General features: G+C 38.6%; 1 long non-coding RNA gene across 3 annotated transcripts; it reads right to left on the bottom strand.

Annotated features, from left to right (window-relative positions):
• Positions 1–18,430: 18,430 nt before the first annotated feature.
• LOC119259825 (uncharacterized) lies at positions 18,431–40,750 on the bottom strand. 3 transcript variants are annotated; one of them, XR_008554317.1, is made up of 4 exons: positions 33,407–33,750; positions 32,885–32,966; positions 29,497–29,620; positions 18,431–18,583 (listed from the first exon to the last, which is right to left on the bottom strand). It is a non-coding gene; the product is annotated as an uncharacterized LOC119259825 (long non-coding RNA). The 3 variants fall into 3 exon arrangements; XR_005128577.1 differs by lacking the exons at positions 32,885–32,966; positions 33,407–33,750 and adding an exon at positions 40,495–40,750; XR_008554318.1 differs by lacking the exon at positions 32,885–32,966.
• Between the last annotated feature and the right edge of the window lie 26,755 nt (positions 40,751–67,505).

The raw sequence follows: 67,505 nt of genomic DNA, 5'->3' as shown, positions 1-67,505 counted from the left end.
AGTTCCAAAGCCCTCAGTTCCCAGGACGGGGGCTGTTAGCCCAGATCAGTGGCGTGGGAATGGCGCCTTTTGAATCCCGCTCCCCTGCCTGGGCGCCTTGTTCCTGCTCACTCAGGGAGGGCCTCCGCCGTCTCCCCGCAAGCCTAGGTCGCAGGCGCAGGGCCCTGGGCAGCTGCAATCCGAGCGCCGCTTTCGCGCAAGCTTACCGGGCGGCTGGGGCTGTGTGCTGGTGCTGGGCTCCTCCTGGTGGGCGGGGCTCTCTTTACTGGCGCCTGGAGCTCACCTCCGCGGCGGATCCTGCAGGGTTCGCCTCAGCTCCCGTTCACGGGGTGTGGTGGCTGAAATAGTTCCTTTCCACTCACAGTCCCACTTGCTGCATCCGTTTTTCTTGTTGGGCGTTTTGGTTTGTTGTTTCCCTCGTCTCTGCCGGTCGGAGAGTGCCGCCTCTGTGGGCGGGGGAGGGGAGCAGGGTTCTGCGCTTCCCTCCCTTCTCGTCCTCTTTTATGGCAACTTTCTTCTTCGGGCAGTTTGCTGGAGTCGTCCGTTTATCTTCCCTGTCTCAGTTCTCACTGGGACCTGCCGCTTTTCCTCCCTATTAACTTTTTTTAATGGGAGATCTTACTCGCAGCGTCTCCTCGCCGCCATGTTGCTCCGCCCCTCCAAGAAGCATTTCTAAAAATATTTATTTTTTTCTAACTTTTACATCGCTCCCATTTTAGCAACTCAGGAAAGTTGGATTGTTTACCCCTTTAATGTGTATACATTTGACTCCCAAGCAAAGTTATAACAAAATTTAAAATCTGTGCTCTTCCTAAGTATTTCCAGAGGGTAAGAATTTAAATAGGTGACTATGGTAAACCTGCACTTTGAACAAAACATCATGATACCATTAAACATTTTACATGGTGTTATAATGTTTCCCATATAAAATTACAAAAATTATTTGCTAACTTTTTACCTACACTCAATCTAAGGAAATTCAAACAATGCCATCAACATATGCCACAACAGCAACCAACATTTTTTTTTCAGTTTTTTTTTTAAGTTTTATTTATGCATACAAGAGCTGAGGTATAGGCCAGAGATGTGGGGGTGGTGGTGAGAGGATTCACCAGAGACAGAGTAGGGAACAGAACACGCAGATTGACTGAAGTACACTGCTGAAGGGAGCAGTGGGCAAGTCAGAAGTCTGCTGTGCCATGCGGGTTGCTCCCTTGCCAGCCGGGGATCGAACTTGTGCTGCAGAGGCTATGGATGCCTCACAGTGGGGTGTTTAACCCCTTGCACCACCAGGGAGGCTCTTTTTTTTTTTTTTTCAATTTTTTTTTTAAATAATAAATTTTATTAAATTTTATTGTTATATTCCCCATACAATTGCAGCCCCCCATTCTGACCCAATCCCTCCCCTCCCGCCCCCGCCCCCCTAAAAGTGTCTCTAGTTCGTAGTTTTTTGTTGATTTTGATTTTCACTTTCTTATAGTTATTCATTTTCCTGGTCCCTTATTTAAGTTTTCTAGATTCCTGTTATGAGTGAGACCATCCGGTATTTTTCTTTTTCTTTTTGGCTTATTTCGCTGAGCATGATCCCTTCCAGCGCCATCCATGTTGCTGCAAATTGCATGTGTTTATCTTTTTTGAATGCTGAGTAATATTCCATGGTATATATGTACCACATCTTCTTGATCCAGTCATCTATTTTTGGGCATTTGGGTTGTTTCCAAAGCTTAGCTATTGTAAAGAGTGCTGCTGTAAACATAGGGGTGCAGGTGTTCTTTGGAATTGATATTTCTGTGTCTTTTGGGTAAATACCTAGGAGTGGAATTGCTGGATCATATGGAAGTTCTATGTTTAGTAGGTCCAGAAATCTCCACACAGCTTTCCATAGTGGTTGGACCAGTTTGCACTCCCATATATATAGAAGGAAATATAGGCGAAACACTACGTGATTTGCACATCAAAGACATCTTTACAGACACATCACCCAAAGCAGTGATAGTGAAGGCAAAGATAAACAGCTGGGACTACATCAAATTAAAGAGCTTCTGCACAGCAAAAGAGACAATAACAAAAACAAAGAGAAACCCCACCAACTGGGAGAACATTTTTGCACCCAACACTAATGATAAAGGACTGATCACAAAAATCTGCAAAGAGCTGATGAGACTCAACAACAACAAAGAAAATAATCCAGTCAAAAAATGGGCAGAAGAGCTAAAAAGAAACTTCTCTGAAGAGGAAATGCAAATGGCCAACAGGCATATGAAAAAATGTTCAACATCACTTGTCATCAGGGAAATGCAAATCAAAACTACCATGAGATACCATCTTACACCAGTGAGAATGGCACATATTAAAAAAACTAGCAACAACAAATGTTGGCAAGGGTGTGGAGAAAAAGGAACTCTTTTTTTCAATTTTTAACAGCACTAGGGAGCTTGAATTTGCATGCTAAAGTAATTTTAACAGGGCCTCCCCAGTGGCGCAGCAGTTGAGCACTGGGGGGTGAAGCTGCCCTCAGCCTCTGCAGAGCCTGTTCATACCTGGCCGCTGGCGAGGGTCCCACATGGTGCGCAGACCTTTCCTGCTGACTGCTGCTCCCCTCAGCAGTGTACTTCCTCCGTCTGCCTGTTCTGCTCCCTGCTCTGGCTCTAGTGAATTCTCTCATCCTCCCACACTTCTATCTGTACCCAGTGCTTGTATAAATAAATAAAAATCTTAAAAAATAAATAAATAAAGTAAATGAAACAATTTGATTATAGTTGCTGAAACAGCCCATTACTGTGCATCATTTCGGAGAACCACAAAATTTAGCACATGTAATAAAAATGGATTGCTTCCTTCTAAGTGAGAGCATTGAAGAGAAACAATAACAATACTGGGTATTATGATAAATTGAGTTTTCATAAATGAAACTGGTTATTTTTTTACTAATTATCTTGCAATTACTTGAGTACCATTTTAATACCATATAATTCTTAAGTCTTAGCATCTTCTCTGTGAATATATAAGTGTTTCCTTTAGAATGATTCAACTCTGCATTTATTCCTTGCACCTAATTTTCTCAGCCAATTAGATTTTTTTTCAGCTTCTGATACCCAAATAAGTATTGCTGGATATGGTAAGTTGCTTTACTCTACAGACAAGATTCCCAGCATGTGACAATTTACATCTTAACTTAGGACTTTCTGATGTATTCACTTTCTAGCTAACATACACAGAAAATAGGAGTTAAAGGAAGTCTTCTTAATCTTCCTCCATGAGAGTACGTGTGCTTAAACATGCCAGCAAACTAAAATTAGAAATGTTCTCTGACTCCATAAAAAGTACACAAAGTCTACAAGAGGCCTGGGAATTAAACAGAGTGGGACTAGAAAGCTAACAAGTCATGATAAGAAAATACTTGATGACCTGGTATCAGCTTTCTGTGCAGATGCTTGTCTTCACATTTTATGTGGACAAACCCCTTTTGCTCTCTTGCTTTCTACCTGAGATTTTGGTTAAGAAATCATAATCCAGACATGGAGATCTCTCAACATAACTTTGGGCTTTTTGTTTAATGTAATCAGGGAGGATTTTTCTCTTTTTTTCACAGAGAAGGAAGCAAAATGTAAAAAAGAAAAAAAAAACCAACTTGCAGAAACATATTTCAAGGAACTTTGGTCATAAGTGCTTCCTAACACAGAACATCACCAAGAATATGAACTCAATATTGGGCTAAGAATAAGATGATGAAATAAGATTGTTATGGAAAGGAAAACTAAAGACTTTTGGCCACAAATTGAAAAACTTAAAGCACCATCATTCAAGAAATAACAAATTAAATCAGCAAGGAGCAGAGTAAGTAACACAGTAGTCAAATTACTGGGATGGAATAAAAGCTTGAGTTAATTTGAGGACATGCATATATAAAAAGATAAACTGATGAGACAATTGATATGAAAGATATAGGATACTGATGTTCCTAAAGTAGCTTAATACATGGATTAATTAATATACTCAAAAGTATAATATGAGAAAATCTATCTGAATTGAAGGAAAAAATTAAATTATCTATAGTTAGAAAAAAATGTGCTCTAAGGTCCTCCCCTGGTGGCACAGGCAATTGAGCACTGTGCTGTCAAGCTGTCCGCAGCCTCTGCAGCACCACTTAGATCCCGGCTGGCTGGCGAGAGTCCCACATGGCACGGCAGACCTCTCCTGTCTCGCCCACTGCTCCCCTCAGCAGTGTATTTCCTCAGTCTGCCTGTTCTGTTTCCAGCTCTGTTTCTGGTGAATCCTCTCACCCTCCCACGCAATCTGGCCTGTACGCCAGTTCTTGTATGAATAAATAAATAAATATTAAAAAAAAAAGAATGTGCTCTAAGAAAATTCTCTACACCAAGACAGATTCTAGTTAAGCTGCTGAATTTCACAGATAAAATTATTTCAGGTATATGAACAGAAAAAGCAAATAACCTATATGGGGTTAAAATCTGTCTGTCTTAGATCAGGCAATGCTCTAAGGCAATGGAACAATTGTCCTGAGGTGACAGCAGAATGACCCCATAATGTTGTGCCCAAGATGGCAATCAAGTACAAAAGCATTATTAACTGTGAAAGAACGAAGGGACATGCTACCCATTAGACCATATGGAAAAAAGCTAGATAATGAAGATCTTCAAATTCATTTAAAATCAAAATTCAAAACCCCAAATAGGGAAGGTATAACTTTTTTAAAAGATCAGTGGTGAGTATTGAGTTCATTTAAATACTGACAATCAAGCACAGAAAAAGTTACAGAATAAAATGCAGTCATGAATCTGAACAATGTGAAAATAATAAAACTTATAAAAATTGGAGGTGAAGGGGAGAGAGAAGATGTGAAGATAAAAAGATGGTCTTATTCTTACAAAACAGAGAGCATATTTACAATGTTGTACATTAAAATATATAGCTTTAAAAATGTTGATTCCATCATTATGTTTTTCATGTTTTCTTAACTCTAAGAAGTCTTTTCATGAAATCGTATTTCTTTAGATGAGGAAATATATATATATGAAGTTCAATAATTCCTCTAGTATTATCTCTGTAAGTTCACATAAAATTAAGCTTTTTTATTTCAAAATAGTATTTATAATTTTAGAAAATTTACAATGAACTACTTTTATTTTTAAAAAGACTGGAGGCAAGTATGCCAGTGTATTAATAATAGCTTTCAGTAAAGGAAATAGTTTCTGATTAGAAAATCTTCTTATGCTTTCCTGATTCCATGTAGTTCTATAAGAATTTTTGTCTTGACACATCACCCAAAGCAGTGATAGTGAAGGCAAAGGTAAACAGCTGGGACTACATCAAATTAAAGAGCTTCTGCACAGCAAAAGAGACAATAACAAAAACAAAGGGAAACCCCACCGACTGGGAGAACATTTTTGCACACAACACTAATCATAAAGGACTGATCACAAAAATCTATAAAGAGCTGAGGAGACTCAACGAAAACAAAGAAAATAATCCAGTCAAAAAATGGGCAGAAGAGCTAAAAAGAAACTTCTCCAAAGAGGAAATGCAAATGGCCAACAGGTATATGAAAAAATGTTCAACATCACTTGTAATCAGGAAAATGTAAATCAAACCTACCATGAGATACCATCTTACACCAGTGAGAATGGCACATATTAAAAAAACTTAGCAACAACAAATGTTGGCGAGGACGTGGAGAAAAAGGAACTCTCCTGCACTGTTGGTGGGAGTGCAAACTGGTCCAACCACTATGGAAAGCTGTGTGGAGATTCCTCAGCCTACTAAAGATAGAGCTTCCATATGATCCAGCAATTCCACTCCTAGGTATTTACCCAAAGGACACAGAAACATTAATTCCAAAGAGCACCTGCACCCCTGTGTTTATAGCAGCACTATTTACAATAGCTAAGCTTTGGAAACAACCCAAATGCCCAAAAATAGATGACTGGATCAAGATGTGGTACATATACACAATGGAATATTAATCAGAAATCAAAAAAGATAAACTCATGCAATTTGCAGCACCATGGATGGAGCTGGATGGGATCATCCTCAGCGAAGTAAGCCAGAAAGAAAAAGCAAAATACCGGATGGTCTCACTCATAGCAGGAATCTAGAAAACCTAAATAAGGGACCGGGAAAAAGAATAACTATAAGAAAGAAAAAAATCAAAATCAACAAACAACTATGAACCAGAGATACACGATGGTATGGGGGCGGGGGGCGGGGAAAGGAAGGATTGGGATCAAAATAAGGGGGGTGCAATTGTATGGGGAATATAAAATAAAAAAATTAAAAGTTAAAAAAATAAATATAAAGAAAAAAGAAGCAAATATATGAAAGTATCAAAATGCAAAAAAAAAAAGAATTTTTGTCTTGAGTAGCTAGGGGATTTGTGTAGCAAATTGTATGCTACATCATGTACATACTACAATATGGATGTATACTAGTATAAATCCTTCTACTGCTGGAAAGGGAAATAAGTAGTCAGTTTCATTTTTTTTGTCTAGCCTCCAGTTCTCCCCCACTTCAGGTGAGGTGCTCTCCTGCTCTCCCCTTTTCCGTGGCTTTGGAGGAAGAACAGCATGCTGTAATGGAAAGGTCTGCTTCCTTACTTAGCCTCAGGTTAATAGCTTCTCTTTGTTGTTCTTGCTGCCTCATTTATAACACATTATCTCCTGACAATAGGATTTCAGTAAATTCCTCTGAGAAGACACTTGGGTTGAAACTGGAAGTAGGAAGAGAACTGAATCTCCCTATTAGGATCTGTTTCTGACCAACCTCCAGGAGGACTGTTGGTAGAGAAGCAGGTTCATGGCTGGACAAGGATGCTCAACCTTGGCCAATGAGAGCCAACAACATAAACATACTGATTATGTGTTTTCAACCCTGAAGCTTCCCTTTTCTTTTTTACAGAGTTAGGAGGGATAGAAGCTAGGGAGGAAACAATAGAGGGAGCAAGATAGTATATTCCAAAGAAAAGAGAATTGGGAAGACATACAATGTGTGGTGACAGAGTCTTCACACTTATGCCTTCTATTACTCTCACAGCAGTCCTGGGAGGTAAGAAGAAGTGGCATCACTACAGTCCTACAAAAGGAGGGGCTCAGCCCCAGGCTAGTAGATTAGTAAGTGTTAGAGTAAGGATTCCAAGCCATATCTGCTCCCCCTAAAGAAGATGCTCTTTCTAGTACCAACTTATTTATTGACCCAATTAGGGACAAAATATAAAGCCACCATAACCTGAAGTGCATTTAGTAAACAAAGCAGAGAACCTGAAGAAACACCTTGAAGGGTTAAAAAGGAAAACTCCAAATTTTCCAGGTCCCTGTAGTGAAACCTCTTACCCCAGACTTGCCCTTATCTTGTTCTCCATGAGCAGCATCACTTCCTAATGCCCAAGTTCTTATACGAGGTGCAGAGAATCAGCTACAGGAAGTGAAACAGTGTGTGGGGCAGGTATGGTTGGCACACGTAACACTTGTCATGAGTGCTCCATTCCCTAAGTCCTTTCTTTTTTTTTTTTTTAAAGATTTAATTATTTATTTACACAAGCTCTGGGTACAGTCAGAAGCATGGGAGGGTGAGAGAATTCACCAGAGCCAGAGCAGGGAACAGAACAGGCAGACTGATGAAATACACTGCTGAGGGGAGCAGCAGGCGCGGCAGGAGAGGTCTGCGCGCCATGTGGGACCCTCGCTGGCTGGCCGGGGATCAAACCGGCGCTGCAGAAGCTCTGGGCATCTTCGTAGCCCAGAGCTCAACTGCTGCACCACCAGGGGAGGCCCCCTAAGTCCTTTTTTGTACACAACTATATTGGTCTGCTTGCAGCTTTATAGGAATAGCTGGTAGGTGTCATGCAATTACTCTTCTATCTAAAGAATGGAAAACATTGATATGCTATTTTTTTTAAAGATTTATTTATTTTTATACAAGAACCAGGGTTCAGGCCAGATGCACGGGAGGGTGAGAGGATTCACCAGAGACAGCAGGGAACAGAACAGGCAAACTGATGAAATGCACTGCTGAGGGGAACAGCGGGCAAGACAGGAGAGGTCTACTTCGCCATGTGGGATTCTCACCGGCTGGCAGGGATCAAACGAGCGCTGCAGAGGCTGCAGACAGCTTCACAGTGCAGCACTCAACCACCTACGCCACCAGGGAGGCCCTGATATGCTATATTTTGAAGCCCCCCAAGGAGAGTGCAGTTCTGTCAGTCTTTCCATAGGACTTTTACATTGGACTCCTATGGCTGGTTTCCTCATTTACCATCATTAATGTAAGCTTTGGGAGTTTGAAGCAGGATCATAATGTAATAGTAACATTTCTTGAGCACTTGTAAGCACTGTGCTATTATTATTTTATTTAACAGAATTACTATCTTGATATTTTAGATGATGGAATTGAGGGTCAAGAAGGTTAAGGAACTCGCTCCTGATTAGATTTGCTCTAACAAGGATATGATGCAAGCCCTAATGCAACATATTACAGATCGATACTCTGAGTCACTAGACCACCATCCGACACATTCCCCCTATTCAACATTGCAGCTGAAGAGTACAAAGTACCTGCTGAGTGGCCTCCCTGGTGGTGGCACAAGGAGTTAAGCATCAGCACTATGAAGCAATTCACAGCTGCTGCAGCATGAGTTTGTTCCCTGGCCAGGGAGGTGACCTACATGGCACAGCAGACCTCTCTTGTCTCACCCACTGCTCCCCTCAGCAGTGTATTTGAATACATCTGCCTGGGCCTCCCCGGTGGCGCAGTGGTTGAGCGCTGGGTTGAGAAGCTGCCTGCAGCCTCTGCAGCACCAGTTCGATCTCCAGCTGCTCCCCGGCCACTGGAGGAGGGTCCCGCATGGCACGCAGACCTCTCCTGCAGCCCGCTGCTCCCCTCAGCAGTGTACTTCGGTCCTTCTGCCTGCTCTGCTCCCCCCTCTGGCTCTGGTGAATTCTCTCACCCTCCTGCGCTTCTGACCGTACCCAGTGCTTGCATAAATAAATAAATAAATAGATAAATAAATAAATAAACAAACAAACAAATAAAACATCTGCCTCTGGCGAATCCTCTCACCTCACCCCAAATAAACAAACAAACAAACAAACAAATAGATAAAACATCTGCCTGTTCTGCTCCCCACTCTGTCTCTGGTGAATCCTCTCACCCCACCCCAAGTTCTGGCCTGCTTCCAGCTTTTCTATGCATAAATGAATAAATCTTTAAAAAATAATAAAGAGTAGGATAAAAACAAAAGTACCTGCTGAATACCTGACTAACCTGTTGATAATAAGCACAGGAATGCTTTATAGCAGCAAGTGTGACTAAAAGTCTGGCCTTTGGAGTTAAGAAGGCCCAATTTCAAATCCCATCTACAATCTGGCAGTGCCCTAGAGTCTCAGCTGCTCTGGCAAAACAAGGAAAATGACAGTAGCAGTGCCATAGTTGCTGTAATGATTAAATGAGATCATAACTAAAATACACTTATCTTGATGACTGTTGTGTTGCAGAGACTCAGAAAAATGACTAGTATTCACATTAAGCCAAAGTAGAAATAACTACCCTTTTCTGTCAACTCCATTAGCAACTTGTGGAGAGTACAACTAATAAGTTTGCAAATATTAAAACTACTGGTTGAAATGAACTAACCTCCTATCAGAAATCCCATCTTTCTAGTAACACATTTTAATATCTACCCTAAAGTGACACTACAAAGATAGGTAAATTTATAAGTAATACTTATAAAGCACCTAATATTTGCAAAACATTTTGAGAGACAATTATAAATCTAAGAAACTGCCCTCAAAGAGTTTTCAGGCTTTGTGATGTAACCTTAAAATATTAAGTAATAACACCACAAAAGACTATCTAATACAGGCCATCTTGCAAAGCAGTATTTGATACTCGCAAAGCAATATTTCTATCCCCATAAGAGGAATAAATAGGGCCTCCCTGGTGGTGCAGAGACTTAAGCGCAGCACTGTGAAGCTGTCCACAGCCTCTGCAGTGTGGGTTCAATTCCCGGCCTGCCAGGGAGATACCCACATGGCGTGGCAGACCTCTCCTGTCTTGCCTGCTATTCCCCTCAGCAGTGTTTTCTGTCAGTCTGCCTGTTCTGTTCCCCACTCTGTCTCTGGTGAATCCTCTCATCCCCCCACACCTCTGGCCTATACCCCAGTTCTTGTATAAAAAAATAAGGTACAAATAATGGCACTCTTAGCTTTAGCCCATAGTAAGATCTGATGAATCAGAAAGTTTATATAGGTTAAGAGTAAAAGAAAGGATTTAAGAAAAGTGCAAAGTGTGAAAAAGAAAAACAGTGCATGGTGGTGCAGAGTCAGGGAAGGGAAGAGAGAGGTTGAAAGACAGTTTATAGCACTGTCGGGTGGCATGTATGAGGATATGGTGAAACAGGTGTAAGTAAACAACAACATTCTCACGTGCATTCTATTCTTTACTCACAGACCAGCTAAAAGGCAGGAAAAATAAAAACCCTACTCTAAAGAGACATTTTTATACAACTTTCTTTGGGGCAATCTTAAGCATCACTGTCTCTTGAAGAAGTTTTAGGTGCCGATTGCTTCCTCTCTATTGGGAATCCGTTAACAGACATAAGGTACAAAAACTAAATATTCAAAAACAAAATCATCTCATAAACTAAACAGACTGGCTGAAAATGGGATTAGATCTTGGCCAAATTCTGTAACTAATCTATTGTTCTAATTAGGGTCAAAACTGTTCTACTACAGCCTGTCCCCAAACCTCCAGCTCCTGCCAAGCCCATTCAGCACAGATGACTGCACACTGCCGAGAAAGAGGCCATTCGCATCAGGAAGGTCTCAGAGCTTCTGTTCTCCCCAAATCCCACCAGTCAGACAGGGACTGAGGAGAGGACAGATGTGTCCCTCCCAATAATAGTCTCTTTGGGGGAGGGAAATGTTTATTTATAGGTCTGGTACAAATGCAAGCAGGTAAGAAAATGAGTCTTTTTCTCAATAAAAGTTGTAGATTGTAATAAATAGTAACTAAAAGAAACACTTTACCTTCTGTATTTTTCCTAGAATTTATTAATGAGATTTTGTTTGTTTCTAATAACCAGTATGTCTTTAAAGTGTCCTTTTGTGTTTTAAGTGCATTGGATTCATTTCCATTATTTTGACTAATCATTACAGTTTTATTTTCCCGAAAAACCAAAGTAACTTGAATTTTAAGGTCAATTTTTTATATCTCAGATTTTGCAGATTTTAACATACTGAAATTATGTATAAAATGTAATTTTTGTACTTTACAAAGACAGGTAGGAAATAAACATATTTCAAAAAGTGATAGTATTTGGGCCTCCCCGGTGGTACAGCGGTTGAGCGCTGGATTACGAAGCTGCCAGCTGACTCTGCAGCGCCGGTTCGATCCCGGCCACCGGGTGAGGGTCCCACATGGCAGGCAGACCTCTCCTGCCGCCCACTGCTCCCCTCAGCAATGTACTTCATCCATCTGCCTGTTCTGCTCCCTGCTCTGGCTCTGGTGAATTCTCTCACCTTCCTGCGCTTCTGACTGTACCCAGTGCTTGTATAAATAAATAAATAAATCTTTAAAAAAAAAGTGATAGTATTTGAAGATTAATATCCAAGCCTGAACCAAATTCAACCATTCCTCCCAATGCAAAAAGGCAATGGAATCTATCTGTTTTTGCTAGCTATTTTGCTTTTTTAGGGGAAGTTTGCAATTAAAGACCTAATTTTAAAAGTCTGTGCATTTATCTCTTTTTTCTCTATCTTTCTCCCAATCCAATATAAAACTTCAATGCCTTTAATACCTGAGTGTTGATCTGATTAAGCAAAACATGACAGGATGACTGGCCAGTATCCCCAAATATCCCAATGTGCATTTATATTCCAAAGACACACTTGTCCACTCAAGTGACCCCGATGGTTGGATGTGGGTTGCTGAACATGGCAAAGTTCCCTGCCAATTTAGACCACAGTGACTCTTCTAGTCCTGAATCCTCTAGGAACATAACTCCCTCTTTTTAATATTCCAAGTAGCTCAGTTCAGCTATGGAAGTGTGGATGATTGTACCACTTCAGGCACAGGGATAGAACCTGAGGCCCAGGGACTGGAGCTGAGGTCCAGGGAGTCCAACCACCTGGAGGGGAGTAGTGGGGGGTTCTCATGGTCTGCACACTGTACTTGAATTTAAGCCACTCACCATAGCTGGAGGGATTCAAACATTTCAGGGGTGTAGGTAACTAACCTGCAATGACACACCTTGGAAAGAGACCACTGCCCAGTTGACCTGGATCTCTCTTGGCTTCTAGGTAACCCATAGAATCACTGACGATCATGACCCAGAGTTGGGGAACTCAGTGTTAGTACTGACATTCCAACTCTGGAATGCCAGGGAGTACTGCTCCAGTTTACACACACACACACACACACACACACACACACACACACACACTCCAAAAGACACTCCAATTTCAGCAAAGGACAATTTCAGATTTGATATTATTTCCTCAAGTAGCCTTTTTCTGTTGCCCAGACCCAACATTTTTCTGATGTTATTAACACCCTTAGTCAAACCCCTCCAGACAGAATGCTTCCACATCATCTTTTAAGCAGATCACACATACATTATCTTTCCTAAGTTTTTTCACAATATTAAGTTCTTTTTTTCTCTCCTGTTATTACCAGTACTTTTCACAAGTTATCCCCCACATTGTTTGTGGGGGATACCAACTCATTCTTAGTTCTAAAAGATAGGTCCACAATTAGACAAAAATTTTTAAACAAAGTATACCTGTTTTATTAAGGGCATAGGGACACTAAAAAGATGAAATGTTCATATTCCTGATTCTGGATGAGCCCATGTGTCCATATTGTTGCAGAGTTAATAGTAACCTCCACTGATGGTATCTTGGGGAGGTAAGACTACAAGTAGACTGAAAGCAAATCAACTTTCCCTGGAAGAGGAACATCACAGAGGCACAATGTAGCTGATACTGAAAAGGAAAGGAAATTTGATTTCCTGAAAGAAAATCATCTGCACCTTAAGACAAAGTAATGAAAAATAGAAAATTGGGGAAATTTTATTGGTACTCAAGTGCTGGAAAGAAAATGAATGAAGCTTGCTCATTGTGTTCTTACAGAAAGTCCCACTCCTCCGCTCTTCCTCCTTCTCAAATCCCCCTAGACTTTAATGTAACGCTTCTCAGTGTTTTCTAGGACCAAGAGAATCCATCTCTCCTGGAAACCTGTTAGAAATGCAAATTCCTGCTCAGCGAAATAAGCCAGAAAGAAAAAGAAAAATACCGGATGGTCTCACTCATAGCAGGAATCTAGAAAACTTAAATAAGGGACCAGGAAAATGAATAACTATAAGAAAGTGAAAATCAAAATCAACAAAAAACTATGAACCAGAGACACTTTAGGGGGGGTGGGGGGCAGGGAGGGGAGGGATTGGGGTCAAAATAAGGGGGTTGCAATTGTATGGGGAATATAAAAATAAAATTTATTTTTAAAAAAAGAAATGCAAATTCCTGGGTTTCATTTCAGACCTGCTGAATCAGAAGTTTTGGGGATATATGTTTTGAAGGAGGCTTCTGATGCTCACTAAGGTTGGAGTGGTACTGTTTTAGGGCATCCTCTAATCAGCGCCCATTTAGTCATCAAGCTATAGTTGATAACCCAGTTAAAAAGTCATCTTCTTTTTTTTTTATTTAAATTTTATTTTTATATTCTCCATACAATTACAACCCCCTTATTTTTACCCCAAGCCCTCCTTTCCTCGCCCCCACCCCCCATAGAGTGTCTCTTGTTCATAGTTATTTGTTGATTTTGATATTTTCTTTCTTATAGTTATTCTTTTTCCTGGTCCCTTATTTAAGTTTTCTAGATTCCTGCTATGAGTGAGACCATCCAGTATTTTTCTTTTTCTTTCTGGCTTATTTCACTGAGCATGATCCCTTCCAGCGCCATCCATGTAAAAAAAAAAAAAAAAAGAAAGAAAGAAAGAAAGAAAATGCACAAAGAAGCAAAGAATGTAAGTCAAAGAGGCACCCACCACCTCCAAATAACTTAGCCCAGTAAAAATGGCCCCAGGCGATCATATTCAGTGAAATAAGCCAGAAAGAAAAAGAAAAATACTGGATGGTCTCACTCATAGCAGGACTATGGGGGAAGGTGGGGAGAGGAAAGGAGGGATTAGAGTCAAAATAAGGGGGGTGGGAATTGTATGGGGAATATAACCAAAATGAAAATGCATATATTGTGCAAAAATGAAAAATGGTGTAAGAATTATATAAAATAAAATATATTTTAAAAAATGAAAAAAAATAAAACAAAAATTAAATCATCTGAATTCCCACCATGTAAAATAACTATCATTAATACTTTTATTTATTTTCTTACATATGTATTCAAAGTACATAGATGTGCACAAATTTAAAAAAATATATATTATTTTCACAAAACCAAAAAAAAAAAAAGTAATCTTCCCCATCCCACATAAAGTACTGTTTTGTCATGAGGGACCCTAGAACCCACACGTGAGAAACATCATGCAGGTTTATACTCAGGAGACCAGGCACTGGGAGCAGGTCTTTATTTCCCCCCTTAAGAGAATTTTTTATATATAAAAGAATAGGCCACATAAAATTACAATACCAAGCCTCTCTCATATCATGGTTTGGGAAATAAAAAAAAATTTAGATTAGCTTATACTATTACAAACATGTTCTTTTAAGGAATTAAATACCCACTGTTTCCCTTCTAGTTACATCCAATGTGAACAAATGATTCCTGGCCTTGATTTTAGCACTTGCTGCTGCATGTGTCGGCTACCACAACACAAGTAGAATAGTTGAAACTGCACCCATTTAGAAGCTCACTCTAAATTTTATCCAAGTGTGGAAGAATCTGATCAGTTATGGCTAGGGTTTGACTTACTATCATTTCCCTCTCTTTACTTGACCCCATCTAGTTTTTAATTTGTGGGCTCATCTCTCAGTTAGCAAACTGGCATATGTCCAAACTAACTGAAGTACCTGCGAACATTGAGAGTCTTTTCTGGTGTCCAATGCAGGAGGGAAGTCCAGCTGGAAAGAATAATGAAAACAAAACTCATAAAGCATGGGTGAAGTGCAAACTTAGGAATGTGAAGTAGGATAAGACAAAGTTTAAAGAAAGTGTAAGCCCTCAACAACGAAATTTGGGTCCAGATAATATCCCTTAAGCTCAGTGTTCTGAATTAGCATCACCAGTAAACTGAGCTGAGGAGCCTAACTGTTCATTCTAACGCGGTTTTTCCCCTTGTCCACATCAACAGGAGATGGTTGCGATTGTTGAGATAAATAGGTTTCTTTCCTTCTACTTCTTATTTTCTACGTAACTCCCATCTTTTCCCAATAAATTTCTGAGAATTGCTTTGGTCATTTTCAGATAGGGAATGTTTTTCCACAGGATCCAGTCCAAATTTTCTGTGAGCACTTGAAAAGAAAGTGTTGGTCCACAAGGTTGAGTTTAGACTGCTCTGGAGACCAAGGATGCACAATGGTGACATTTCAGTCTGGACAAATTTTACTATCTTCACTGGGTATGATTTCAAATGCCTGATTGTGCATAAGGGATGATGAACTCTCTATTCCCCTATGACAACAAAAAAGGCAGAGAACTCCAAAACTAAAGCTTGCGAATGTCAGTTACTTAAAATAGTGTGTCCTTATAATAAAATCTTAATAAACGAACAATGCATCAGAGTTCTTCATTTCTTCTTCCTCTCCCAATCTTGCAAATAATATAAAAGTATTTTCGGGCCTCCCCAGTGGCACAGCGATTGAGCGCTGGGCTGCGAAGTTGCCAGCAGCCTCTGCAGCGCCGGTTAGATCCCCAGCCGGCTGACAAGGGTCCCACATGGCACGCAGACCTCTCCTGCCTCGCCCGCTGCTCCCCTCAGCAGTGTATTTCGTCACTCTGTCTGTTCTGCTCCCTGCTCTGGCTCTGGTGAATTCTCTAACCCTTCGGCGCTTCTGACTGTACCCAATGCTTGTATAAATAAACAAACAAACAAACAAATAAATAAATGAAAGTATTTTCATGTTTGTTTTTGGCCTCATTACAGTTCTGAAGTGATTCCAATGTCTTTTTACTTCATACTCCACCACCCTATATCACATAAATATTGAGAGGAGGTTCTGCTAGTTTTAACCTATTTAGAATGTTCATTTCTGGTCTCCAGTGCAGCAGGAGTGCATAGGTGATTCCAAACATATGTTTTGTACATAAGAGAAAAACAGTAGAGAAAGACTGCTAGGAAAGTACCCAGCAGAAATACACCACCAAACAAATCTCTTCATTTCCTATTTTACTTAATACATAAACATTTTACAAAAACAAATATTATTATTCCCTTGGATGGCACTGCAAGCAACATATTCAGGGAGGGATGCATTTGTATAATGTGTGGTGAGAGGATAATCAATTATTTCACCTCAACCAAAGACTCGTGTTAGTTATTTGGTTGCTCTTTGGTTATTTTATTAGTTAAATGGAATTCATTTATTTCATAAACATTTACTAAGTACCTTTTACATGGAAAGAATTTAGTAATTTTATTGATGCATAAAATATTTCTTGAGAACTTACTAATTCCTTGGGTGAAATGATTCATAATCAGGGTTAGGAATTTTCTCCTCTGAGGACCTTGAATCTATGTATATGAAATCATTTGTTTACCAACTATCTCTGGCCCTTCCTTCCTTACCCCTAACCATTCCCGCCACTGCTAATGAGAGAAGTAATCTAAGAGTTTGAGCAATGTGCCGGGAAATCCATTTCTAAGGCTCTGCACAACAGTATGTCCCCCTGGGTCTATTGCAGGAAAATATGCACCATTTGAAACCTGAACCATCTGCTGCTGTAGAAAAGCACATGAATCAATGCAGCTGGCCCACAGTGAAGTCAGCTCACTGGCTCATTCTCTGTAGTAACTCCAATCACTGCTGTCATGCTGGTTTGTTAAAAGAATAAACACATCAAAATCTTCTGCCCAAGTAGCTCTTGTACTACTTGAAAACTTAGAGATGAAAATAACTCTGGGCCTCCCCTGGTGGCGCAGCAGTTGAGCGCTGGGCTGCAAAGCTGCCCACAGCCTCTGCAGCACCGTTTGGATCCCTGGCCGCCAGCGAGCATACCACATGGCGCTGCAGACCTCTCCTGCCACGCCCGCTGCTCCCCTCAGCAGTGTATTTCATTGGTCTGCCTGTTCTGTTTCCTGCTCTGGCTCTGGTGAATTCTCTCACCCTCCCGTGCTTCTGACTGTACCCAGTGCTTGTATAAATAAATAGATAAATCTTTAAAAAAAAAAAGAAAAGAAAAGAATTCTAATACTCCTTTCAAGAGTTTCCTACCTAGGAGCCTGTCTCGTACCCTTACCCCTTTCCTTAGCAAGAACCCCTTTGGTCTTTGTGTCAACCCCTGCACTTTGAAAAACTCTCAGTAATACCAATAATCACATTCTATTGAAATTATTTGTTTGCATGCTTCTTGACTGAGAGCAGACACTCTGGCTCCTTCATCTTTGAAGCATGGGTGGTGGTGAATAAATGGTTTTCAGATAGATTTTCATTATTCTTAATGAGTTCATACTATAGCACTGGAAGTACTTATTCAGTGTGAAATTTGTCAGCCTATCTTACAAGGTTCTTCCCATAGTTCATCATTACATACAAGACTGAGAAAATATTTTGCCCAATCATCCTATTAGAATAAATTCACATAATTTTTATGGCCTTAGAGATCTAATTTCATTCCCTTAATTTCACAGATAAGGGGGCCTTTCTGGTGGCACAAGGGATTAAGTCTCATCACTATGAAGTTATTGGCAGCCACTTTGACTGCAGCAGGAGTTCTATCCCAGGCCAGGGAGCTAACCCACATGGTGCAGCAAACCTCTCCTGTCTCGCCTGCTGCTCCCCTCAGCAGTGTATTTCAGTAGATCTGACTGTTCTGCTTCCCACACTGTCTCTGGTGAATCTTCTCACCCCTCCACCCCTACCCCACACCTCTAACCTATACCTCAGCTCTTATATGCATAAATAAATAAAATAAATATTTAAAAACTTTTTTTCACAGATGAGGCTCTGAAATTCCCAAGAAGTTAAGTCAAGATCATACAGCTAATGAATGGCAAAGATAGAATTCAAGTCTCCCTGCTCCCCTCTTGGTGCTTGGTTTACCAGTCCACTATCAGATTTCAGTTTGTTATACTTTCATTTCTGAGGAAGATCATGAAGAGGATTGGCAGTTGAACTAGTTTCAGAAAGAGGGATACAATGTCCCCCATCTGCTTTTGCCTCCCCAGATGTGTAAACTAGGCAAAAATTGCCTAAGTATAAGGAATAAGAGAAGAAATTATAGAAATATAAATAATATGCAGCTAATGAGTTATAAAGAGGCCAATTGATATAGTTTCAGTTTTATAATTTATGATTAAGGAGGGCTACATCCAGGTTAGATCTTCTGCCATAACTGAGCTCCAGGCTTGGGATCTATGGGCCTGCCATGGATCTGAACGTGAGTTCCTGAGATGCACCTAAAATGTGAATAAAATGACGTTAGAAAAAAGAAAAAACTGGAAATATTTCCTAAGCTTTCATCAGGCAACACATCATTCAGTAACTTGCCAAATGACCAGTATTATGGCTATGAGATGAATGAAACTAAATCCTCCCTGTTCTCAGCTGCCCATGGCCTGTGTTATTTCCCACCAAGAACTCTTTAGCATATCAAACACATTCACACATACGTACACTCACACCTTAAATGTATTAGGAATACATGAGCATCTCTATCACAATTTAAAGGGTGGCAAAATACTACCTTGAACCCTAATCTCTCAATCTCATGACTAATACTACTTGGGCTTCTCCATATCACTTGTCCTGTCTCCTTAAACCAAACCACAGCCTGAAAACTATGAAAGTTTGTGGAATTGTACGATTGCAGAGGTTAAGATGGACACTGTTCAGCATAGAGATGCATTTGAACAGAAAATGCACTTAGGCAAGAGAAAGAACAAAGTAATAATTCCCTTACCAAACCTTCCTGCTCGCATGGAATGAATACAATAGAGACTCACATAACTAAGAGATTCTCTTTAGGTATCAATTTGGGGTTCAAGAAGTACTCACAACTAATACTTTTTGCAATATTTGCAGACAGAGAATACTATGAAGTATTGTGAAGAATATTTCAGAATGTTAAGCAACTCATGGCACACTTAGTTTTACCTTTTTGTACATCTAGAATAGTATGTGTGGATGTGGAGAATAATTTTTTTTATGTGCCAACCAGATGAATTTTCAATATTGTGGACAGTTTTATATTTATAGAAATAGTTAGATTTAAAAATAAAATTTAAATGTCAGCTTTAAGAATTGTTACAGTTACAAAATTAAAACTTGTATATCACCTCTTAACATTAATAAATCTTGGTTTAGAATAATTGTACCTTTTAAAACATATATGATAAATTATTTTAATTTTTACACTTGGCTTATACCTTGTCATATTCCTGATCTCAAATTCTTCCAAAAAATAGAAAAGGAGAGAATATTCTCAAATATATCTTATGATACCAGAGTAACCCTGATATCAAAGACAGACAAGGACACAACAAAAAATGAAAATTACAGGCCAACATTCCTGACAAACATAAATGAATGAATCATCAACAAAATATTAGTAAACCAAATTCAACAGTATACTAAAAAGAATTATACACCATGATCTAATGGAATTTATTATAGATATGCAAGGATTATTCAACACAGGCAAATCAATAAATATGATATATCACATTAACAAATGAATAAAAAGAGTTGTGAGACCAGCTAAACAGATGCATAAAAAGCATTTAACAAAATTCAGCATCCTTTCTGGATAAAAATGCTCCACAACTTGGGTAAAGAAGGACCATGTTTTAATATAATATAGGCCATATAACAAGTCTGGAGTTACATCACCCTCCTTATAGAGTTTAACTTTACAAAATGATTCCCACATTGTCCCTTTTAGGAGACAAATTTTATAATTGAATGTAGAGGGAAAAACCTCCTTAACAATTTTGAAATTCCTTCTAGAAACTGCTAGCAGCAATAGCTGCTCCTTTTCCAGTAAACACCCTTATTTGACAAAAGCCAAACTCCTTGATCCCCTCTGTTTTTTTCCAGAATTCAGTAGACTAAGATGTTGCATTTAAAATTCATTTAAGAGTTTAAGTCTGTCTATCCACAGACAACCCTATACTAGTAGACACTGAATTCCTTTTGATAATAAAATGAGCTCCCTTTCCACAACTTAGGATAACTACACCTGCACAGGGACCATCAATACCAGCAATTTTTGTAGCTCCATTAATTTTGAGTAGTGTCTTAATTCTAAGCTACTTATGGGATCAAATACATATACAGCAGACTCCAAATTTAAAACAGAACTTCTATGCACCTAAGAGTTTCCTCTCTAAATTAAGATAGGAGGGAGCCTTCAAATTTTAGATGGTTATTTTTCCCTTTGATATTATCTACCAGTAAATTACAGCTTGGGAGTTCCTACTCAATATATTGGATCTAGAAGGTATTTTTACCTTGGGTAAAGAAGGACCATGTTTTAATATAATATAGGCCATTTTTTTCAAACCCATTGAAATGACATTAAAGGTACAGAAATGAATATAAATCATACAAGCTCTAAGAATTGAGGGATAGGACATGAGTGGACCAAAGATTTAGGGAGTTTATGTTAAAAAGAATGTGATATGAGTCTATAGTAATGAATAAAACCAAAAAGAGGAAGAGGAACTACTCAGAGAATAAGAGAAGGCATAAGAAAAGCTAAAATGAAGGTAGGAGCTATTATTCCACAAAAAGACCTCTGGAATTAAGAGCAGAAGAGCGGACAGTAATGCAGTTAACCAAAGAATATGGACTAATTCTGGGTAGCTCAAGATGAAAAAAGTTTACATTTCTGATGTTAACAACAAAAAATAGAAATTAGAAATTGCAGGAAAAATAAAATATATTACAAAAATTTATGGCAAAATGTGAAGAAATATTATAAGAAATTCATGGAATCTAAGGAAAGAGAACCTTTGACCTAGAACTTGAAATATTCTACTTAAGCAGACTTGATTTGAGAATATAAATTATGGGCCTTCCTGGTAGTGCAGAGGTTAAAGTCTCAGTGCTATTAAGGTATTGCCAGCCACTTCAACATGAGTTCAATGCAGGCCAGGGAGCTACCCACATGGCACAACAGACCTCTCCTGTCTTGCCTGCTACTCCTCTCAACAGTTTTTGTATTTCAGTAAGTACGCCTGTTCTGCTCCCCACTCTGCCTCTGGTGAATCCTCTCATCTCCCCACCCCATACCTCAGGCCTACACCCCAGTTCTTGTATGAATAAATAAATAAAAATAAATCTTTAAAAAATAGGATATAAATTATATCTCTTTTATAGACATTCTGGTCCTGCAGTGACTAATACTGAGCAATATTATAATACTGTCAGTGATGTTTATTCCTTTTTTGATTCTCAAATCAATATATAGACAAAGCAAGGAAGAATTAAAGTTATCATTCAGAGTATAAATGCTTTCAAACTTCGCAACGTAAAAATAATGGTAGAACTTACCAATAGTAGGTGTTAGAGGTGAGGGGGAGAGATGGGAGAAAGCATAGACATGATCTACTCCATTACGTGTTATACGGTAAATGGTTACCTAACATTTCTGTAGTCGATGGAACAAGAAATAAAAGCAAACATATTATTTAACAAACCAAAAGAAGGGCCAAAAGCAAATAAATAAATAAATATGCATACATAGATAAATGGATAAATAAATAAATTAAATGTGATAGAGTAGGGATAAAAGGAAAATGGGGATTGGATGTGACACAAAATAGTAATTTTTTAACAGCAAGGAGTTAAAAGACAAATTTGAATTTATAAGTCAAGAATTAGATAATTGGGGGGCAGATCAACATGGTGGTGAGGAAACGCTGCGAGTAAGATCTCCCATTAAAAAAAGTTAATAGGGAAGAAAAACGGCAGGTCCCAGTGAGAACTAGGACACGGAAGATAAACGGTAGTTTCTGCCAGCAAACTACCCGAAGAAGAAAGTTGCCATAAAAGAGGACTAAAAGGAAGGAAAGCTCAGAACCCTGCTACCCTCCCCCACCCACATAGTCGGCACTCTCCAACCAACAGAAAGGAGGAAAAAAACAAAACAAAAAAAAAACTAAAACAACCAACAAGAACAAACTACGCATCAAGCAGGTCTGTGAATGGAAAGGAACTATTTCAGCCACCACACCCCATGAACTGGAGCTGTGGAGAACCCCGCAGGATTCGCTGTGGAGGTGAGCAAACTGCTCCAGGTGCCATTAGATAAAAACAAAGATTCCCAGAGACCTACAAACAGCCCCAGGCCAGCCAGTAAGCTTGTGCAGAAAAGCAGCACACTTGAAAAGCAAATACAGATCGCAGCTGCCCAGGTCCCCACACCTGCGACCTAGGCTTTCTGGGAGGTGCAAGGGGGCACTCACTGGGTGAATGTCCCTCGCTGAGTAGTCGGAAACCAGGCGCCCGGACACGGGAGCTGGGTGCAAAAGGCACCATTTTTGCAGACACTGAACTGGGCTACAGCCCGCATCCTGGACCTGAGTGCTTTGGAGCTGACCGGGGGCACGAAATTCGGGGTGTGGGTTCCCCATGACAGTGGGGCACAGTGCAGACACAGCACCCCAAAGCCATTGAGGCTTTCCCCACCACTCTCACTCTGTTCCCTGTCCCACAGGGTAGAAAAAAAACAGCTCCCCAAGGACACTAGGAGAGATCTCTGGCGCCACCTAGCAACCAGAAAAAAATATCACCAACACCCCATAGAACAGGTACCTTTCTTCAGTAAACACTGCTTTAAACCAGCAGAAGTCTCCTGGAGGAGCCAGTGGTGAGCTGGGAAGTTCGCCCATGCCAGGCCCCTTCCGACCAGCAGTCCGAGCCCAGAGGGGGAGCGGGCACCCACAGCCGGGGCAGACCAGGTGCACAGAAGAGTGTGCTTGAGACGAGGTGCGCAGAGAGTACATCTGTCCCGCATCACCATTTTAGAACAGGGACATTTCTTCAGTAAAGACTGCCTGATACCAGCAGAAGGCTCCCTCAGGAGCCAGAGGTGAGCTGGGAAGTTTGTCAATGCAAGACCCCTTCTGGCCTGCAGTCCCAGCCCAGAGGGGGAGTGGGAACCCACCGAGGTGGTAGACCGGGCGCGAAGAGAGTGCGTCCCGCATTGCCATTTTAGACCAGGGATATTTCTTCAGTAAAGACTGCCTGAAACCAGCAGAAGGCTCCCTGAGGAGCCAGAGGTGAGCTGGGAAGTTCGCCTACGCCAGGCCCATTCTGGCCTGCAGTCTGAGCCCAGAGGGGTAGCGGGCACCCACGGCCGGGGCAGACCGGGCACACAGAAGAGTGTGCCTGAGACCAGGTGTGCAGGGAGTGCGTCACCCATCACCATTTTAGAACAGGGACATTTCTTCAGTAAAGACTGCCTGAAACCAGCAGAAAGCTCCCGGAGGAGCCAGAGGTGAGCTGAGAAGTTTGCCCACGCCAGGCCCCTTCTGACCTGCAGTCCAAGCTCAGGGAGGGAGCGGGAACCCACCACCAGGGCAGACCAGGCACGCAAGGGAGTGTGTCCCCACATCAGCATTTTAGAACAGGAAACTTTCTTCAGTAAAGACTGCTTGAAACTGACAGATGGCTCCCAGAGGAGCCAGAGGGGACCAGAGAAGTTCACCCAAGATACAGGCCAGTCCCAGCAACACAGTGTCCCAATGCATACAGCAAATTAGAAAACAGACACTAGGGAGTAGAAGAACCACACGCAAACTAGCAACTCCTCAGAAAAAAGTGCACCACAAAAAGAAAACCACCCCACAGATTGCAACGACATTAACTTGGAAGAACTTCTGAGCCTTCCAGAAAGAGAATTTAAAATTTCCATGATTAAAAAAATGACAGAAGTCATAAAGGAAAACAATGATAAGCTGATAAGGGAAAAATAATCAACAATCAGAAGAATGAAATTGAGTCCCTAAAGAGGGAAGTAAAAGAAATGCTGGAGATCAAAGAATTAATGGAGGCACTAAAGAAACTCTGGGAAAAGCAATGAAAGCAGAATAGATGAAATGGAAGAATGAATAACTACTCTTGAAGACACAGAAATAAAAAGAACCAAAACAGAAAAGGAAAGAGAAGTAAGAAGGAAAAAGACCAAAGAAAGACTTTGGGAACTATCTGACTCCATGAGGAAAGGAAATATAAGAGTTACAGGAATACGAGAAGGAGAGGAAAGAGATGTAGGAACAGAGAAAATATTCAAGGAGATAATTGAAGAGAACTTCCCAAACATGAAGAAGGAGCTGAATATTGATATACAAGAAGCAAGAAGAATACCAAACTTCCACGACGAAAGGAAAAATACAGCAAGACACATAATAGTAAAGCTCCCAAGAATCCAGGACAAGGAAAAAAATAATGAAGCTGACAAGAGGGAAGAAACAGATAACATTCAAAGAAAAACCAATCAGGCTGACATCAGACTTCTCCAAAGAAACACTACGGGCAAGGAGAAAGTGGAGAGCATAGTCAACAGACTTCAAGAAAACAGATGCCAACCAAGAATACTCTACCCCGCAAAGCTCTCCCTCCTCTATGAAGAAAGGATAATGACATTCCCAGACAAACTGAAACTCTGGAATTTCATTATGACTAAATCCCCACTCGAAAAAATACTACAAGGAGTCCTAAAGCCAGAACCTCAGAGGGAGGAATAACAACAAAAGAGGGCCAAAAAAAAAAGTTATTAAAAGAATAAATAAATAAAATCAAAGGAAAGACAAACACAAAGGCAAATACAGATGCTAACATATCAATATTAACTCTAAATATAAATGGACTAAACTCTTCAATAAAAAGACACAGAGTCGCAGGCTGGATTAAGAAACAAAACCCAAACTTTTGCTGTCTCCAGGAAACACATTTAGCTGCAAAAGATAAAAATAGACTCAAAGTTAAAGGATGGAAAACAATCCTACAAGCAAATGGACCAAAAAAGAAAGCAGGAAGAGCTATACTCATATCAGATAAAACAGATTTCAAACTCAAAAAGACAAAAAGAGACCCCCAATGGTCACTACATTATGATCAAGGGGACAATACTTCAAGAAGAAATAACACTCATTAACATATATTCACCAAACAAAGGAGCACCAAAATATATCAGACAACTATTGTCATCTCTGAAAACAGACATCAGAGAAAACACATACATAGTGGGAGACTTCAACACACCACTATCAACAATGGATCAATCAACAAGACAAAAAATAAGTAAAGACACTAAAGCTCTAAATAAGGACCTAGAACGCTTGGGATTAATAGACATCTATAGAACACTAAACCCAAAAAAATCAGAGTATACACTTTTCTCAAGCACATAGGTATCATTCTCCAGGATCGATCACATACTGAGACACAAGACAAACATCAGCAGATACACCAAGATTGAAATCATACCAACCATCTTTTCTGACCATGAAGGCATCAAAGTAGAATTAAACCATAAAAAGAAGGCAAGGAACTCTCCTACCTCATGGAGATTGAAAACCACACTACTGGAAGACGACTGGACTAATGAGGAGATCAAAGAAGAAATTAAAAAATTCTTTGAATTAAATGACAATGAGGACACCAATTTCCTAAATGTATGGGATGCTGCAAAAGGAGTAATAAGAGGAAAATATATAGCAATAGAGGCTCGCATCAAGAAACAAGAACTCAAAGAAACAAGCTAATCTCGAAGCTCAAAGATATAGAAAAAGAACAACAAAAAAAAACCCAAAACCAGTAGAAGAAAAGAAATAATAAAAACCAAAACAGAAATAAATGAAATTGAAACTAAAAAAAACAATCCAAAAGATCAATGAAACCACGAGCTGGTTCTTTGAAAAAATCAATAAATTAGACAACCCCTAGCCAGGCTCACAAAGCAAAAAAGGGAGAAAGCACAAATAAACAGGATCACAAATGAAAGAGGAGAAATCACAACGGACACAGCAGAAATCAAAAGAATAATCAGTAACTACTATGAACAGTTATATGGAAACAAGTTCAACAATCTAGAGGAGATGGACAAATTCCTACAACTCTACAATCACCCAAAGCTAGATAAAGAAGAAATAGAACACCTAAACAGACCAATTACAAGCAGCGAAATTGAAATGGTAATCAAAAACCTCCCCAAAAACAAAAGCCCAGGACCTGATGGATTTACAAATGAATTCTACCAAACATTCAGAGACAAATTAGTGCCTATCCTTCACAAACTCTTCCAAAAAATTGAGAAGGAAGGGACAATACCAAACACATTCTATGAAGCCAACATTACACTAATACCAAAACCTAACAAGGACAACACAAAAAAGGAAAACTCCAGGCCAATCTCCCTAATGAACACTGAAGCAAAAATCCTCAATAAAATTTTAGCTATCAGAATCCAACAATGTATCCATAAGATAATTCACCACGACCAAGTAGGATTCATTCCAGGGACACAAGGATGGTTCAACATCCAAAAATCAATCAACATTATCCAACACATCAACAAAAAGAAATATGAAAACCATATGATAATATCAATAGATGCTGAGAAAGCTTTTGACAAAGTGCAACACCTATTCATGATAAAACCCTTGAAATTCTTGGGATACAAGGAACATACCTCAACATCATGAAGGCCATATATGACAAGCCAACAGCCAGTATCATTCTCAATGGTGAAAAGCTGAAAGCATTTCCATTAAGATCTGGAACAAGACAGGATGTCCACTCTCACCACTGCTTTTCAATATAATACTGGAAGTCCTAGCCAGAGCAATAAGACAAGAGAAAGACATACAAGGAATCCAAATAGGAAAAGAAGAAGTCAAACTATCACTATTTGCAGATGATATGATAATATACATAGAGAACCACAAAAACTCCACAGAAAAACTAATTCAACTCATCAATCAGTTCAGTAAAGTGGCAGGATACAAAATCAACACGCAAAAGTCAGTAGCCTTCCTATACATAAAAAAATAAATCTGAAGAAGAAATCAAAAAAACCATCCCTTTTATTATTGAAACAAAAAAAAATCAAATATTTGGGAATAAATCTAACAAAAGAGGTAAAGGACCTATACAAAGAAAACTATAAAACACTGTTAAAAGAAACAGAAGAAGATACAAAGAAATGGAAAGACATCCCCTGCTCATGGATTGGAAGAATAAACATTATTAAAATGGCCATCCTACCAAAAGCAATATACAGATTCAATGCCATTCCAATAAAAATTTCACTGTCATTCTTCAAAGAAATAGAACAATTATTGATGAAATTCATATGGAATCACCAAAAACTCCGAATAGCCAAAGCTCTCCTGAAAAAAAAAAGAAGGGAATGGAGGCATCACACTCCCAGACTTCAAACTATTCTACAAAGCCATAATCATCAAAACTGCATGGTATTGGAACAAGAATAGACACACAGACCAATGGAATCGAATAGAAAATCCAGAAATAAACTCACAGATTTATGGTCAACTAATCTTTGACAAAGGCGCAAAGACTAGGCATTGGAGCAAAGAAAGTTTGTTCAATAAATGTTGCTGGGAAAACTGGGTCGCTACATACAAAAGAATGAAGCTTGACCACTACCTCACACCATACACAAAAATCAACTCAAAATGGATGAAAGAACTAGACATAAGACCTGAAACCATAAAATACATAGAAGGAAATATAGGCAAAACACTACGTGATATGCATATCAAAGACATCTTTATAGACATATCACCCAAAGCACTGATAGTGAAGGCAAAGATAAACAGCTGGGACTACATCAAATTAAAGAGCTTCTGCACAGCAAAAGAGACAATAATAAAAACAAAGAGAAACCCCACCAACTGGGAGAACATTTTTGCACACAACACTAATGATAAAGGACTGATCACAAAAATCTGCAAAGAGCTGATGAGACTCAACAACAACAAAGAAAATAATCCAGTCAAAAAATGGGCAGAAGAGCTAAAAAGAAACTTCTCTGAAGAGGAAATGCAAATGGCCAACAGGCATATGAAAAAATGTTCAACATCGCTTGTCATCAGGGAAATGCAAATCAAAACTACAATGAGATACCATCTTACACCAGTGAGAATGGCACATATTAAAAAAACTAGCAACAACAAATGTTGGCGAGGGTGTGGAGAAAAAGGAACTCTCCTGCACTGTTGGTGGGCTGCAAACTGGTCCAACCACTATGGAGAGCTGTGTGGAGATTTCTTGACCTACTAAACATAGAGCTTCCGTATGATCCAGCAATTCCACTCCTAGGTATTTACCCAAAGGACACAGAAACATCCATTCCAAAGAGCACCTGCACCCCTGTGTTTATAGAAGCACTGTTTACTATAGCTAAGCTTTGGAAACAACCCAAATGCCCAAAAATAGATGACTGGATCAAGAAGATGTGGTACATATACACCATGGAATATTACTCAGCATTCAAAAATGATAAACACATGCAATTTGTAGCAACATGGATGGCACTGGAAGGGATCATGCTCAGCAAAATAAGCCAGACAGAAAAAGCAAAATACCGGATGGTCTCACTCATACCAGAATCTAGAAAACTTAAATAAGGGACCAGGAAAATGAATAACTATAAGAAAGTGAAAATCAAAATTAACAAAAAACTATGAACCAGAGACCGTCTATGGGGGGTGGGGGGCGGGGAGGGGAGAGGTTGGGGTCAAAATAAGGGGGTTGCAATTGAATGGGGAATATAAAAATAAAATTCATTTAAAAAAATAAAAAAAATAAAAGTTCAGGCCTTTAACCCATTTTAAAAAAAAGGAATTAGATAATTACATAACATTCTATATAGTAGATATTTAGAACTATATTGTTACAATTGGGAGAGCTGAAGACATAAAATATCATGGGTGGTAGCCTCTTAGGGGTAGGGCTGTGGATAATGAAAAAAAGAGAGACTTACTGAAGATTTATTTGTGAGCATGTATTTTTTAACAGTTTCATTAGTATGCTGAATTATATCACCCCAAGTTTCAATGTTCAAATTCTTAATCAGTGAGGCAATGACTCCATAAAAACTTGACAGCAGGTTAAATTTCTATGGTCCTCAGCTCTAAGGTGAGTAGCCACCTCACTCGACCTCTCCAAGTCCAGCACATGTGACCTGGGCTGCAGAGGCAGAGACTTCAGAACTATCTCCAAATATCTGTTTGTTGGGCCTGCAAGAAACACCAGTTTTCTATGGCTGTCATCTTATCTTACAACAAAGCATCAAAAATCTCTTTTTAATAAGGTATGCTTAAGTCCCAGAATCCCTCACCTTTGAATTACCAGAAAAGGCCGCAAGAACTGAAATCCTTCCATAAGACATTCCAACACTGAGCTCGAGCAAAGGGCAGTGGTTAGACTTCAGGTGCACTCACAATCTTAAACACCTCTGGATCCTAATTACAAAGATGATAAAAATGGTTATTAAGGTTCTAGAAATAGATAGAGGCTATCTATTTAAAATGCTAAAACTAACTGCTAAAGAACCAGAGGGTAAATAAAATGCTGTGTGGTAAGCTTTGAGAGATGGGAGTTTGCCATATTCCCCTCTAACCCCAAACCCCATCTTCACCCAGCATCTAAGTGTAGTCTGAGCTTCACTTGACCTTGCTTGGTTTAACACCCCTCCCATCATTTCGTTTTGCATGGTTTGACATGCTGTAGCATTTCTTCATTTTATTTGGTTTAACACAATATAATGCTGGGAGAAAAACAAAATGGAGTCATTGTTAGGATCACTAGGCTAAGTTTTCATATTCTGATTTTGTAGTCATGTTCAATGGTGAGAAAGACCCTACTTAAATAAAATATTATTAAAGAAAAAAGAAAATGAGAGTATGTCTCTGTTATTTCTGCCAGGTGTTCAACTCCAGCACATTTTTAAAATCTGTGTAGTTTTTTCATTTATTTTCTTAAATGAAACACAATTTCATAAGTTGAAATTTTGTAATATAAAATCTATACTGTTTTCAGAATTAACCAAATTGTCAAGGTTATCCAAACTGCTCCAGAGGGAAAATGGAGGTATTCCAATATAAATATCAGCTTGTCACTCAGAGTCTGTCATTCAGAGGATAAAGTTGTAGAAATCAAATGACTTGGTAACATCAGTTCTCTCACTTAACACCATCCTTCTCTGGGTCCAGACAATTTCTCTAGGGATCATTACTGTTCAGAGACTAGTTATAGTCAAAATGATCTTTAATATGTAAAGACTTCAAAAGCATGGCCATGCTATCAGTACTAAACAAAGGAGACTATTTTTCTGATTTATTACATGAGTCTGTACTTTTCAAAGTTTCTAGCACAAACATACATAATTCTAACAATAGGGAAAGAAATAACACGAAAAAAAAAAAAGAGCCAAAAATGTTGGGAATGAGGTGACACGTACTCAATTTAGGCTGAGTCCTGAGGTCAATTTTTGTGACTTGTTTCAGCTTTCAACCCCACGATACCCATCTATCTTCCACACTCACTGCTACACTTTAGCCTCAAAAAGTGACAGACACCTCCCTGGATACCCCACCCACATGTATCCACTTTACTTCTCTTGGGGTCTTATTGACTGGAATATCCTTCCAGGCTTTCTCTGCCCAGTGAATGTGGCTCATCCCAAATTCAGGCTGAAACAGTGCTCCTTTCTCAATTACCATCATCTCAACAAAATTCCTTCTCACTTGTATCAATCAGAGCCCTGAGTTTGTAGCTCTATATACCCTCATTTCAGTTTTCACTGTGCTTCACTTTGTTCTCCCAGCTACAATTGCAACTCCTTTTATGGAGATATTCTGTCTTCTTAATGCTATTCCATTAGCAGTTAGCACAGGACCAGCACAAGAGTAGGTTCTTAATGTCTTGATGAACAAATGTTGAAAGTTCAAGGAAAAATTTTTGTAAGTTTCAAATTGTTCTCAAAAAAAAAAAGAATTTTTTTTTCTTTTTTCTTTTTCTTTTTTTTAATGCTAAGAAAAAGAATGAATTGTTTGCGATACCCTGTCCTGGAAAAAATATTGAACTTTGGAGCGTGGCAGACAAGTTTTGAATCTCAGCTGTTACTCACTAGTTGGATAAATTATTAAACTTTTTCCTAAGCTTTTGTTTCCTCATCTTTATAACAGGAATGACAACATCTTTCATGTAGTTGGTTTAAGGATTAAAGGTGAAGTATATAAAGTGGCTGGCACATAGTAAAGGTTTAATAAATGACAGCTATTATTGAGGTTATTAACTTGATTGATGAAATAGGTAGAAAATACCAAGAGAATCGAGACCTCATAGAAAATACTTACATTTTGAATTATTTCTAAAAACTTATTAAAAGGTATTTTATCTCAAAAAATAAGCAGTTTATTTATAAATACACAGAAAAGCCTGTAAACTCTAGGATGTACAAGCCTGCAAAAATATATGAAATCCAAGAGACATTCAGATTACAGGAATTGTCTAATCAAATTCTAACACTCAACACACTAGTTTAGCTGATTTTTTTTTAGCAAAAAGACCATTATTCCACTGAAACACATTATTTTATAGAAATTTCAGATTGTCTAATTCTACAACTGCATCGTTTGGTATATCTATCAGATTTTTCTCCTTTCTTTAGCTGTGACCAATGCAAAACAAAGTGGACTATTTATTGATAAAGGCGATCTAAAAGGAAGGATGACAACAGACTTAGAATGCAAACAAGTTGATATTCCAGCCTGGAGTATGAGATGCCAACCAGAGACAACATTAGAAACTCTGGTTTGGGAACAAATGAAATCCTCCAAATGCATGCTTCTGAGGGCTCAAAATGCTTGCTGTAACATATTCAGTAATAAACATAGCAGTGCTATGATTGGATTGATAACATTTTTACAGCAAATGCCTCTGAAAACTTATGCATGCCACATTTTTTTCCTCCTACAAAGTAGATACATATAGAAATTCTGCAATAACTCCAAAAAAGTTATTGTCTAGATTAATAATCTTTAAAATTATAAGAGTGGCATTAACACCCCAACTTGGGGTCTTTATACTTGTTATTCCATCCTCTTCAAAATTCCCCCTCCTGGTATTCACATGTTCTGTTAAGGTCTCTGCTCAAATGCTACCTCCACAGGGACACTTGTCCTCACATCCCTTTATTCTTTCTTCTCCTTTCTATTTTTTTCTCAGGTTGTATATGTTATTATTCAACATTTTATTATATATTAGATTATTTTCTCTCTCCCTTTGCTGAAAGTCAAGCACACTTCTAGGTAACACAAGACCTAGAATATAATATGCTCATCAATGCAACTTATAAACATTTGCTCATTCAATAAAAGAGTAAAATGCTTTCTTAGAAGCACTAGATGCCTTTGAAGCTTCTCAAAAGTGGCATATCTTCATCTAGTGGAGGTGAATTTGAATTTTTGAATCAACTAAGTTCATTTAGAGGTCTCTGGTTACTGAGATGAAACTGAATGCATTTACTCATTCATTCAACAAATATGAATGTATTGAGGGCGACTGTGTGTCAGACATTATTCTAGGTGCTAGATTATCCAGTTGGTTCAAAACAAAACAACCACCAAGTGGAATGATGAGCTTTGTTATATGATGGGTTTAAATGATGTCTCACAATAGCAGTGCAATTAAAATGGAAGCAAAACTTTAAAAAATGACTGTACCTGACTTTGATGTGAAGGTTGTAGTGTTTTATTTATAAAAGATGAACTTCACCCTTTTATGATCCATTTCCTAGAAATGGATCTTGTAGAGACAGGAAGGGTCAGAATTGTGGGAGTTCCCCTTTAAATTATCCCAGTGCAATAAGATCACCCGTCCCCAGCTGTTTGTGTGTAGAAAACATGTGACCTACAAATTGAAGCACAGGCATTTTGGAATACAGGGAAAGGTACTTTAGATGTAAGTAAAAATAGTAAAGACATGCAAATAATTTATGCAAACAAATCTATCTTGGGTTATTTTCTCCCTCAAAGTCAAAACAGAAATTTATTGCTTGGTAAGTAATCCTGGCTTCAAATTGGGTCCTTTAAAAGGATATCTCATTCCAATCCTCCTGATATCAGTGGTACTGGAGCTAAATACTCATCTACATCTAATAGGGCCAGAATAGTCTAATCTGTTCACATGTGCTACTGTCTATACCAGGCCAACTCAGCATTTATCTATAAGAAATGGTGAAGCACCTGATTTTGTTTTTGCCTTTCTGTAAAGAACCATCTGCATCAGGCTCTTCATTCTCAAAATAACCTAAACACTTTGTTCCAGATATGAGAAATATTTTCCTCCAAATCTACATTGCGCAGACTTTTAGTCGAAACTATTTTTGGTCTCTCTCCTGCTACCACCCTTATAGGGCAGCAGCTCCTGACGAGCTGGACATCTAAATTAAAATAGTTCAGTCCATGGGCTACAGGATCCATACAGCTGTGGCTTCTGTCAGCTCTTAAATAAAATATTAGCTGTGTGTCTATTGTTTCTGAGCTGTCCAGGGCCCCTTGTTCAGCTGGCCAGGGTTAAAGGGTATGTAGATGAGTTGGCCAGCTGTTTGGTAATTGTCACAGTCGGTTACTTGGTAACCCACAGAATAGCATTCTGTGGAAGTAGAGTCTTTGTTGCTAAGCAATAAATTCAGGTAAAATAACCTTTCCTTGGCTCTTATCAGTCCAGTTTTAAAAAACAGGGTACAGGTTGGGTTGACTCTCCCACAGGCTGCCCATGCTCTTTTGTTTTTTTACCCAGGCAATGAAAGGAACACTGATAACTTGGATAACCCTTGTTTGCTGGAATCTGTCTAGTGCAAATGCAGGCTGGGGAGCAATTGGCTGGGAAGCAGGGTTTATTAGGGGTGTGCTCAGGCTGCCACTGTTGTAATGTACTTTCTAGATCTCAGTTTGGTGATTGGTCGATATATCAGTCAGACAGGCACAAACAAGACCAAAAGCAACGCCAGAGATTTAATGGATAAGAAGGGAAATGTGTGCCTGGTGATGTTCTGTCTACATTAGTATCACCTGCATCATTAGTGGTGATGTTGTAATTTGCTACATCTTAAAATGCCTCTTGCCCTCAATACTTGAATAAATGCTTTTTGAGCAAGTCACTCTGTGATACGGAGACCAGCACTAAGAAGCAACTTGGGGAAATTTTCACTGCAGTCCCATTAGGACAGGTCAGAACCAACTTCTTGCTCTAAGGGGTTGGTAGCAAATCAACATCCTGCATAACTCTGCTTTTTCTATCTCACAATTTTTGAAAATATCGTGAAGAAATGTTCCAGGTGAATATCTGAGGTAATTTCCTCTTGCTATTTTTATTGTCTCACCTGGAAGTATTTGAGTAGAAGAAAGAAAGAATGGTGTTTTGATTCCCTTAAAAGCCTATGCATCCAGCAGCCTCCCTGGGGCCTAGGGGTTAAGTCTCAGCACTATCACTTCAATGACCTGAGTTCAATCCCCGGCCAGGGAGCTAACCCACATGGCGCAGCAGACCTCTCTTGTCTCACTCTCTGCTCCCCTCAGCAGTATATTTCAGTAGTTCTGCCTGTTCTGCTCCCTGCTCTGTCTCTGGTGAAGCCTCTCATCCCCTGTACCTCTGGCCTATACCCCGGTTCTTCTACGAAAAATAAATATTTTTTAAAACAATGAAAAAAATACCTATGCATCCAACTGAGTGAATTTGCCACTTAGCTTGGAAAGTCATTGCTCCTCATGATTCACTCAGAGGCAGTGTTCCGGATTCCACCTACAATTCCCATTTGCTGGGCCTGCCACTGTCACTTCCATGGCTGAACCTCCCTTTCAACAAACTCCTTTCACAAATACACAGACCTGTCCTAACATAACTTTTTTTTAATTTATTTATTTTACACATGCACTGGATACAATCAGATGTGCAGGAGGGTGAGAGAATTCACCAGAGTCAGAGCAGGGAGCAGAATAGACTGACGAAATATACTACTGAGGGGAGCAGCGGGCAGCAGGAGAGGTCTGCGCACTATGTGGGACCCTCCCCGGCCAGCCAGGATCGAACCTGCACTGCAGAGGCTGTGGACAGCTTCACAGCGTGGCGCTCAACCACTGTGCCACCGGGGAGGCCCCCTAACACATAATTTTGTAAATAAACATTTTCTTTCCCAAAAGTTAAAATCATGTTCTAAAGTGTTCACAAAAAAAAAAAAAAAAATCCAATAGCAATCTCCACTAGTAGACTAAAAATTTTTCTTTTTATTTTCCCCATTGTGAACCAAAATAACACCCACAGGATACTAAATTTATGGGCTACAGCACACTTCAGAGCCATAAAGAAGCCGTTTTCTCGGTGATGTCCTCTCTCAGATTCCAGCTGGGACTTAGCGCCTCTGTGAGCTGCCACTGCTTCTCCACTCCTGGTAAGGCCAAGGCTGGCAGGGGGGAAAGCCAGCTCCCAGTTAATTAGTCAGGCAGTCGTGGGCAAGTACTTTGACCTCTCTGCCTCAATTTCCTTATCTTAAAGTGGGTATGAAAATAAGGTTATTTCAAAGCAGAATATTGTGAGAATTACATGAAGTGATGATGCATGTAACCACTTTATCGCATTGTAATGGGTAACTATTATACCGCCTCTCCTTTGTGGCCCATGTTGGCTCAAACTAACACCAACAAAAGCCAGTTGAGCATCTACTATGGGCAAGACTATTGGTTATCACTTAAAATCTTGCTAGAGTTAATGAAGGTAAAACATGGAAACAAAGACCTAATTAATGTAATGCTATGATTGCTAGAAAAACAGGTTTGTGGGTACCCAAAGGAGCAATACTCTAGAAGCTTCCTCACGTGATTGACACTCTGTGTTTGCTTAGCTAGTTCGAGTTCACTGTGCTGGGAGAGGGCACTGGCATTTAGCTTTTTAACTTTTCTTGGCCCCAGTAAATCACCAACCCAGAGTAAATAGCCAATAAACATTTGCTCAAGCTGTTGAATCAGAAAAGGATGAGGAAGAGAAAAGGAAGAGGTCAGGTTCAAAGGGTTTCCTATAGCTTTTTTGTTGTGCTCTGATCTGTTTGCCTTTTAAATATAAAATGCTCAAATTCCCTTATGGACTCCTGCACCATGTTCTAAGTAGAAAAGCAACCTTACCCAAACATGAGTGAAAAATTATTGAGAGAAAATGCAAGTGCGCCGGAGTCCAAAACCAAAACAAGTACACAAACTAAACGAAACTTTGATGTGGATAAAACTCCATGCAGGCCTCCTCCCATGTCTTAATTCACATGGTTTCCCTTAAAATGGCAATTTAAATAAGTAGTTTTTTTATTTTTTTTTTAAGATTTATTTATTTATTTATACAAACGCTGGGTATAGTCAGAAGTGCAGGAGGGTGAGAGAATTCACCAGAGCCAGAGTGGGGAACAGAACAGGCAGACTGACGAAATACACTGCTGAGGGGAGCAGCGGGCGGCAGGAGAGGTCTGTGCGCCATGTGGGACCCTCGCCGGCGGCCGGGGATCGAACCTGCACTGCAGAGGCTGCGGGCAGCTTCGCAGCCCAGCGCTCAACCACTGCGCCACCAGGGGAGGCCCTAAATAAGTAGTTTTTTTAATGCAAAAAGAGATACTTAGTCCTTCAAGAAAAGGAAGTCAATAGTGAAAAGAGAGACAAGAGAGACGTGCTATTCTGTGCACTGATGGGACAAAGACCCAGACAGAATGGCCAAAGGCACAAGATGGACATGGCCCATGCAATTCATTCCGCAGAATTTTCCACTGGGCAGAACCTGTCATAACAAGGACCAAGGGCTACAAGGCAAACTGACAAACAAAAAGGACAAAATTCCCCAGCACAGTTTTTCTGAGGCAAAAGAAGAGAGACCCTGGTCTGATTTCTGGGGTTAAGTGTTTAACTTAATAGACTCTGTTGATGTAAAGAGTAAATTTTTCTGGTAAAAGTAACTCTTTTAACTATAAAGTAGGTAGGTTAAAGAGGCCATTCACTTCTCATTTGCTAATTGTGCATGGTAAATTTGTGAGTTATGACTGTAAGTAGAATCCAAAAGAAAATATCCTGTCACCTGTATAACATGCTAAATTGTTTTTGTTCCTAAGCACCACCTTTTGTTAGATTGATAATCAATCATCACACTAGTTTATAAAATTAAAAATGGCTTTTTGGGGATTTTTTAATGGGCTTTTTTAAGTATTTTCACTTCAACCTTACAATGATTCTCTCATTACCACAATCTTTTGTTGTATATGAGGACAATCCTTATAAAGAATTCATCTCTCTTTTGAGAGAGTCCAAGAACCTCTACTACTTAGAACAAATTGGTCTCTGTGACAAGTCATATATTAAGACCATTGTGTGTTATAACTGGGGTTTTAAAGAGCATTCTCTCTTCAATACTCAAACATCAGTATCCTAAACTAAGATGTACCCATTTTTTTGGCTATGTCCTGCCTCAAGAAATGAAAGACACACCATGTTGACAGCTGAGGCACATTCTATATTTACACGTCATACAAACAAGGCCCACTGGCTCATTTCATCACCACACAAAATAAACCTAGATAAACATCTCTTCTTGTTCTGTACATGTTCTTTGGCCATGAGGCATTGTTTTTCCTCCTTATTCTTTTCCAATGAGTTGTGTTTAACTAAACTTTCTCTTTTTCTTGGAGTTAGCAGTGATCAATTAGATTCCGCCTTGCCCTGTGCAATTACAGAGTGCCCCCTCCTCTGCCTATGGTTCGGGCTTCTGAACCCAGAGCTCATCACAACTGGGAACAATTCCTTTTCATTCTGAGACAGGGCATACTGGGATAACATGCAAATAGACAGTTAAGGGCCTCCTTGAGTAGTTCTTTCAAAGCACACTTCTCATGAGCCAAGTACAAATCGGCTTGATTATTTTTTATCTAGACAAAACTCTGGTGAGCGTTTTTGTTTGTTTGGTTTAGGTTTTTTTTCTTTCCTTTTTCTTTTCCTGTCTCACAAAAACCAAGTGTTCTCCAGCAATGAGGCAACAGAAAAAATCAATACTTGCCATGTACCATGTAACCAATAGAATAAGGGGAATGATTTATGTATGGATGGATGCAGCCTGAATCAGCTGGGGCCTCGCACAGAGTGAGAAAGAGAGAGAGGGAGAGACAGAGAAAGAGAGGAAGAGAGAGAACAGAGAGGAGGTGGGGGGCATGCTGAACTGCTGTGATTATTTCTACAGTGTGGTCAGATTTTTTTCTGCAGCAATAATCCCCTTCTCCAGCACTGCAGGACATAGGGGAAGCCTGCAATTCGTGGAATATGTGATGGCTCAGCTCTCCCTCCTCTCCTCAGTCATGATGCCATGTTCATATTAAGGTACACGAGAGGAGAGAATGATGTATGACCTGCAGTCTTTCAACCTTCCAGTCATCTCCATCCTAAGAAAGCTTAGTGATGGGTCAAAAGGCACTAGTTGACAGAGTGAAATTATCAGCAGGATTAAAAAATTAAAACACCCAGCACTGGAGGAAGACCAGCGGGAAGGGCTTACAGAAGAGAACTACTCTGTATCTCAGGAGTTTCTGCTGGAAATAGAGTTTGGTTAACTGGAAATCCAGGGTGCTGCAGCATTTAAAGGTATTTAATCCTAAAGGTAACTTTTAGGGTAGCTGATGCTCTTGTTCAAAGCTTAGATATTAACTATAGTTGTGTGTTTGGGAGGTGAAGGTGCAACTGGGCAGCACCAAACCCAGTTAATTCATAGCTGGATACAAGGTACTGTTGCATAGTGAATGCTGGTGGTTGTGACTTTAAAATGGGTTAATCGTTTGTTTTAGAATGACACGATATGTATGTATGCATATATACATACACGTATAATTTATATACATATCTATTGAAATATGTCTCATGAAATTATAATTCCTTGCTTCAAACTCAGGTAAAGACTTTGTGAAAGGCAAATTAAACAATTTCTTTGGAATATCTTTGTTTCTTGAGATATATTTAAATAGAGCTAAATTTATTTTTGTATGTTACCTTCTTTTTACATTGTGCTAGAAACTATAGGAAGGGTGAGAGCATTAAATCTCTACTAGTCTGTTAAAGAAGACTGAATAATATCCTCTAATGAGGAACACTGATACCATTTAATTTTTCACAATGTTTCTGCATCTTTAACCCAGATCCAGTGTTAATGTCAGTAAGATATCCCCTAAAATATTCTGTATTCTATGTAAGGTTCATTAAACTACATGTACTACATGAAAACACATTTTAAATACTGAGTGTGACAGAATAATGCCATGTTGTTAATGTTCTCTTAATTTTTAGCTGGTAGTGTTAACATCCATACACTATTAAAATAGCTTCTTTCCTCTTCCAGTTGTAAGTATTCATTCAGGCTCAATATTTCATAAACTCTTGTGACAAAACATCTTAAAAATATGTTAAGTTTGTCTTTTATCTATTATGTTAAACTTTGTTGACAAAATGCCATTTGTTTATTTAAATGTGTATGTTAACCTTACAAAATTATCTTAAACTTTCTTTAAAAATTCCATGTTTATTTTTAAAATGTATATTTAAAGTGTACTGGATAGCAAATTTAACATTTTTCCACATATACATCTATTACCTTTTTTTTTCATTTATTACACATTTTTTTTTAATTTATGGCATAATGCCCATCATTCATATTGCAGAATTAGTGTATTTATTTAGTGGTTAAGTTTGTACATATAGGATTAAGGATTAGATGTAAATGGTGTGTGTATGTGTCTGTGTGTGTGTATATATATATATATATATATATATGACTATTCTCAGTAATCTTCAGCTTTTAAGTGACTCTTCACACTTCAGTACTAATTTTATGGATATTATTGGAAAGCAGTTAAGTTGAAGCACTATTAGTTATAAGTCTGTAGATACTCTCATGTCTTCATTTAAATAGTCATTAAGAGATTTGATCTCTCCTGTTCCTTACAAAATTATTTGGGGAAGATTTCTATGTAAACTAAATAAATATATATGATGCCTTTCCTCTAAACAAAATTAGAACAATTAAAATGTACTGGACAAGCAAACTATATATAGTAAAATGCCTTTCAATAAATTTAATACAAAACTGATTACCCAAACCAGGAGAAAGTACATAATCATTCTGAATGGGGGAAACCAAGCAGATATCTGTCTCCACTTAAGGACAGAGGAATATTATTTGTTTGTTTGTTTTACATCTCAATCTTAATCATCTTTCTCCCTTTCCCTTTTCTATTGGCCCAAACAGGTAAAACAACAGAAACCCTTACCGGTGATCTTCACTTTTGATTCCACTCTCTCAGCCAAGCTGTCCAGCTGAGGGTTAATAAGCACAGAAAACCTGGAAATGGTCCAAATATAGTGAGGACCAAGCTCAACGCTGCAGGTTGCTCAGTCAGGAAGGACGTTCTTAGCACCCTACAAGTAGCACAAGCTTGCTAGAAAACTAAAGCACATGGAAATGAAGAAGCATGAGCACAAGCAAGGTACTGCAGAACTCTAAGGTAAGCAGAACCAGGACCTTGTTTCAGGGTTATTTTTAGAAATGTGTTTCTGCCACTTAAGAAAAACTGTTATCTGTAGCAGAGAAAATGATTGTAAGCCTGCCAAAGGCCACAGAGAGTGTTTAATGAATCTAGCCACATCTATTATACTTTTGAAATGGGCTTTACAACTACAGGCACCTGGCATATTAGTAAATGGAGAATCCCAGCTGTAACGATAAGGGAAGTGCACAAAATGAGTGATTCATTAACTGCAAGCAGAAGATGAGTAAACAAGAAGTCCAAGAATTGGATTTCATTGTTAGTTAACAGAGTGCCAACAGAGCCCTTTTGTTTAAAAAGTTTGTCTATTAAACATAAACTTTCCAAGTTCTAATGGAAGCCAAATCATCCTCTTCCCAATTTGAGTTTAATGTCCTTTAGACAACTAGGAGTTAAAATGCATAAATGAAACTCATATTGGCATTTAGTGCTGTTACAAAAACAGAAACTTTTCTTATTGTGAACAGGGCCTTCAGTGCATACCTGCTATGGTTTATGCCCCTTCATCAGTGGTTACAATTTCACTGATGAAATACCCATTAAAGAGAAAATCAATATGTGAGCTTAAGTGTCTGCTTTATTTTAGTATCTCAAATTATTTTAAAAGCTGATTAATATAAATAACTCATGATTCATGAAATACAACAAATGAATGGTTCACATTGCTCTTCTAGTATCCTCCAAAAAAAAGGAAAAAACCCAAATATCCAGTCATATACTTAACAATACATTAATCCACTTAAAAAAGAAATAAAATCGAAAACCCAGTTTTAATTTTTAAAAACTAATTTCATCCTTGCATTAAAATAAAATAAAAATGAAAAATGAAGACAACTGAAAACATTCTAATGTTACAAATAAATATTATTACTTCTAATTAAGTCCTCTGATACTTAAGAGTTAATTTATAGGCTATCTATAAAAGACTCTTTTTCACTTGCTCTATTTATTTTTCCTGCAATTAGTCTATAGCAGTTCCAGCATCTTGGGCTAGTTTAATCTGAACCTAATTGGATGGCAAGTTTCCATTTTCTAATCTAAATGAGTTCATCCTAAAAGCTCATAAAACTTGGATTCTGTTTAACAGAAAGGTTAAATAAGGACAACAAAACACAAGAATGCACTGTTAAATATGGTTACCTGTAATTTCAGACCTTGCTAGGGCATTGAAGAAGAGGCAACAGTCTACTTAAAATATTTAAAAGACTGAAGCCCAAATCCACAACTCAACCAATTCACCTGATGGCATGAAGTTCCTTGGCCCTCTTCCTGGCTATTTGCTTTTGCATCTTTATAGATTATGAGGAGGTACAGGTCCTTTCATCTCTCAAAAAGCTGTCTAATTCTAATTTAGAATTATTTAACTGTATGAATTCTTTCGTTCATTTGAGCAGAGTTTTTCTCTCACAAAATCTAAAGGAGTGCACTTCTTCCCCCAGCCCAAAGGAATAATCCAAAAGATGGGAGATTCTTAATAAAACAATTAATTGTGATAAATTTCTGTTTTTTCTCCTTCGTTCAGGGTTATTTCCATGGCAACATCCTCTCACCCTATTGTTGGGTTGTTCTTCATTCACACAGCAGGTTAAGCCCAGGGCAGCCAGGGCAGGCTGATGGTCAGCCTTTATTTTCTCTGGCCCTTCAACAAAGGTTATTTGAGGTCACCAGAAGCCAAAGGGTAATTACTTTTCCTCCACAGGGTTAAAGGTACACAGATTGCTATTGGGACAACAGTATGGATGACCTTCAGCTTTTAATGTTTAATCTTCTTTTCTTTCATCTGGGTGAGTAAGTATGATATAACAGTGGTGATGCATCCTGAAATTCAGAATAGAAAGCCAAATGCCTTTTTATTTTGTAAAGCTGCACTCTATTAGCATAATATATTCTTGACATGATTTGGAAAACCCAATATATAAAAGGTTTCCTATCCCTTAAATAGGGGAAAAAAAAAACCACCACAAATAAACACAACCACTCATGACAGAAAATTGCAATTGTTCACTGATTATTTAATCTGATATTCATAATTTCCCAGGCTTCAATCATTCTCCTGAGGGTGTTTGTTTGTTTTGTTTTTTAAGGCTAAGTAGAAATGAAAATATCCCTGGCTCCATGAAGCATTTGGGGCTCTATTTCATCTCCTTCAAACACCAACTATAGGCTTGTCCTGCTAAGCTGACTAAGAGTAAATCAAGTTAAAGTGAGTTTCCTCACATTACTTCTCTATTCTCAAAGAAACATGGTCTCTGAAATAATTTTTAGAGGGGTTGGAAGGGATCTTTTGAAACCGAATACTTAAAACATTTTTCTCACTCATTTGAAAAGCCAACTTGGGATTTCAGCTCTTTGTTTCAATCTGGAATTTTAAAGAAATAATTGTATAGTTTCCAAAAATGGAGCCAGCTACAGCCTTATGGATGAATTTGCTGTTGATGTACCAAGAAGAGACTTTTAGCTCACCGGATATGATGGCTTTACTGGTGGTTCGTCTTAACTGAGATGCAGGGAAGCAAGTCTGAACCCCCTGGCAAGAGAGGGACTTAGGTCACCGGAAAGAATCACCTGTTCATTCTACAGCCTAAGCCAGAGCAGGCCTTTTCCCTTCAGTCACATCATCTTTCTCCAGAAGTTGCTTTGATGAGGGAGCATCAAGGGAACTGAGAGCACAACCTCACTCCCACTCTGAGAGGGGAGACGTTTGTTTGCACATTTTCTCAGATTCACCTACTTAAGTATGATCTGAGAGCAACTGGATACTTTAGTCCTTTGTCTCCTCCTCAGCACTGAACTAGCTGCCTTTCCGGCCCTTCCTTCATGACCTTAGGATTAAATAATCCTCTGATCATGAGCTGACCCACCTCCCACAGCTACCATTCCTGGTTGTTTAATCAGCTGGTCCTTCCATTGGTTTGCGCTTCATGTTCTGACCTCCCCTGATTGGCCGCTCTGCCTCAGTCAAACAACCTGGAGCCTCCTGTGTGTGACTTCACCCTCCCTGGGCTTATGCCATCCATTCTAAATGCCAACCGTATCTTCTGATTCCTGCTTCTTTGAAAGGTTGTTTTAAAATTTAGTCCCTTCAATCATGTTCAGCAAAATAACTCAGAAAGAAAAAGAAAAATACTGTATGGTCTCATTCATAGCAGGAATTTAGAAATCCTAAATAAGGGACCAGGAAAAAGACTAATTAATACAAATTAAAAATCAAAATCAACAAGCAACTATAAACCAGAGACACACTGGGTGGGGGGGCTGGGGAGAGAAAGGACTAGGGTCAAAATAAGGAGAGGTGCAATTGTATGGGGAATATAATCAAAATGAAAATGCATACATCGTGCAAAAATGAAAAATGATGTAAGAATTATATAAAATAAAATATTTAAAAAATAAAATAAAAAAATAAATACTCTAAAAAAATAAATGAAAAATAAATAAGGGCCTCCCCAGTGGCACAGCGGTTGAGCACTGGGTTGCGAAGCTGCAGCGCCGGTTCTATCCCCAGCCGCCTTTTGCCGCCCGCTGCTCCCCTCAGCAGTGTACTTCCTCAGTCTGCCTGTTCTGTTTTCCATTCTGGCTCTGGTGAATTCTCTCACCCACCCGCATTTCTGACTGTACCCAGTGCTTGTATAAATAAATAAATAAAATCTTTTAAAAAAAATTAAACTTTAAAAAAAATTTTTAAAAATAAAAAATAAATAAAATTTAGCACCTTCAGTAATTCTTATATATTTTATCCTCTGCTGTAACTACATAAATACATTGATTAAAAATATGTATTATATATCTATATCATGTATATGTAGTTATACAATGAAGCTATAGCAAACACATCTAAATATATAATCTTATTAAATAACAAAGTTTTTAAGGGCAAAACTACCACCATTCAAAAATTCTTGAAATTCTTATCAGTTTATTACAATAGTTGTCATTAGTATTTATCTTGGAGAGCTCTACTTTTTTCATTTTTCTTTATTTTTTATTATTGTTCCATATCTCCATAAAGTCTTCATAGTTTTCATTCTTGAGAGTGAAACATTTTGACATCATCATATCACAATCTCCCAAAATAATTCTCTTGCTCTCAATGACCTCAACTAAGATCTATTATTGATAACTAAGAGACAGAAAATTAAACAAAGGACCACCACACTCAGGGTCATTTTATTTTAGAAAGGATTCCTGATGTCTTCTAAACCCACTGTATGGATGTGAAAGGCCAGTGGTAGGACAATATTCTAAAAAGAGATAAGAAAGCTAAGCATACAGGGGTCAGGGTCTGGCCTGTGACCTGGTTGCATATAACCAGGTGAGGGAGGAACAGAGAGGACCTAGTGCTGCCCATAACCAATTCACAGCTATGGGTAAAAGAAATTGCCCTTCCTTCAATTATAGACCAAAAGCAAAGGGACCAATTGTGTTCTCTGGTAAGGGCTCCCTGACAAGGGCAGTTAATGATGGCAAGGTTGTATACTCCTAAAAACTTGTTCTAGGCTGGTGAGCAGGGACTTAAAGAAGTGTTAGGAAGTGGAGTGGGTTCACAAAAGATAAACAGGAACATTATTCTTTTCTTTCATGCATAATTTCCCTCCTTTTAATTCTCTCTCCATCATTTCCAGATGTTCCAGCTCCCCAGAGTCCTCTCTCACATTGAGGTTTTAACATCAATGCCGCATTTCCTCCAGATAGGCTAAGAAAGATGCTTGAACAAAATCGCCATAAGCAATCATCACTAATGCCGGCATTTTAGGCATTTTGGATTTTGCTGCGAGATATCATCTTCCTAGATCCTGCCAAATCACCCTTTGAGTGCTCTCTGGTTCAGCAACCAATTGAAAGCACGGTACCAGGATATATTAGGTCAAAGCTTCCAACAATACAACAGGCCATCCACTTTTATTCATTCCAAAGTGGTTATGAACTTTTTCCTCTTTAGGCAAGAAATTCAAGCACTTGCCTTGAGTTTCATATTATTTCTTAAAGCTCATTTATTGTCTCTTGAAATACAGTCATTAGGTTCCATGTACCATAGTAGGCTTCCTTCTTTCACATTTTGCAGAAAAGTGTCATTAAAGCTTCCACACAGGGGAATTTTCACAGAATTTATTCCCTGGCATCTCTGGGTGCTGTCACATCCTAAAACTTGAAACACGTCATGTGCAGGGCTGATTCAAAATGGCACCTGGAAGAAGACTGTACACAGTACTCCTTAAATTTTTGCATGCATCAATAACAGATTTCCAGATCTCACACCTTAAGATGCCAATTCCCCATACTCCCAGATCTGTATTTCCAACAAGCTTTCAGGTGATGACACTTAAAGTAGTCCTATGGTAGATTTCTCCTCTCTGCATTTTACTCATCATACTTCTGGCATGCACCACACCCGCTTTCCATCAGCCAAAGGGTATCTCCCCTATTCAGAAGTTCTTATGATTTCTGATACCAGTCCTTCACTTTCCTGCCTCTGTTCTGGTTTCCACTTTCTTTTGACATCTCCCTTTAGTTTGTATGGATTATATGGGCCCTTGAGAATAGTACTTTTCCTACTTTTTCTTCAACTCCAAGATATCTCTAGTTTCCTGCAAAGGTGGGACAATATCCTTGCCTTTCACCAAATTTCCATATCCAGAGAACTTTCTGCAAATTCTGAACCCTCATCTTTCTACAAACACTTAGATCTTTTCTTTTCTTGAGTCTTAGTTGAGCTAAGAGATTGCCAAAGCATAATGCCTTTCCAGATCCTGACAGGCGGCAACTTAGATAATGGTGAAGTGGTTGGGCCCAGTGACTTACAGGTTGCGCTTAGGTCAAACTATGTCTTTTATTAACTGTGAGGCCAGATAAACAATTTAGCCTTTCTTAAACTCCAATCACTTTTCTTCTAAGTGGAAGTTATACTACATACATACCTCATAGGGTTATTACAATATTTGAATCACATAATACATATGAAGAGCTTCTCATTTTACTACTAATGTGGAAAATGTTACCACAGAAACCTAAGTGGTCCAAAAATGTGAATGGGAACATCATTATCTTAAAGCTGGCCTTACCTGCATTCCAGAGAGCTGAAAGTTCATTGGCACAGATAAGCAAGACAGAGATATACTTCTTCCAGGACCTGTCTGAGGAATGGAAGTGTCAAAGCCTTTCTAGCTCTGCACATGCACAGTGTTCTCACAGCCTATCTGACTTCTTCATGCCACCAGGCTTCCAGCTGCAGGCTGCTGGGGGGTGTTCCCCCTGCAGTTTTGCTATTCACAGCCTCTCCCATACCTCTCAGCATTCTCACCTCAGCTGGTTATGCATCTTGCAGATAGATGCTCATTTACCTGCAGAATGTCATGCCTATTATTACTATTACCCTTTCACTGGATTTACACACCAAGGTCCTGAGAAGTTAAGAGGCCACCCCCAGGAGCCCAGGAATGATTCTGCACTATATCCTGTTGGAGTCCTAGGACAGAGTAGAAACAACATGGAATGACTGTCACTACCAGGCAACAATAAGGCTATAGGAGCAGAACTTTTCTGCAATGTTACAAGCTGAACCTTATTTTTCTCCATGTTGATGTTGTGGACATTTACTAGACCCTATCAGATTCTATGCTAGATGCCCATATTACAAGGATGAATAAATGTAGACTCTTCTCTCAAGGCAACAGTCTACAGTTTATTGCTTCCTACAACCTAGGGAGAGACTCGTCTGATTTTCATGCCATATGCCCCAGACCCAAACCAGCAGGTGTAATGTAAGTGCTTCAGGCTAGCAAGAAAAAGCAACCATGGGGAGCAGACTCAGCAGGAAGGGCTCTCAGGGAACTCAGTAGTGCTGATCTACATGTAAGGACAATTTACATGGTTCCTTCTGAGAACTCTTCCTGGAAAGTAATATGATTTTTCCCTCCTTGAAGATATCTGATTTTGGCAGATTCTTCTTCATTTTATTTTTTTAACTTTCAACATTTTAAACATCAAAAGCAAATCCTACTAGGTGAATAGAGGACAGAGGGAGGAAGCAGAAAGCTACTGACCTAGAAGTCATGTAAACACATTCTAGTCTTGACTCTGCCACCAGCAAATAAAAGTCTTGCACAAGTCACTTCACCTCTCCAGACCTCAGTTTCCCACCTGAAACACGAATCAACTAGCCATAGCTGTGCAGCTGTGCACAGAGCACTTACTATGTGCAGGTTCTCATGGCTGTTCGTATATTAATTCACTAAATCCTCACAAGTCTATGAGCTAGAGAGCAGTGTTCATGCTCTTCTCATTGTTCATTCCCCACTTTTCAGATGAGGAGGCTGAGACATAATTTACTCAAATTTCTGTAACTAGTAAGTAGTAGAGTTAGAAAATGACACACACATCTGGTCCCATCATCTACACTCTCAACCACTACAGCTGAGGAGAACGAGGTGGTACTAAAATCCTTTTTCATGTTTACGTTCTAGTCTACTGATCTATGAATTCATATCACCCCTAAAGGCTTAGAGTCTATATTTTAGACCAATGAAACCAACAGCTTATGAAAAATAATTTAAGAATCAAAATTACCAACTCATGCCAGCATTAAAAATGAAAAATTTCAGTGCTTTCACAGATATGATCACTTTAAATCTTAATTGAATTTTGTATACATGGGAAAGGTAATAGTATCATCTACCAGACAAAAAAAAAACGAAGACCAGGGAGACCTGGAGTTGATTATATCAGCGTCCAAACCAACTTATGATTCTTACTTCTCTAGCAAGACCAGCGGCCTCCACACTGGTGTCCTGGGACCCAGCCACTCTGAATCACACATTTCCTCTAAGACTTCCTCTTAGATTCAGAGATATCCACCAAATTCTGAGTTGGGACAGAGAGAGCCATGCTTTCTCCTAAGACCCTGGCTCTCTGCTGTGCTCCTCTAATGCTGGGCCTCTCAGAGAGACACGAAGATGTCTGACCTTGCAATCAGCTCGCACAACCCTTCAAAATTCAGAATCATACAGGGGTGACTGCAGAATGAGCTGCTCTGGCCCTGAACTCCATTTCAGAACTTTGTAAAAGTTATCCAGTTTCATAGCCACTACTAGCTCTGTGTCTCTAAACTTACAAGGTAACTCCTGTCCTCCATCAGCGGAAATTGCTCTCAAACATCATCTGTAACTCTCTAGTCCAAAAAGCACCTGCTTGTTCCCTTAACACACCTGGTACTTTCCCAGCGACAAGCTTCTGCTCACACCTTCCCCTCCCCCTGGGATGCACTTACTACCATTCCGCCTTCAAATTCTACCCTTGTTTACAGGCCTGTCTCATGTCACCTATTCCGGGAAGCCTCTCCTAGTCCTTTTAATCAAATATGATCTATTTTTCTTTGATCTTCCACAGTTCTTTTCTTGTGCCTTCCTTAGGACACTCAAGTTCTGCTTTTTTATTGCAAATAGTCTTATACTTCCTTATCTCCTTCACACCCGGGCTGCTTTTTATTTCTTAGCAATTTCTGGAGAAGTGCCTGGAATTGATAAATATCTTATTGACCTTAAATTAATCTTCTCCCACTTCATAGAAGGACTTAGTCTCAGAAAATATATGGAAAAGAAAAGAGATCATTAGATTCTAGTATATTTCCCAAATTTCACCATTCCCTGTATTTTGATATCAATCCCCAACTGACAGCACTCAGCTCAAGAGGTGAGAACATTCTTTCTGTAACTTCCAAGTAACATAACTCCAAAAACATTTCTAAGTGTGAATATTTATCAGCCCAAGATTGTGTTAATTGTACCTTTAAATGGTCAAGGGCCACACAACACAGCTGCTGTTTTACCCCAGAAATGCAGAGCTGAGGATGATGAAAGCAAGGGAGATAGGGTCAGGAAAATCACCTCCCTTTTCCAGGGCATTCAGTTTTCACTTAAACTCATAATGCTTGCAGAGCAAAAATGTGGGACTGCAAAGATTAGCTGATGTGTTCTTTTCCCCCATCCAATTAAAACATTTAAGAGAAAGAGGACTATTATTTGTAATTTTGACATTTACAAAGAGTTGAAGTCCAAATTATCCTGGTGGAAAAGAAAGCTCAATCCTTTCTTTTAGACAGCAAAACTGGCCAGCATTAAAATGCCCTCAAGATGTGCACGTCTTTGAGTCTCTCCTTACAGGTAACTCCATGCATTCCATTCTGTATCACAGCTCAAATACTGCAACTAGCTTCTGGCTGTTTTTTCTACCTAACAGCACATGGATCTGGAGAATCAGAGCCAGAAAATACTATGTACAAACCAGAGCTTTGGAGATGAGGTTTGGTGGAGAAGAGACATCCAGGCCTCCATCCTGTCCACATCAAGACAAACTTAGGGCACCTCTGGGACTTACACTTAATCTAACAGCAAGAAAGTGTGTATTGTTCTCTTGATTAAGTCAGGTGTTTCGTGAAAGTTGAGAAAAATGGGAAAGGAACCCTCCTTCTCCCTCCCGGAGCACTTTTTCTCAATTTTTTTTTTTTTCATTATAACCCCTCTAAGGAGTCTTTGTAGATTTTTCCCCCTCATCTCTCCTTCTTCACACTTAAATGCTACAGATATACTGCATACCTGTGTGTACTGTTGGAAGGCCTCACATGTTTTTGCCCCTCACACACTGATCCTTTCTCCCCGCAAAGATGATAAGCCTCCTTTAAGAATGGCCTCCCTGGTGGCGCAGCACTGTGGTTGAGCGCAGGTTGAGTGCAGCACTGTGAAGCTGTCTGCTGTCTGCAGCCTCTGCAGCGTGGGTTCAATTCCCGGCCAGCCAGGGAGATTCCTGCATGGTGCGGCAGATCTCTCCTATCTTCTGCTCCCCTCAGCAGTGTTTACCGTCCTTCTGCCTGTTCTGCTCCCTGCTCTGTCTCTGGTGAATTCTCTCATCCTCCTGTATCTCTGGCCTATATCCCAGCTCTTGTATAAATAAATAAATCCAAAAAAATAATAATAATGTATGTCTGTTACAGATATGACCAGTGGGTTGAGTAGAAATGGGACAATTCTTGGACACCACCCCTGGGGTTCCTTATTTTTTTTAAAGATTTATTTATTTATTTTATACAAGAACCGGGGTACAGGCCAGATGCGTGGGAGGGTGAGAGGATTCACCAGAGACAAAGCAGGGAATGGAACAGACAAATTGACAGAAATACACTGCTGAGGGGAGCAGCGGGCGAGACAGGAGAGGTCTGCTCGCCATGTGGGACCCTCGCCGGCGGGCCAGGATCAAACTGGCGCTGCAGAGCCTGTGGACAGCTTCACAGCACTGAGCTCAACCACCTGCGCCACCAGGGGAGGCCCCCTGGGGTTCCTTTTTTAATCTTTGCTTCAAACTAAGTATGAATCTTGCAAGGCACAAAACTAAAAAGGCCCAAGGTGGCTAGGTGTCTGTTCCATTGAACTCCAAGGCAATGTGAAGGCATTAGGTCAGCGAGATTGACAAGAAGTCCAGAGATATGGTGTATTTCATTAAATGAATTTTAGGGTCCACAGTAACAGGTGCTGCACTAATAATTATAAGACAAGGATTTTCAGGTAAATCTTTCTGCAATAAACTTATACAAAGAATAGCATTACAGATTTCAGAAAATGAGTATGAAATTGGATTTTTCCTCCATCTAATTCAGTTTTACAATGTTATAATTTACTTGAAAAATAGACCTCAATTCCTGTAACTTCCCTTTAGCCTGCACAGTTTATAGGCACAACCTGACAATTCTAGTTATTTGCTCACTTTAGGCCAAAAATGAGAGTGCTAACAATACATTAACATTTCCATTATCAATCAGAAAATTGCAGGTCAGCTTCTTGAATGATAGATATGTTGCTCAGCAAGTTAAATCCTTGAACTCAGCAAAAATTTATAAATAATTTTACTCCTCAAATTATGGTTTAAGACAGACATGAGGCACGGTAAATGGGAGATAAAGAGGATAATCAATTTAGATTGGTCTAAGTGGAAGAACAATGGATTGTTATTTTTTTTTCCTTTAAATGGTACCCATTTTGAACTCACTTGATACCCATTTTGGTGTCAAAGAAGTGGCAACAAGTAACCAAACAAAAATAAACTCAGCCTTTAGCTTTGTGTTAGTACTTAACTATCTGCTCTGCCCCATCACCTTGGGAGAGGGCCAATGGACATTTATCACTGATATCACTAAAATTGGATTAGGAACAAATTACTTTCCTTTCACCTGGTCACCAGAGGGCCAGTTTTTGTTTTTGTTTTGTTTGAAAGTAGTGCCAACTCTGTGTGCCAGTCACTACCTATTTTATGGGTTTATTATTAATCTCCTCCTAAATAATTTTGCTGCTAACATTTTGAGAAGCAAAAGGAGCCATGACCTGCATTTGGACACATTTTGTCCACAAAATAAAGTAAAAAAATGTGGGTGGGAGGGTTGATTTGCCTTTGACAGTGTTTATGACCTATGGGCTAAATCTAGTACTGCCCATTTATTTCCATATTTTCTATGGTTGCTATCATTATAATGGCAGTGCTGAGTAGTTGAAACAAAAACATTTGGCTTACAAAGCCAAAAATAATTACTGTCCTGTCCTTTGCAGAAAAGGTTGCTAAACATTGTTTTGGGACATCGATTTTTAAAAAGGAAAAATGGAAAACAAATTAAAATCTTTTTCTTCTAGTTTTAGAATTCAGAGTTTAGGATTACTTTTAGAGATGTGGTTGTTTTTCTATTCCTGGGAATGAAATTTGGAAATACAAACCAGAAATGTAGTAAAGGCATCATTGCTAATGATATGGGTTTTATATATAGATCATCTGTTCTTTTTGTTGAAAAGAATATTAAGTTTTCTCTTTGAACAACACCATAGATGCCCTTTATAGAGCAGACTGGCATTTTCTGAAGCACAAATGTTCTCTTTTTAATCAAGGAAACATGTTGAGAAATGCATATATATAACTTTTAAAACATGTAAGTCTTTAACATTAACATCTCAAATGATTTCTTAAAGAATATCAAAGCAAAAATGCATAACGCAATTAAAGCTTTATAGTTGCTGAGTGTTATGTTAAGGAGAATCAGAGATCTGAAAACATGAATAAAGCAATCAATGACTGCTCTCACATGTACAATAGTATGTTTGCAACTAAATTTGTTGAAGATATCAATATAGTCATTGACTTCATTAATTTTTATTAAATATCTGCTATTAACAATATTATCTTAATATAAATATATTAATATCTAGCTAAATAGTACTAAAATACCAAGCTATAAGAATATACTCATTTCAGAAAACTTAAAATCTACTAGAGATGCTCACACTTGCAAGCAGATTCCCTAAATTTCTATTTTACATACATTTTCAAATTCAACATGTTGAACATAAGGAGATAAAAGAAAAGCTTTATGCTTGATTCAGGCAACTGCTTGATTATTATAACTGGAGCAAGATGAAAAAAAATCAGGCATTCCTAAAAAAATTCTTTCCTTCCCATGATGACTGAAATTCAATAATATTTTAGAAATTTATTGCCTTAATTTCCTTCTAATACCAATAGGCTATTATTTAGATTTTCCCAGGCATATTTCATTGCTGGCATTTTAAATGTAAGAATTATTTATATTACTGCAATACATTACTTTTATTTTTTCTTATAATATCCCTTAAGATGAATCACCTGTAGATGATTTAGCGTGTTTTTATATTACTTTTCACTCTGAGAAAAAGGATCTAACCCCACACTGGGAATTTTTCATGAAGGATCATTAAAAGGAAGACAATGTAGACAAAGAGTGGAAGGAAATCCCACATATAGCTTAAACCCCTCATAATGTATCAAGACTGGGTGTGTAGAAGGAGTTAATGTTACTAAGAAAATCAAGAGCCAGAAATAGAGAGAACGGTGGTCTTCTCAGTTACCCTCACACTCCTAAAAATCAATCATAGTCAATAGTTATATTGAAGTGGGATAATGGTGATAAAGGGAAAGAGAAAAAAAACAAGATATTTCCCATAAATTTGTGTTATTGGTGATTGGCCACACAGAGGCTAATGTCCACAACAGGAATGAGCATTTATAAACTCATGTATTAAAGCTCTGTTCTGTTCTGATGCAGAAAGTAACCCTTTGTTAACTGAAGGTTTTTAACACCTTGATCATAGGCAGAGCTACATGAAATCATTGATTAAGCCTGAAGCAAAATGCAAGATACCAAAGTCATAACACACTGTGGGGAATTCAAATGCATTAGCATTCATTAATAGGAACCAAAAACTATAATAAAGCAGAAGACTACAGTGAACCTATTTTAACTAACACTGAATGTAAATATGACTTGATTAAATGATTATGTTAATTTGCCTGTCCAGCAATAGCAAATAAATCTACTTCATTAAACATTAGAGACAGCCTGATGGTAAAATTGCTGTTGACTGAGGGCAAATCCGTCCCCCGATGGGCAACAGAGCTCTTGCACTTAAAAAGGCTCAATAGTTCTGAGAGTTAGATTGTGTGATGAAGCTCAGTAGCACCCAATATTAGAGTTTCGTGAGCAAATCTCCACACCCTGAATTATTATCTTGGGTACCATCATTGGAGAGAATACACAACAGGCAAAAAGACAGCTTTTTTTCCCAATTGTCTATCTTGCCTTCATTCAAACTCTCCAGCAACAAATACATTTGCTGAGCAAGGTGAAGATAAAGAGTTAATGAATTCTACACATATCATAAATTAACCTGCTTTTATAAACCTGATGAAGACGTTCTGAGGAGAAATAGTGAACACACACATCTAAAAATAACTCCTTATTCAATTAATGGCACACTTGCAGTCACTTTAATTAAAACTGTTGCTCATGCTGAGGACTATTATTTCCACATTTTTTCGCATTAAAAAGTTCGCTGAAACAATTAAATTGTTGGAACTTTATGGGGAAATAACAGATAGGTGGCCGAGGAGGAGGGTGTCACAGAGGGAAATTAATTTCACTTAACGCAAAGAAGAGGCAGTGGACTGGAAGTCAAGCTGTGCAGAAGGTCAGGGTGAAAAGCAAGAAATCAAAGATGAAACCAAAGTAGTCAAAAAGTAGATCTCTGGTTCCAGGCATTTTCCTCAGGTTGTGAAGGGAGCAGGGGGCCACAGACACAGGAAGTATTGGCCTGTACCTTTAGAAGGCTAACCCCAAACCCACCTGGAAGGAGAAGCTTAGGTTGATGTCCAAATCAGAAGGATTTAAGACCTTACTCTAAATAACAACAAGCCAACATTTCTTAAGTGCTTATTTTAATGCAAGGGCTTGCGCTAAGTGTGCTAAGACATACTACCTCATGTCATACACAAACAAATGATGAAACCAGATGCTTAGAAAAGTTATTTTGTTTGCCCAAGGTCCCAGAGCAAGTCAGTGAAGAAGCAAGAAATAGACCTAAGCAAATTGCAACTCTGTGCTGCCTTATTGAACAGGAACTCCTGAGAGAATTCAAGAAGGTCTTATAGCTACCAGGGGATCAATAAATATTCTCCCTAAATCTCCCCCAATGGCCTCAAGAAAGCTACCAATGAAGTCTGTTCCTTTTTGGTAAGGCTTTGTGTCTGTAGCATTACTCTGAAAGAATCAAATATAGGCAGGACATATACAATGCTCCTGAAAACTTCCACCCTTTTTGAAAAAGGAAAAGTGGCACAAATAGACTTATATGCTCTAAGAGCAGTCCCATTCTCTGAAACCTAAAATATTAGAATATGTACCCATTTTTGTAGATCTAGTCTATGATATCTTTTTTACATTGGAAATGTGCTTTAATTTTCCAGCTTAAATCCCAACGAATGGCTGAATGATCCTAACAAATACTGCTCTGAATGATTTCAAACTTCTTTGGGTCTCCATTCATGTTTATAACATTTTAAATAGAAAAAGTAAAAATTAGATAAAGATTTCTAGGTACTAATATAGGAAGACAGTAATGCTCCCAAGTCTAAACTGGCAGTGCACCGGCTTGAAATGTTTGTTCATTATCTTAAATTAGCTTGAAAAATCAGTTCATATATGCTGATGTTTTATATACAGAGAACATAGGAAAGATGTGTGTCTCACTATTTCACTCTACTGCTTACTACTTCTTGGGATTTAAATTTGTTAGGTTACAAAGGCAAATGACTTTAGGACCCAAACAGGAGAGCAAATAATAAGGCAGACCACACATAAGGCATTAGAGATAGGTGGAGATTGTGGTAAATTAGGCAGCATCAACCTGTCTGAAGAGGAGACAGCAGGTCTCCTCCTATGAGGTCTGCTGCCAACCTAACAGTTGACTGACATTAGGAAAAGAGGACACCATTTCCTAGCTTTCACTTGATATTTTCTGGATGCTAAAACTTAGTAACTATTTTTTTTTTTCTGAAAAATCAAATACTGAGCTGACCAAAGAAAATACTTCAGAAGTTATCTAGCCAGCAGACTAGTAATTCACATCTTTGAGGTAAAGGGCACTTAAGGATAATTTTTGATTGACTGGAAGGAAGAAAAGGGATTGGAGAGTGTGTGCTAGATAGATAGGGCCGTGCCAGAGACCAAGGTGTCAGCATGAGTCAAACGCCATACAAGAGCATTCCTAGAGGTCAGAGAACATATAGAGATGAAAAGACAAAAGGAAGAAGCTTCGCCTTCACACTGTGTATTTGTTAGCACTGCTGGAGTTATAGAAATAAAAAATGGATGAAAAAGTTGAAAATCTGTGCACAGGTTTGATAATGTGAAGCACAAGCAAGAAAAGTGAGATGAATCACTTCAATGTCATCACTCGAGTGGTAAGCTGATGACAATCACAGCAGCCAACGTTTCTGGATATCACTGTGTCCAGCGCTGTGCTGTGTGCTTTCCAGGGATTATCACATGTTCACTTTGATTTAAAAAAAAATCAAGCAGATATTATTCTCCCTGCTTTAAAGATGAGACAGCTGAAGTCTGGAAACATTAAGTATATTGCCCAAGGTTATAAAACTGGTAGGTGCAGAGCAGTCATGGAACCCATGCTTGTCTAATGCATGGTTAAACCCATGCCTGTCTAATAGCGGAGTTCTTAATCAGTGGCCACTGTTGTCTCTCTTAGTAGGCTTGAAATGGGGCCAAAAAATGAAGAATAAAGGGCCTTCTGAAATTTTGCAGGTGCTCAACTTTTGAGAAGCTTAAAAATCTAGAGAGAGTTAAGGAAACCTATTTTCTCCTTTTCCTGACAACGGTCTTTTGTGAGTGATGGAGTGAGGTGGTGGTGACAGCAGTGCCCCAATACACTGCAGCCATGTGCCATCTGCTGTCATTTCTGCACCCTGTGATGCTGGCCAGGTCACAGGAGTGCTCTAAAGTTTCCTACGATTCAGTTTCTCCTCTCTACAATAAGAGCAATACTGCCGTAGCTGCCCAAGAAAGAAGGCCCACAAAAGATTCTCAAAGATTACCCCAGTGCATTTTCAAAATAGGCTTTCCATACAATACCAGCATTGCCAAATTCTCTCAGCATCCTTCTGTTTTCTTTAATCCCAGAAATTTCACTGTAGGGTGCCAATGATTCTTTGCTCCCTGTGGATCCTGGTTATTCACAAGTCTTTATAACCCAGTCTGTACCTGTAGGGTTTGTCCTTGTCTACTTTTTAAAGAGAGGAATGGTAGGAAGTTTTATAGTGACTATAAAATTCCAAGGTTCATGATCCCTGACCAAAAGATAAACGCAAGTGATCAAGATGTGTTTGAAACATGGTAAACCCACTTTTAAAAGTTCTTTAAAAGATTATTTTTGGGGCCTCCCCGGTGGCGCAGCAGTTAAGCGCTGGGTAGTGAAGCTTCCCACAGCCTCTGCAGTGCCGGTTCGATCCCTGGCCACTGGCGAGGGTCCCACATGGCGCGCAGACCTCTCCTGCTGTGCCCGCTGCTCCCCTCAGCAGTGTATTTCATCAGTCTGCCTGTTCTGCTTCCTGCTCTGGCTCTGGTGAATTCTCTCACCCTCCAGCGCTTCTGACTGTACCCAGTATAAATAAATGAATGAATGAATAAATCTTTTAAAAAAAAAGATTATTTTTGTTGTGGCCTCCCTGGTGGCCAAGAGGTTCTCAGCACTATTACTGCTATAGCCTGAGTTTGATCCCTCCTGCCAGGGAGCTAACCCACAAATGACGCAGCAGACCTCTCCTGTTTTGTCTGCTGCTCCCCTCAACAGTATATTTCAGTAAATCCACCTGTTCTGCTCCCCGCTCTGTCTCAGGTGAATCCTCTCACCCCCACACCTCTGGTCTATACTCCAATTCTTCAACACACATACACACACACAAAGATTATTTTTGCTAACATATAAATCCACACCAAAATATCCACTCTCTTGAGGACATTACCTTTTCTTGAGAGAAGGAAATGAAATTTTCAGAGAAAATCACTCTTAAACCTCCGCAATTTACCTCCATGGTAATCTATTATAGTAACGTCCTTAAGTATCCAAAAGTCAAAGTTTAACATATGTATATTGATGGTAATTAGGATGACTAACTCTGAAGTATACTTAATTACTGTTAATATATTGTATGTAATCTTGATTTAGTGAAAGGTTTTAAGGGAAATTACACAGAGGGGTATGAGGTGACCCATGTAGTCCTGTATATGAACTCACTCCTGCCCTCCTGCCCTCCTTGCATTTGGGTAACCTCCCAGACTGCAGGCACCTTCCTCTACCACGTGACAGTAACACAAAATTGTGCTACTGCATTTAGGAATGTATTTCCTTGACACCCATCACTATTCAGAATTCTGAGACACTGGTTTATTTAACACCACCAGCAGTTTTTAAATGTATTAAGTGTGAAATTTAGAAACTGATTTATGCTGCTGTTTTCAACAAATATGTTGGAATTTAAAAAAAAAGGAGAGAGGGGAAGGGAAATCTGTGTATTAAAAGACACTTTGAGGGACTTAACAGATTTTAGTTATGAACTTTATTTACATAACATCAATAAATTATAATTATAAAAAGTTTAAGACAAGAAAATTTTAACACTGCCTGGATATTTAATGATATTAAATTAATTTAATGATATTGATGGTTGATTTAATGATTTTAATTAATGGATTATTTAATAATATTAATTCAATTAATATTGATGATAATGATACTAACTGATTTAATGATATTAATGAATGGTATAATTATTGTTAATTTTATTCATTTTTAGATGGGATAATAATACTGTGCTTAGATTTTTCAAAAATTTTTTTTCTTTTAGAGATATATGCTAAAATATTTATGTATTCAGTAATATAATATCTGAGATTTGCTTCAAAATAAGGCTAGGAAAGAGGAGAAATAGGTATAAGGTTGGGCTTGACTTGGTAACTGGTAAACAGAGGTGATGGTAGGTGAAGTTTCTTTATACTCTTCTTTCTCACTGATGTGCTTAAATTTTTCACAATAAAAAGGAAACAAATGGAAAACCACTTCAAATGTCAGTTTCTGTCAGAAGAGGGCAATTGGGAGTCAAGAACTCTTTAAAAGACAGGATGCCCGCACACTCCACTTCACCTACAGCTCAGTGACTTTAAGGCACAGACCTTCCTCTGAGTGGGCATCCCCCATACCTGACCCATGCTGCGCTACAGCTCTCCCCAGTGATCTGTGCACGCATCTCTACCAAAGGATGATCTGAAGGCAAAGCAAAATTTATGTCCAAAAGTGAACTTTACAGTCTTTCCAACCAAAGCTACTTCCTTATTGCTTTTCTCAATATTGCAAAGCCCGTCCTTTCAGTAGCCCAGTCTATACATCTAAGTTGTTTTCAATTTCCCCTTCTCATTTATCCTCACATTTACCTATTTGACATGTCCAGTCAATTCTAGACCAGAAAGAGTCCATCAACAACAAACTGACATAAACTCTGAGAGCTGCAGAACCTTAGGAAGGAACATGGGGCCTGCTGGTCACCCACTCATATCAAAACAGCCCAACTTCCTGTGTCAGCCCTAAGGACACACAGCTACAGGGCACAGCAGTGTGGCTGAGAAGCCTGTCACTTAAGTAAAAGTATCTCTAGCCTTTTTGAGGGCTCTGATACTGTGAGAGAAAGTTGGTTGCTACCCTACACCCCATTTACCAAGGAGCCAAACACACAATTAAAGTGTGAATTACTCTGAGGAATTAAAAAAAAAAAAACCCTATCCTGTTATTGGACTAAGCCACAACCTGCAGAGTACTAAAATAGAAGAACAAGTGCTATGCTGTCTAATGGCAAAAGGAGACATTAACAAAATACAAAAATAGCAAAGAGAATAGTAGCTGTCTACAAACAGTATCTGAATCTATGTAACACTACCCATGATTCATCCCACAAATCAAACTTGGAGCCAAATGAATAAAAGGATAAAAAAGGCATTTGACAGAAAAGATGCTTGCAACACATTAAATTTTGCATAAGCAATTAAATTTCCCAAGAAGTTGACCTAAAGCATTAAGCTAGCCCATATATTGTTCTAATCAATTGCCCTTCCTGCATCAGCACTTTTGCCTTGCGAACAACTAAAACAATCACGTTATCTAATCAGAAGAGAAAATCACACAGATTGGTTTATTTTCATTTGTTTCTATTATATTTCTAGGGAAAAATCCCTAATAACTTCTAAAACAGGTATTAGTGAAAAGAATTAGTGAAAAGAATGTCATTAAATCATAACCATTTGAAAGGGAGAAATAGCTAGCTTTTATTCTGTGTTTGTCTTGGGACTGATCAACATTTTGAGATTTAAAAATGTAGATTTTTAAATGTGAAAGAGAGTTTTCCAAGTTCATATAATGGAACTTACAACACTGTTTGGGTATACTATTTTAGATTTATCAAAAGTATAAAAGTGTATTTTTCAGCTAGAATGACATTAAACTTATCTGTTCCATCCTTTTAAACCTTTCTAATGAAATGTAGCAACTTCTATAGTAGGATTTATATATATATATATATATATATATATATATATATATATATACACACACACACATATATAATATCTACACAAAATAATATAATCAAGTATTTACTGAATACTTACTATGTGCCAGGAAATATGCCATGCTCTTTATAGAATTTATTTTATTCAATCCTTACCAATTCCTACAAGATTGTCACCATTTTCAAATTTTCACTTCTTAAACCCACAGAAAATATTCCACTGTAGTGAACTCACTATGGTTGTAATATCTGATGCAGGTATCCCTATATTAACTCAATAAGAAAAAAAGAAAAGGAAGGAAGGGAGGGAGGGAGGAAGAAAAGGAGAAAACATCTCTTTAAGAACAAAAGTTCATATCTGAGTATTTTTGTACAAAACTTCAATTCTATCACTCTGAGACTTCAGTATTTTTTTCAGTATTTAGGTCATTTTATTCCTCATTAGATTTTCTAAATGTGAAGCTACAAATTTGACTAATATTTTAAGTGTCTACTGTGTGCTAAATATTGCATCAGATACTTTGTGAACTATTTTAATTTTCATAATATAATTATGATAGCATCTTTCATATTCTACAGTATAAACCCAGAATTGACCAAACTGGTAAGGATTGTGACAACATTCACATGTAAGTCTTTTAATTCCTAATGCAGGATAAAAGAATAGAATTCCAGTTAATTGGTTTGTGAAAATATTTTTGTGACAAAAATACATTGAAACAAGCCAAACGGTGCACAGTTTATTAAAGGATTTTAATTATTTATTCAATTCCTGTATCTGGACGGCAACACATGGACTATTGCCCTGGTCCCAAGTTGTTTGAAAATTTCAACATTGACCACTTGAAAAGTGTATTCTAAAAGGTGGCAGCCCAGTACTCTCGTTTTCTGTGGTGCAGTCATCTGTTACTCATATTTATAACCAGATCAACATTAAGTGACACAAAAATAGTGACTCAAAATTAACAAGAGAAAATGGGGAAGTGGAATATCACACCAAGAGGAACATTCACAATTCTATTGATAATTCTTTAATCTATGCCCAATAGTATTATCATGAACTTATAAATCAATCAATGAAGTCAATAATGCTAGCTGACCTATATTGTTGATGTTTTGTGGCAGCTGAATTGGGCATTCTGTTATTCTTATGGCAGTAAAAGCAATTTCTCAGAAATGGATAGAATGTATTCACTAATGTCTTCTTACTCTGAATCCCCTGATTGATCTCCTAGTTTCAAAAAGTATTCCTGAACCCCCACTACCATGTGAACCATACAATGTAGATCAATAGATTTTTCAAGTGCAATAATTGTTTCTCTCTGGGAGATTCCCATTAGTCCCAGAATGAAGAATACTTTGATTGACCTCAAGGAACACAGCAGATGTGGCTAAACTGTGTGTGCTGCTGACCTTATCAGAAGAGAGCCAGGCCTTGAAAATCACAGGGGAACAGCCTGAGCATGTGTGTGTTAGCTGTGAGAAACTAAACAGCTGGTCAAGTGTGTGTTGTCTTTAGAAACCAACCAAAACAAAATATACTGACCATGAGAGAGGAAAGTGAAAAGGAGTGTGTGAATTAACATCTCTTCCTGCTAAAAAACATTCTCAGGAAATAATAATATGAATGGAAACAAGAGGAGGTATATTGTAAGCATCTGTGAATCTTTAACCTACTAATTAAAAAAAAAAAGTTGTTTTTTTTGTTTGTTTGTTTGTTTTTTTTTTTTGGCACAAGATCCTGGGGCTCAGTTGCTTAAACACCTGGGTACAGAAAAGAAATTTACTTTGTTACCTGTGAATGCCTTATTTCCTACTCTGTTAAGAGGCTTTATAGTGAAATAAGATGGCAGGAAGATGGTAGAAGTCAGCAAAACTCTGACTCTTCATAGATAGTTACAACCCAGAGGAAGAGGTTACAAGTTGAAATTAGAGAAAAAAACTGGAGGGGGGGGGAGGAAAAAAAATCAGGTTAAAGAAGAGAACAGAAAAAAGGGAGGGAGAGGGGAAGGAAGGTGGAGGGGTGCGGAGAAGAAAAGAAAAACACCAGAAGGCAGGAGGCAGGAAGAGGAATCTAGGGCACAGTCAGGAAGTCTTGACTTCAGAATGGAAGGAGCTTTTAGCACCACTAAAATCATTCCCTGACACCAAAGAGGCCACATCTGCCTGGAGCAGAGGCATCTCTGTCTTCTATCACGAACTAGAAGAAATTGATCCTGAGAAAAGTAGCATGTAATCCCGGGTAAGCACATTGATGAGTTCATGAGACATGTTTATGCAATTGGTTAAAGCCTGGAATAATTCTCATTTATTCATTCAACCAAGATAGTGAGACAAAATCGCATGGTACAAGGTGGGAAATAAAGAGAGAGGCTGGATTGGTAGACAAGCACTATGCTAGGGAGATCTGCTGTCTGGGGAGAGCCCTCTTCCTGGTTTTCAGATGGCCATTCATTGTATCCTCACATGGAAGGAAAGAGAGTATATCAGCTTTTATGTCTCTTCTTTCTAATCCAATTCATAAGGGCTCCTCCCTCAGGACCAAATTACCCTCCCCCTCCAAAGGTCCCACCTCCAATGCCATCACAGAGGGGATTAGGTTTTCAACGTGAATTTTGGGGTGACACAAGCTGCGGTCCATAATAGCTAGTGGGTCATGTTTGGTGCAACCAGCACTTTTTATTGACCAACAGTTTATTAAAACTTCAGTTTTGGACACCTCTAACCAAATCATGCATATTTCTCAAGCAAGCATATGACACATCACTCCCTATTGCCTTTTATTAGAGCAGATTAGCATTTTTGTTACCTGACTATGCTCCAGTACCACGGTAAAATCACTTCTCTACACAAGTCAGCTGTAAAAGTGTGAGGGTGTTTTGGGTTGTCACAATAACTAGCAGATACAGTAGTCCCCCCTTATCCATGTCTTTGCTTTCTGAGATTTCAGTTACCAGCAGTACAAGAAGATATTTAGAGACAGACCACATGCACATAGCTTTTATTAGAGTGCATTATTGTAATTGTTCCATTTTATTGAGTCATTGTTTTTAATTTCTTCTCTATATTATAAATTCACCTTTGTTATAGATATGTAGGAAGAGGGATATATATATATATATATATATATATATATATATATATGGCGTTCAATACTATCCCAGTTTCAGACATCCACTGGCAGCCTTGGGATGCATCCCCGGGATAAGGAAGGACTACTGTACTATGGAGCTTGTGATACAGGACCAGGATCACCCAACATCCTGCAACACCCAGGGAAGCTGCTTACAAAGAGGGCTTGCCCATCCCCAAATGCCCACAGCATTGGAGAAAGTCTGGGCCGATAAAGTCATGCTTCAACATTTGCTCCTTAACCTAAAATTTATTGTCTGATGTATAATAATACCAAGTCTACTCAAATTACTAACCTTTCTAAATAACTAACAACAAGAGAATCCACACAAAAAGAAAAGAATTCCTCAGAGAATCTTTATTTGTAAGTGATATTGAGAAAGAAAGAATACATTTTGCCATTTTTCAAATAAGGGTGATATTTTCTTCCCTGAAATAGTAGCAATATCTGGCTTCAAAATAAAGAGAGTCTTTGTAAAAACAAGAAGTTTTTTCACCAATGTAATTTCATACCAGTGCCTCATTAGAGAAGCCATAGAGAGGCCTGTCCAAAACCACTTTTGATGAATTTGGCATTTCTATGTGAAAGTTCTGTCACTGCCCTTCTTTTGATGGTAGTAAATGCTGCACTGAGGATGACGAGCTTATCCTAACACCAGGAACCAGAACGGTGTAATGGAAAACATTTCCCTTTGGCTGTGGAGGACACAGACCACACGGGGATGATTCTGAACCACTGGTGTTGATAGTCACTATTTCCATGGTCACTCTCCTGGTGTAGAGTCCAGGAAACAAAATTATAATTGCAATATTCCTGGCAGCTTCAAATAGTGTGTAGAAAAGGACGGATGATGTATTTCCTGGGATTCAAAAGGCAAGTTGTCAGGATTTTGCAGCCTTCCTGACTCTACATAAAAGTGATAAGGGAAAATCTTCCCCAAGGATGTTCCTGGGAAATGACTGCCCAGGAGTGCACCCTTGGTAAAATGCTTGGAGACAGACCACAGTGAACAAGAAAGGCAAAGTCTGCTTCTTGTGGAACTTAGAGTTTAATAAAGTGGAGGGGAGATAGAGAGATAATAAGTGGGGGAGGGAGCACAGGCTCATCATAAAAAAAAAATGCTACAAAGAAAATGAAGTAGGTTATCAGGCTAGATGGTGATCAGATAGTGGGTTATGAAAGACAAAAGGAGTTCTGGATACTGGGGCCAGACCACCTGCATTCCTACCTGGGCTCTGCCACTAATTAGCTGTTCCCACACTATGGGAGTGTCAACTCCTTATGCCTCAATTGCATGCCCTATAAAATGGAACTGATGCTACTACATGGCTCTGAGGATGATTTGAGGATTAAATGAATTAATAAGTGCTTTTCTATAAGCACATATAACAGTGCCTGGCATTCATTAAGAGCTCAATAAGTGTTAGCAGCTGGCCTGCTACTTCTATTACTATTCTCATTATTTCTTATTTTGGGTGGTGAAGAAAGGCCTGTCTGAGAAGAAGGTATTTGAGCTGAAACCTAAATGAGTAGAAACAAGCTGGTTGAGGGAAAGATCTTAAAGAAAAGCTATGGTAGGAAAGAGTTAGAGAGGGAGGGCAATATTTAGGAGCTTGGTGGATGATGGGAGACTGGTAAAAAATGAAGTCAAATTGGTGATGAGGGCATGACATGCCTCTCCATTCTGTAATTGAGAAGCAGCCCACCACATGGACTTTAAGCAAGCTGTTGTCCCCACAAAGGCAACCCAAGCCATAGCATAATCACCAGCATTAGTGAGAAATGTTGTGTCTTACTGACCATCATAAAACACTAGATAGGTTGTCAGGGGACTTTTATGTGGTCTTTACTTGTTAAGTGACTGATGACAAATGATTAACTTCTCTACTTTTGGTTTACAGCCTACGTAATAAAAATAGATCAAGTTTGATAATCTTTAAGTTCCTTTCCAGCCTGCAATTTTATATTTCTATTCTTGTAATCCCACTAGATACAAAAACAGATCTAGACCAGTAGAGCTACAGCATACTTGATGTCAAAACACATCCATTCTTTATTTACGATGGGTCCGTTAATTAGAAAACAATAATCTACTCAAGCCATACTGCTTTGTAAAAATGTAAAAATAACCACAATTTGTCTCATCTAAGACTCATACTGCCCGAAAGTCTTGTTTTCCGGTAAGTATGAGCTCCAACTGGAGAGGCTTTTCACTCCTTCCTGTGTGGAATTAATAGCAAACACCTTGTCATAAACATTTTGAAAGGTCAAAGATGGCAACAATTTTGCTAAAGAGATAAATAGTCAAATAAAACACTGCCCTGGTTAATTCCCATGCTTCAAAATACAACATAAGTCCGATCAATAATGAGACACACAAAAGGAATTGTGGGATAAAGGGCGGGTCTAATTTGAGGTATTAAAAACTTGCCTAAGTCATTTTCCCCCCAACACGTCTTCTCTTGCAGTTGATACAGTTGCCATTAATGGAAAATTATACTTACAATGTTAGAAAAATAAGATTCTATGAAACAAAAGATTATTTTAGGTTGGAGAAGTAAATAGTAAGAATAAGGACTTTTGCAAAAGCAAGGTAAGATGAATTTCCATCTGCATAAATCAAATATTAAGCTCAAATTTTAAATGCTATTTTGAATTGTATTATTAATGCCTTTTATGATAGTCCCACAAACTACAGTAGCTTAAAAGACAGAAATTTACTCCTAAATGTATATGCTTTAAACTTGCCTCAGAAATAACATGTTTTATTCCTAGTTATTGCTGTTTTGATGTTTTCTTGAAAGTAAATTTGATTTTTTAATATGAAGAGAGGCTTCCTTTTGAAAATTGTCATTATAAATGTTAATTATTTTAATGAAGGCATTTCTAGTCCTTATGGCAGATTTTATGTTCCTGGCAAAAGTATTTTATTGCTTAAACTGCATTACACATTGATTATCTATTATCTGTTTATATTAAGAAGCATCTATCATCAGTTAATGTTTACTAAAGAATCAATAAAATCTAACTGAAATGAGAATAAAGCTCAAAATAAATAAGTGAGCTGAAATTCAGGGTAAATTGAGACCGTGTCCACTTTAGAAAGGCAGCCTTTGTGAGAACTCATTTCTGCCTAAAAGATCTAATTTATCTTTTTTAATGCCATCAAAGTTAATAATGGATGACATGTCTTAAAGCTTCAGTGATGCAGCAACTTGTCGATAACACAGAGAATTTAGAAACCAATTCATCAATTCATGATTTTTTAATTGAACCATGGATGGTTAATTTTAAGTCATTAGACTCTCCAATAATAAAATCCTAGAAAGGGAGAGTTAATTAATACAGAAGTGGGTGGCTATTCCTTATCTCTTCAATGAACAACTGGGAGTTCCTGTTCTGTTTTAAAAACAGGTGGAACCTATTTTTACTTTGTGCACATTTTGTGTGGGGTGAGGACAGGTTATGGAGTGGAAAAAATAGAGAGGCCTATATATAACTCTATTTGTAATTCTATAAATAGATCACATCTGAAACAAATTTATATATAAATTTGTGTGTATACGTCCCAAATACCTCTAGTGAGAGGAAAACCTACAACGAGTTTAATGTATTGGGGACAAATGGGAAGGTATGC

Source organism: Talpa occidentalis, unplaced genomic scaffold, assembly GCF_014898055.3.
Source record: "Talpa occidentalis isolate TD23 unplaced genomic scaffold, MPIMG_talOcc4v2.1 talOcc4.5, whole genome shotgun sequence".
Taxonomy (NCBI): Eukaryota; Metazoa; Chordata; class Mammalia; order Eulipotyphla; family Talpidae; genus Talpa; species Talpa occidentalis.
The sequence above is the reverse complement of the archived record's forward strand: the minus strand, read 5'-3'. Positions and strand labels throughout refer to the sequence as shown.